Source organism: Mytilus edulis, chromosome 11 (genome assembly GCF_963676685.1).
Source record: "Mytilus edulis chromosome 11, xbMytEdul2.2, whole genome shotgun sequence".
Classification (NCBI taxonomy): domain Eukaryota; kingdom Metazoa; phylum Mollusca; class Bivalvia; order Mytilida; family Mytilidae; genus Mytilus; species Mytilus edulis.
The window spans coordinates 73,116,360-73,170,665 of record NC_092354.1 but is presented as its reverse complement, the minus strand read 5'-3'; the positions used below and the strand labels follow the sequence as shown (position 1 = coordinate 73,170,665).

General features: G+C 32.7%; 5 protein-coding genes across 6 annotated transcripts in view; 4 read left to right on the top strand and 1 right to left on the bottom strand.

Moving 5' to 3' along the window:
- The first annotated feature begins 9,918 nt into the window (after nucleotides 1-9,918).
- LOC139496242 (uncharacterized) lies at nucleotides 9,919-13,308 on the top strand. 2 transcript variants are annotated; one of them, XM_071284737.1, is made up of 2 exons: nucleotides 9,919-11,491; nucleotides 13,183-13,308. In XM_071284737.1, exon 1 carries the CDS (start codon nucleotides 10,200-10,202, stop codon nucleotides 11,475-11,477), a length of 1,278 nt encoding a protein of 425 aa, XP_071140838.1. In that variant the 5' UTR covers nucleotides 9,919-10,199; the 3' UTR covers nucleotides 11,478-11,491; nucleotides 13,183-13,308. The 2 variants fall into 2 exon arrangements, with proteins under 2 accessions (XP_071140838.1, XP_071140839.1); XM_071284738.1 differs by having other exon boundaries at nucleotides 13,186-13,305.
- On the top strand, nucleotides 12,110-13,549 carry LOC139494570 (uncharacterized). The gene has a single exon (XM_071282730.1). It carries the CDS (start codon nucleotides 12,110-12,112, stop codon nucleotides 13,547-13,549), a length of 1,440 nt encoding a protein of 479 aa, XP_071138831.1.
- Nucleotides 13,550-18,017: 4,468 nt separating this feature from the next.
- LOC139496241 (uncharacterized) lies at nucleotides 18,018-28,252 on the top strand. Its single transcript, XM_071284736.1, has 3 exons — nucleotides 18,018-18,057; nucleotides 27,255-27,336; nucleotides 27,738-28,252. Exons 2-3 carry the CDS (start codon nucleotides 27,308-27,310, stop codon nucleotides 28,117-28,119), a joined length of 411 nt encoding a protein of 136 aa, XP_071140837.1. The 5' UTR covers nucleotides 18,018-18,057; nucleotides 27,255-27,307; the 3' UTR covers nucleotides 28,120-28,252.
- A 4,175-nt stretch (nucleotides 28,253-32,427) lies between these two features.
- On the bottom strand, nucleotides 32,428-42,414 carry LOC139496239 (uncharacterized). Its single transcript, XM_071284733.1, has 11 exons — nucleotides 42,323-42,414; nucleotides 41,350-41,582; nucleotides 39,908-40,043; nucleotides 39,072-39,186; nucleotides 38,194-38,253; nucleotides 37,305-37,384; nucleotides 36,313-36,487; nucleotides 35,509-35,591; nucleotides 34,846-35,050; nucleotides 33,709-33,791; nucleotides 32,428-32,683 (listed from the first exon to the last, which is right to left on the bottom strand). Exons 1-11 carry the CDS (start codon nucleotides 42,399-42,401, stop codon nucleotides 32,457-32,459), a joined length of 1,476 nt encoding a protein of 491 aa, XP_071140834.1. The 5' UTR covers nucleotides 42,402-42,414; the 3' UTR covers nucleotides 32,428-32,456.
- An 8,749-nt stretch (nucleotides 42,415-51,163) lies between these two features.
- The window catches only part of LOC139494569 (serum factor response D-like), a 3,939-nt gene continuing 796 nt past the window's right edge, over nucleotides 51,164-54,306 (top strand). Inside the window, exon 1 of the mRNA XM_071282729.1 lies at nucleotides 51,164-51,251. Coding sequence (XP_071138830.1) covers nucleotides 51,164-51,251 — 88 coding nt within the window. The remainder of the gene's footprint in view (nucleotides 51,252-54,306) is intronic.

Sequence of the window (54,306 nt, the reverse complement as noted above, 5' to 3'; positions counted from 1 at the left end):
GTTCAGTGAAATCTGATTTAAGTATGTATTTCCTACCACTTGAATGAGCAAGTATCACACAAGGACCTTATCTTTCATGAAACATGTGAAAATAAATATGTAAACACACAAAAGAAGTAAATGACTTATTTAACTATTTTCGTTCAACCCTAGACAATTTGAAGTCTTCGTATATACAATTTCTTAAACTCGGGATATTAACTATCAAATTCTACATAATTTCACTTTTTGAGCTTGAATAGGAGATGAAATATTTTCATTTCGCATATAAAAGTCTCTATAGTATCTCATTCAAGAGGGTGTGTTAATATTTATACAAAACTTCCTTTTCTTTGTTATATTGTTATCATTTTATCACTTGTATTATTCTTCCAGTTTTATCCAGATAAAATTAGTAATGGGAACGCGCTACTAGTACAAAACAATATGGCTACGATATTCAATGTAACATCGACTGCACTCCTTGTTAACGTTTCGTCTCCAAATGTACCAACAGCCCAGTAGAAATCATATGTGTGTTGAAATAAAAATCATTGATGCCCTTATTTACATGATGTATGTAAAATTTAATTGATAAAAAGTGGTTTTCTCTACTTTCTTGTTCAGACGGCCGTTTTATTCCTACACCTTTATTTCTATTTTTTCTGATTTCAAGTTTTTTTATATAAAAATATTTGACCTTCCTACTTGATAAACCCGCGATCCACTTTACAGATCGAAAAAAAAAACATTTGGGAGCTTGACATATATGCTGTTGAAAAAGTACAGGCACTATCATTTGCATCTGTGTCGTTAACATTAAACTTCCGGTATATATTACAAGTAACATATCATACATCTTAGTCGATTCAAATTATGTCTAGTTTGTTTCACTTGCCTACGTATTTGTCAATGGTCAGAAAAATTATCAATGAATTTATTATAGTAGTTCATTATATTTCATTTATATTTGTTATGTGTTTTAATGCAATGTGTTTCTAAACTCGAATTATAGATACGTTTATAGATGTGTGATAGATACACACATTGATCTTAAACATTTTAAAAGAAAATGTCTGTCTGAAAAAGGTGAAAATATTTCATACGACTTGGAAAACAAATGATTAAACCCATTTGTTAAACTTATGACACAGCTGAAATTTGATTTCTTGTATTCTATGCGATATGGACTAGTTAGCATACTTCCATTCATTATGATTAATTTGGGGGTACTCTCAGAAGTATGCATTAGTATATGAATGTTTAAATATAAATTCTACCACTGCATCGAGTGTGATACGATATTTATTCACTCGAAACAGTAAAACTGTCGGATAAATATCGTATTACACAAAATTTGGTGTTGGATTCTGTTTCTCTAATTATTTTCAAACAATATGCAGGCACACTTATTCCTTTTTTACGAATGATCTGAATATTCACAATGGGAAATTCAGAGAAAAGCAAGAAAATTCGACGTCATAATCGAATTTAAACCAATGATGGACTGAGATCGAACAACACGTTATTATTTTTTTTTTATAAAATGGGTGCAGAAAGGGATAACTTCACGAAGAATGAGAGAAATGATAATAAGCATGTAATAAACGTGTACAGTAAAACATTGTATGGTCAGATATACTTCCTTGTATACATAAAGATTCGATATTTTCAATTGATGCGACATACATTGTTACTTCCGCTCCATATATAGATGTATTACTGTTCCATATAATTTTTTTTATACAATATACATGGTATAAAATGACTACTATATGTATTTTATGTCTCACGACTTTATGGATAATAAGCATATTTGACGGTCTGTATACATGTAGTTGTGTATAATATTTTGTTGTTTTTCACATATATAAATATAATGTGCTCGTTCTGTTGGATGTTTGCGTTGAACATAAACCAAAGATAACAATTGTTATGCTCATTTCTTTTATATATGACTTCATATTTCAGCAAACTAATTGTTGTTATAATATAAATATTAATACTTTACTTGAAATATACATTTTGTTTAGGTTGACGTTTTTCCCCCAAGGTATGCGACATGCATTGTTCATAATTCCGATTTTTCACGTGTCTCTTTTTTGGTATACATGTATAACGAATGAATATTGATAATTTTCTACATTCATGCATATTAGAAAGTCTGGGATTTTAATGCACATATTGGTTTCTGTTTTAGCAGTACACGGTCTTTCTATTCGATCTAAACACATGTCTGCGATTTCATACACTGTGAAGAATTTGATGGACAAAAAACACACATGTAAATACCACACACCTTCACAAAGTGGTTTACAGGGACCAGTGCCTAACACATCTTATGCCGATTCACAGTGCTTTGTAATTTACGAACATAATCACCACCACGGTAAAGGTATGGTTCTTAGTAATAATTGTCTGTACATGCATCAACATATGTTGTTCGTCGAAAACAAATATATAATCGTGATATCTGTTATTTGTTGGGTGTATTGGTTACTACCTCGTTGAAATTCACAATTAACTTTTAAATAAGAAAATCAAGGACAAACAACTTACAACTTAGGACGAGTTTTTTAACAGGCTGTCAGCTTTCCAATGGAAACCAATTGTGCCCTCTTCTTGCCGACTTGTTTCTTAAATATTATGAGGCTGACTTCGTACAGGACCTTTTAAGGAAGAACGATAAGAAGTAAGCAATATCTTTTAACTCTGCTTTCCACTTAATAGAGGATGTTCTTTCACTAAATAATTCAAAATTGTGTGACTATATTGAACACATCTATCAAATCAAACAAGAGATAAAGAATACAACAGATACTGTTAAGTTGACCTTATATCTTGACTTACATCTAGTAATTGACAATGAGGATCGGTTGAAAACAAAAGAGATTATTTCAGCTTTCCAATTGTGAACTTTCCGTTTCGAAATAGCAACATTCCAGCAGCACCTGCATACGGGGTATATATATCCTAATTGATACGATATTCCCGTGCTTGCATTTCCTATCAAGATTTTCTTGATAGAGGGTTGCTGCTCACCAGGAAGCTATTAAACCGAGAGTTTCAACTGGTGACGTTGAAATTATCCCTTGGTAAATTTTATGGATACCATCACGAGTTGGTTGACCGCTATGGAATAACCGTTTCACAAATGATATCGGATATGTTCCTTACGTCGTAACTACAATTCCCTTCCCTTTCATGAATGTAAGCTACCGAATTACAATATTTACCGGATTTGTTATAACATAAGCAACACGACGAGTGCCACATGTGGAGCAGGATCTGCTTACCCTTTCGGAGCACATGAGATCATCCCTAATTTTGGTAGGGGTTCATGTTGCTTATTCTTAAGTTTTCTATGTTGTGTCGTTTGCACCAATGATTGTCTGGTTTTTTTTTATTTTTGTCATTGCGTTGTCAGTTTATTGTCGATTTATGAATTTGACTGTCCCTCTGATCACAAGTAAGCTATCAAACCAAGAATTCCGAATTGTGAAGCTGAAATCACCCCTTAGAAAACTGTACGGACACATTCAATTGTTGGTTGGCCTTGATTAAATGTCTGCTTCACAGACGATAGATAGTATATACTGAATGTTATATATACAATCCCGTCACCTTTTCACAAATATGATCTACCAAATAAGACTTATTGCCGGGTTTCTACTAACATAAGCAACACGACGGTTAGCACATGAGCAGTAGGATCTTCTCACGCTTCCAGAGCACTTGAGATCACCTCCAGTTATTGGTTGGGTTCGTGTTGCTCAGTCTTTAGTTTTAGATGTTCTTTTTTGTCTGCTTATCATTGTTTATTTGTAATTTTCCTTTTTAGCCATGGCGTTGTCAGTTTATTTTCTAATTATGAGTTTGAATGTTCCTGTGGTATCTTTCGTCTCTCTTTGATTGCCAAAATCTGCATCTGGTGAAGAAAACCTGAATCGTTAATTGTATAATGAGATATGCAAAAGCACAATAAAATCTATCTTAATTTTTTCTGTGTATTTCATCACATTTTAGGAGTACAAACTATACTATTTGTCTTCCCAGTCAGGTTTTTGTATTATGTATTAAATAAATTTTTCCTTGTTCTTGATGTCTAATCACTCTACGTTACAAAATACAATACTAAATGATCGGCATCAAAAATAATGCTGTGTAGCTGTGAATGTCGATAATATGTTTGACAGTCGTTTTATAACAATTCAAAAGGTAAACGAAATAAAGACAACATATACTTGGTTCAAACATCTAAAACAAAATTCACACATAACGAATTTGTATATGTTTTTGTTCATTTTGCAGTAAGCTTACACAAAAAAGAGAAGTTGAATAGATGTACATGTTATAAACAAAATGAGGTTCTTATCTATGAGTAGAAGGAAGTAAACACTTCTCTATAATGTTATAAACAAAATGAAATTCTTATCTATGAGTAGAAGGAAGCAAACACTTCTTTATAATGTCACCAAACTTTAAAATACATTACAGGCTGTGTGTCAACAGATGCTGGAACGACTGTTGTCATCACTTGTCCAGCTGCCACTACAGTTAAGATTGACCAATTACAACGTAGTCAAAAAAGTTGTTCTCAATACAGTTATTCTAATAGAAATCGCAAAAAACTTTGCAACGATTCCTATAAATGCACAATTCCAACCACACCAGCTGATAAGACAAAAGCAAGCATTGTTTTCCATTGTGAAGGTTTGTACATATTATTGTCTTACGATAGACAAAAATTTTGTGGTGGCATTCGTGGAACTGTCGATACCGTCAATTTTGACCACTTGAAACGATTGGTGTATTACCCCCAAGTAAGCTGCTTACCTATATTTCGCCAATCGTAATAAGAAACTCAAGCTTTGAAATATCAATAGAAAAATCACAAATTGGAAACCAAAATCATCTCTTGTGTCATACAAGTTTTGTTCTCAACTTACCTCCATTATCAATTTCTAAGTGTTAAACAAGGCGACATACTCTAGAATAAACTAATCGATTAGGAAGATGGTACTCAAAAGGTTAAAAACAAAAACTGATAAAAAACGCATTACCCGTGATGTAAACTGCAGTCTATTGAGGACTAAATGTTGGTTTCTATGAATGTATTGGGATTGATCAGTTTGTTTATGAAAAAAACAACAAGGTTGACCGTGATTCCAAAACCCGAGCAACAGGTAGTGTTGGGTAAACGGATATGCATATGTTTAATCGATGTCTTTTTAATATTGTGTCGTACTTTAAGTTCATGACATAGATAGTAAATTGCGTATTACATTATTGATAGTATACATAGTAATAAGTTACTCGAACTTTTAAAACATTTTGTGACTGGGCACTTTAACAAATGAAGACGTGACCATTCATAGTTTAACCTTTGTTATCTTTGCTATACATTGTTCAGCATTACTCTGAGGACGTAAACGTTTAGATTTGAGTCATTGACAAATTTTGACACACTCTGTTGGATTTCCATTATGAATCTTTTATTATACATGTTTAAGTGAAGTTCCCGAGAAAAAATAATTGCAGAGTTGTACTTGAAAAGTTCATTTCTTGGTTAAGCTCAAGTGAGGTAGCAAATTTGTTTCAATAGTTACTGACCTCGAGAAAGTTACAAATGAATATTCTGGCTTAACTTCCTAAAACAAATGTTTTTACCGCCATGTATCTTTAATACCCTTACAATTATACTTGAAAAAGTTTGCAAATGTGCAATATTTAATCATTGAAAACTCCTCTATGAACCATGAATAAAACACATCTTTCTTATTTAGCCAGACTATAACTGAAAATCATCTGCATTTTATATGCAAATGTACACAAAGCAGTCCAAATGTATATCATTTGCAACAAGCTCAGTGATAAACTTTCTGACTACCTTTAAACATTGTTTATATGCTTTATACATGAGTTTTGCTTTGTTTCGTTTGTTTTTAAGAATTAGTCTAAAATGATATTTCTGATGAGACAAAATTATATATTAACACTCATATCAGAAAAATTTCAAATAAAAATTTATCAGTTTTCTTTTTTTTTAATACAAGTTACTGTCATCTATTACCAATTACGGTCATCTCTATTTTGAAATGCTGGTACTATTAGGATCATTTCGTATATGAAATACGCTCATCTTAGAACAATTTTCAAATATAATTTTTAGTGTCATCTACATTTTTCGGTAGTAATTTGTGATTTCTGTGTGAACCTTTCAAAAGTTTAAAACATACCAATTCACACTTTCCATATACTCTATTATAGAAACACTTAACACATGTAACAGACAATAAAAATCTGACATAATGCCAGGGTAAACAATAAATTTACCCAGGTAGATAATAAGTTGTGTTCGCTGTTTTTGTGCTTTTTGTTGATCGAATAAGCTGAGCCTTCACAACTCTTTTTCCTTATTTTGGTACCCCACTGTTTCATGTAACATGTGTAAAGGGGGCAAGAATTGTTTACCCAAACCAATCCACTTTATGTTTGGATCTGTCCCAAGTCAGTGTCTCTCTTCACTGCTTGTCTGCGTATAACGTTGTGTTTCCTAATTCCATATTACCTAGAGGTATAGGGAGACTGAGAATTAACAAAACATGTTAAACCCCGTCGCAATTTTGCGCCTATCCCAAATCAGGAGTCTCTGGTCTTTGTTTGTCGTGTATGTTTTATAATTTAGTTAATTTATATATTTTGGAGTTCAGTATGACCTCCAATTTCAATGAACTAGTACATATTTTTATTTAGGGTCCAGGGTCCCCGGGTTCGGGATTGTCTTGCTGTTTTGCAGACCCATGTGTGGCCTTCGTATATTTGGTCGGGTTGTTGTTTTGTTTGACAGATTTCCATATTCTCATTTTCAATTGTAATTCCCAATCGAACTTAATCTCCTTATTATATATCTCCTTATTATGTACACAGGACATAATAAAAGAGCTACTTAGTAAAACGGTTGTTTAAGGCAAAACAAAAACACCCATCCGATTAATTTTAATGAGTAACATTAAAATGATAAACGAAAAAGTGTAGCACTGAAACTAGAAAACGTTTTGTTTTTATGCAGCAGGATAATTTACATTGGCAAACATAATATAAACGTATTGTTATATTTTTAAATTCAATTTTTATTGCAAGTGATAATTGACAATGAGAAGATTTCAATTTAGCGAATATTTCGGTTTTATGCAGATTGATATATATGGTATAAAGTGTACAATTGCAAAGTTAACGGAACATCTTTTTTGTTTTTTAAACTTTTAACTATATTACAGGTAACACTCATTTACCAAATAATGGCATGAGTACAGAGTATCATGGTAGGTTAATATCATTAGATTAATATGATGTGTATCAGGCGATCGCCGAAGAGTTTTTCTCTTGCCACGCTGCACTTTGAATTAAAAACAACAACTATACAAATTATTAAGTTCAAATTTTCTTGTAATTTTCGTCACTTTTCGAAGGACAACATGACAGAAGTGATAGAAACGACATACCTGTATACATAAATCACAAGTCATCAAGTCCATGCGTTCGCAGCCATTTTCTGTATAAATTTTATCAGAAATGTTGATAAAAAAGAAAGCCGGCGATCTATAAAGAACAGAAAATCTATATGATAAAATGAGCACTAACAAAGTAATCCAAACCAATTGTTGTTTTGAATTATAATGCAAATCGTGAATTGCTTCACTTTAGTTACAAAGTATCAAAAGACATTGTAGATGTTATACATGATATTATTCTGTCGTCAATTTTATCTGTACATTATTGTACTGAATTACGGCCAGGCCAAACAATAAGTACAATATAAATATTGAACTTTCAAAGTTTAACGGGTCTTGTTGACAAATCATTTCAATTTTTGTGATGATAAGGCATATTATCAATGGAGTTTGCAAACTATCAATAAAAATCGACTAAATAAAATGGAAGTGTCCAGCAAACATTCACAGATGTGCATGAACTCTAAAGAGGAACATATATTATAATAAATGTTAATTCAATAGCAAACGGTATTTTTAAAAATATCTGACATTTTGCCTTTAAGCAGCAGGTCAGGGTACATTTAAAAACATAAAGTGAACAAGCTTTTAATGTTTTAAAAACTATTCATCATTACAGGTGGTGCCAATAAAGCAGGTGATGACATGAGTACAGAGTATTATGGTAGGTAAATCTATTCTTTGTTAGACGATCTTCATAGAGAGTTTTGGTCTGTTGTTATCGTTGATTGATACTATAATTGTTAATTAGAACATATTCACCCCTTCTCGGTCATTAAAAAGTCAGTTTTCCCCTCTAATTTGCATAGTACATGGGTTTCCAAGCACTATGAAATAATATACATGAACGACTTTTCATTGTATGTTAATTAAAAAAAAAGTGTGCGGGAAAGGAGGGGTGGGGGTTGGAGGTAACAATGTATTTTTTTTTTAATTTATATACTTGACATTCGAGTGAAATAAAAATACATCTTTCAAAAAAAAACAATGTCAGACTGTTTTTTTCGAAAAAAACCACAATGCATGTAAATTTATCAATATAAACTTAAAGTAAACATCGCATGGTCTCTGCTGATTGTTGAAGGCCGTACGGTTACCTATAATTGTTAATTTCTGTGTCATTTTTGGACTCTTGTAGAGAGTTGTCTCGTTGGCAATCAGGCGACATCTTCTTTTTTATATCTAATGTTGAATGGTCTGAATCTAAATAGTTAAACATCCAATTATATAAAACAAATTATAATTTCAAAAAGGGGATTTATATAACATTGTGTGCTTTTTGAAATAAAAAAATCTCAAGATATATAAGTATTAAATTTTACATGAAGCAGATAAAAAAAACAATTTATCCTTTTGATCATCACAGACTATGTCAGTGCTATTTCATTCCATCCATCGAAATGATCATTACCTATGTTTTACATTTATTTCATTATAAAAGTGAACTCTTATTTAGGTTTGAATATAACAATAGGAAAGACTAATTTTGTAAGGTCACTCGAAAGTGTGAATATGTTCTAAATTGGTCAGACAATTATTGGTCATGTTTTTTAAACATTTTAGCCCTCGGCTTCGCCTTGGGCTTAAATATTCATAAAACATGACCAAGTATTGTCTAACCTAGAATTAAATCCAAAGTACTTCCTTGAGCATTTAGATTCAGACATTCGAAATATGTATTCATCATTTTTAGTAAAATGAGTGATAAATGGCAAAATTTGCATATACATAATAGAAATTCCAAAAGAAACGAACTGCAAGAAAAATTACAGTCGAAAAATTCGATATCAAATTTTAAAATCAAAGTTTAAACATATCAAAGGAATGGGAAAACAAAACTGTTATATTCTTAACTCGGCACAATCATTACCTAATGTATAACATGTTCGGTTAAACCTGGTTGTCTACCTAGATGCACCTCTTGCTTGTATGACAGACGCATAACATTCCATTATATCGACAACAATATGTGAAAAAAACAGACATAAAAGGTAAAGTTGTCAAAAAAAAGACACAGAAGTCAACATTGTGTTAAAAGTTTAATCACTATCAAAGCAAACAAATATATCAGCCAGGAACAATCAAAAAGCATACAGACAAAGCACATAGGCATACTAAAAAATGACCACAGAACAACAGAAAATTAAAAAATAACACGTAAAAGAGTCATATACGTCCGATGCACATTTCTGGATCATTCTTCATCAGGAAAACTTGCATCTAGAAATTGACAATGAGGGTCGGTTAAAAACAAAACATTACGACAAAAGAGATTATTTCAACTTTCCAATTGTGAACGTTCCATTTCTAAGTAGCAACATTCCGGCAGCTCCTGCATACATCTTCCAATTGATACGATATTCCTGGGATTGTATCTCCTATCATGATTTTCTTGATAGAGGTTTCCTGCTCACAAGGAAATTTAACTACGTCATCCCGTTTCCGGGACCAGATGAGATGTTCGTGCGCATGTGTAGCTTCAGTTCGTAGCTTTATTTCATAGAAGGCAGACGTGGTCTGTAATTGTAGCTTCTATAATGAAATATTTTATCACAATAACTACGAGGTAGTTATTTTTTTGTTGTTTAATATGTAAATAAACTCGAGGGGTTTATTGTTTATATTAATTTTTTTTATATTTTTCTCTGTTGTAAATTTACGATAAATAGACCGTTTTACGGCAGTTGATATTTTTTGGTGTAAACAATGGCGGATGCCATGCTCTCGAAAACTGATTCAAAATCCTTGAAGAAAGGTTCAAGTGCTTCAAATGAGGCAAAAGGTAAAAATCCTAAAAGAAAATCATCCGGTGATGATTCTCGTTCAAAGAATGACGATACAAATAGTTGTAGTAGTGGTGCAAAAATTGTCAGCTCCGGCGAGGCCGGAACTGTTGCTTCAAGACTTAAAGGTCTGAGTCAAAATACTGGCGAAGCTAGTAAAGAGCCCACTTTAGCTGAGGTTTTTTCAGTTCTGAAGAACATGCAACAGGAACAGAGTTCCCAAAAAACTGATTTTGTGTCTCTCAAGTCGATGGTCGACGAATTGTATTACGTTGAGCCTGAGGGTTACGATGAAAGCCAGGGTGCAGACCCTGAGGTTTATGATGAAAATAATAATGACAATAATGATCATGTTGGTGATACTGAGGTTGCAGAACCTCCAGCTAAAAAACAAAAAACTGTTGACAAAGAGGGTGACAATGTTTTTAAAGCTGCTGCTCAAGCTTATAGGTCAAAAGATAATGTTGATACAAGTGTAGATGACACTTTAGCTGACACGGTTAATGAATTTTTCCGTGAGGGAATATCTGATGAAAAATACAATGAACTGATGAAATCAGTAGCTAGACCAGAGAATTGTGTTTCTCTTACAAGGACTAGAGTAAATCAGCTCATTTGGGATTTACTCTCTCCTCAAACTAGATCTTTTGATTCGGTCATACAACAACATCAAGAGACTGTTGTTAAAGCATCATGTAACATTACAAAATTATTAAATATGTTGTGCAAACTAAAATCTGAATTGGGTGACGACTGTCAACAAGAAATGCAGTCTTGCATAGATTTGGGGATTGATTCCATAGCTTTACTGTCACAATATAACAAGATGACTAATATAAAAAGAAAGGAATATCAAAGATTTGATTTAAGTCCTGAATATCATCATTTAAGTTCACCCTCAATTCCTTTCACTGACATGCTTTATGGTGACAATGTCCATCAAAAGTCGAAAGAAATTCAAGACATGAACAGACTTGGTCGAAATTTAAATAATAATAATAATGCAAGAGGTAGAGGAAATGGTTTTTCTCGAGGAGGTAGTTTTGGTAGAGGACGAGGTTTTGGTAGAGGCCGTGCAGGGTCTCGTCGTGGTGGATACAGAGGTGGTCGAGGCCGTGGTTACGGCGGTAGAGGCCAGTATTCAAATGATCAAGGTGGTTCAAAAAACTTGAGAGGTGTTCCAAGTTTCCTGAGGAAGTAAATTATGCTAAACAGGTAAGTTTAGCGGGTGTCTCTGATATCAAACCTTTTACAGCAGGTAGATTGAAAAATTATGTTGAAAACTGGCAAAAAATTACTTCTGATAAATTTATTTTGGATACAGTTCAACACTGTCACCTTGAATTTATTGATAATTCAATACCCACTCAAAGTCTCACACCATATCAAAGAATTTTTGATAAAGGCCAGGAAAAGATTATAAATGACGAAATAGAAAATTTGAAAAAATTAGGTGTAATAGTGGAAGTTAAATTTGATACAGATCAATATATATCTCCAATTTTTACAGTTCCAAAGATAAATACAAATGAGCATAGAGTGATTCTTAATTTAAAAGAATTGAATAAATGTATTATTCCCCATCATTTCAAGATGGACACTTTTGAAATGGCTTTAAAATTGGTGAAACCAAATTGTTTTTTCAGTTCAATTGATTTGCGTCATGCATATTATTCTGTTCCTATAGCAGAGGAACATCAGAAACTATTACGTTTTATATGGAAAAACACTTTTTTTCAATATACCTGTTTACCAAATGGTTTGCTATCAGCACCTAGAATCTTTACAAAGTTAATGAAGCCTGTTTTTGCAACTTTACGGCAATTTGGTTATATGAATGTAGCTTATATTGATGACTCTCTTTTGCTTGGAGATACTGAAGATGAGTGCATAGAAAATGTACAAAATACTAATGATTTAATGGAGTGGCTTGGTTTTATAATTCATGAAAGAAAATCTGTGTTCAAGCCTGCTAAACAAATTGTCTTTTTAGGCAATATTATTGATTCTGTATCTATGACAGTTGTGTTGCCAAAAGAAAAAGTAGAAAAAATTGTATTAGAATGTCAGAATCTGATCAAGAAAAACGTAGCTAGTATACGGTTAGTTGCCCATGTTATAGGCTTGCTAATATCCACTCTTTCAGCTGTGGATTTTGGTCATTTATATTACAGAAATTTAGAAATTGAAAAGATTCAGGCTTTAAAATTTTCATTTGGGAATTTTGATCAAAATATGACTATAACATTTGCCATGAAAGCAGATTTAAAATGGTGGGTTGAAAACTTACATTGTCAGAAAAGAGTCATTAATAGGAAAAATCCAGATTTTTCTATGACAACTGACGCCTCATTAAAAGGCTGGGGTGCTTTATTTAAAGACCAAAAAATTCAAGGAAGATGGAATGATGTTGAGCAAACTTATCACATAAATGTTCTGGAATTGTTAGCCATTTCTTATACTCTGAAGGCTTTTTGTAAAAATTATTCAGATATACATGTGAAGATTTTTTGTGACAATTCTAGTGCAATTGCTTATGTTAACAATATGGGTGGTATAAAATCCAAGCAAATGAATGAAATAACCAAACTTTTGTGGGTTTGGTGTATTGAAAGAAATATATGGATTTCAGTAGAACATATTCCTGGTAAATATAACGCTGCAGATGTTGAATCAAGAAAAATTGACGATCATTTAGAGTGGATGCTTGATAAGCAAGTTTTCCATAAATTAGTGGAGATTTGGGGTACTCCAGACCATGATTTATTTGCCTCTAGATTAAATTGTCAAGTTAAGAGTTTCTCGTCGTGGAAACCTGACCCTGAGGCAGTATTTGTAAATGCTTTTAGTATTTTATGGTCTGATGAGGTATTTTATTATCTTTTTCCCCCTTTTTCTGTAATTAGTAGATGTTTACAGAAAGTTCAGAAAGACAGTGCAGAGGTTCTGATGATTGTACCATTATGGCCGACTCAGGCATGGTATCCAGTTTTACTAGAAATGTTGATAGACTTTCCAAAAATGTTGCCTCGAAAGAAAAGACTTCTGTCCATTCCAGGAACGGAAAAGATTCATCCTCTTCACAATCAGTTAAAGTTTCTTGCTTGTCGGTTATCAGGAAAAATTTGGAAAACCAAGGCATTTCAGACAAGGCTTCCAAAATCATTTTGGCGTCTTGGCGAGACAGTACGAAAAAGCAATACTCAACTTATGTCAAGCAATGGTTCCGTTTCTGTAGTAAAAGGAAAATTGATCCACTTCAACCAGCTTTAAATGAAGTCTTAGATTTTTTAACAGTGCTTTTTGATAAAGGATTAAGTTATAGTACGATAAATTGTGCAAGATCTGCATTGTCAGCCTTAGGAATAATGTTTAATGGAGTGACAGTTGGCTCTAACGCTACAATCATCAGATTTTTAAAAGGTGTTTATAATTTGCGACCTTCAGAACCTAGATATAGTGAAACTTGGGACGTATCTAAAGTTTTTAATTTTTTACGGAAGTTATCTCCCGTAAAATATATTTCGTTGAAAGATTTAACATTGAAGTTAGTAATGTTAATTGTTTTATCCACGGCTTGTAGGACACAGTCGTTGTTTTTGCTATGTTTAGACAATTTAGTTAAAGGAAAGGATAGTTATACTTTGTTTTATTCAGGTTTATTAAAACAGAATAGACCTGGGTTTAATGTACATTTTGTTGAACTTTTTGCTTATCCTCCAGATAGGAGATTGTGTGTTTTTACTGTTTTAAAAGAATATTTGATGAGAACAGCTCAAGCTCGTGGTAATAGTCAGAAACTTTTTATAAGTTATGTGAAACCGTTTAAAGCCGTTTCAAGAGAAACAATTAGCAGATGGATCAAAACTGTGATGTCTAAATCAGGAATTAATTTAAAATCTTATTCTTCGCATAGCGCTAGATCAGCAGTTGTTTCTAAGGCTTTCCATAATCTGATTCCTGTGGAATGTATTTTACGAAGAGCTGGTTGGACCAGTGAAAAGACTTTTGCTAAATTCTACAAGAAGCCGATCGAGTCAGATGAACAACGTTTTCAGAGAGCTGTTCTGAGTACATAGAACTTTATTTGTAAATGAACTTTGTATATAGGAGGGATATATTTGTTGTTTTTTTTTTTTGGAGGTTTTTAATATAACTTTTTGACTTATCTCAGGGCTTGTGCTCTTTGAAGTCTCATCTGGTCCCGGAAACGGGATGACGTAGTTAAATTCCAAAACTAAACGAGACTTACCTTGGTAAAAGTTGAAGTTCAGTTGGAATTTAACGTAGTCATCTTTAGTTGTAGGGATCAGATGCCCTCCCGATATCCCTCCCTCTTTTTTGTGATGTTGTACTTAGTACTTTTGTATGCACAAACCCTTCGACTTTGAAGACTGAAGCTACACATGCGCACGAACATCTCATCTGATCCCTACAACTAAAGATGACTACGTTAAATTCCAACTGAACTTCAACTTTTACCAAGGTAAGTCTCGTTTAGTTTTGGAACTATTAAACCAAGAGTTCCAAATGGTGTAGTTGAAAACATCCCATCGTCAATTATGGAATAACAGTTTCACAGATGCTATCGGATATGTTCCTGACGTTGTAACTACAATCACCATCCCTTTCATAAATGTGACCTACCGAATAAGACAATTTACCGGATTTGTTATAACATGAGTGTCACATGTGGAACATTTGCTTACCCTTCCGGAGCATCTGAGATCATCCCTAGTTTTTGGTGGGGTTTGTGTTGCTTATTCTTTAGTTTTCTATGTTGTGTCAAGTGTACTATTGTTTTTCTGTTTGTCTTTTTCATTTTAAGCCATTCCGTTGTCAGGTTTTACGATTTATGAGTTTGACTGTCACTCTGGTATCTTTCGTTCCTCTTTTTCGAGCCAAATATTTGATACCAAGAATGTATAAGAACCAAAACAGTTGAGAAGCAACACATTGGCGGGATTCATAAGTACCGAGCTCTGCCAAACGGATATTACCAAAATTGACTTAAAGGAAGGGTTAATAATCTACAAAGACAAATAAATGAGTCACCATAATACGTTATTAAGATGATAAACAACGATAGTACCCAGAATCAGTACTTTAGTTTTATATAAATTTACCTGAGAATCAAAGCAGTAAAAAAAATGTGTTTTTAATTCTTTTATCCATATAGCCCTGTTATATGATCATGTGTCTTACGTAATCAAATCAGCAGGACCTTTAAACTCTGCATTATAAATAAACATACCATATCTCTTTGCTATTCCATAACCTATCACCTGCATGTTGTGGTAATTAATTTCTGCATATGTATCTCAAAATAATCATAAACGTCATTTCAATAAAACAAAAAAATCATCTTTTAATTTTAGAAATATGTCTGCTTTATACAGTTGGTCAATGTACATTTGAAAAGTGAATATTTTTTTAAAGCGTTTAACACTATTCATCCTATGACAGATGGCAATACTACACCAGGTGATGACATGAGAATTGATGACACTAGCACAGAATATTATGGTAGGTTGATTTAATAATTAATCAAATTTTCAGGACCTTTAAACTTTGCATTTTTTAAAATATCATCTTGTTGTGCTTTCCGTATTACCCATCATCTGTATGAGGCGGCCATTTCGATCTCCACATGTATCTCCAAACAATAATAGATGTCGTTTCAATAGAAATAATCTTTTAAGGTAGCACAATACAAAGATTTATTTTACCTCCAATCACTAACCTTTAAAATGCTGTAACTTTCTTATGAATGCATAGAAAATAATAAAAGAGGTATATATAGATAGATAAAAGATTAATCTTTTAAATGGTTGCAATATTTTTATTATGCAATTATTATGTAATTAGTGGCAAAATTTGGGTAGTTCACTTGAATGAATTTAGCTCTATCATCTCTTTAACTATACGGAAATTTTAACGAAATCTTAATCAACATATCATGGGCTTCAAAAGGGTGTCTCAGATTGTCTCTATGGTATTCCATTATCTCATAAATCTCTAATTAGTGTAAACATCATAACCACCTAAAAGCAGATAGTGTTTGCTTAGGTGTAAAATTTGTTCTATACATTCTATCTAAATCTGAGACACCCTTTTGTAGATAATGGCCATAGGAATAACATATAAAAAAATCAACCCTCTAGGGATACCTATGCAGAATCTAATTTCATTTGATGAAAAGTTTTAGAGACAGTTAACATTATAATTGGTTACATAATTGTTGAATAATACTAACATTGCATTAATTTGAAAGAGTAGTCTGTTAACTATCCAAACCTACCACTTTTATAAATTTTCAAGCATTATTAAGGAAGTAACAGCATTTTAAAACTTGGGTGTTAAAATTAGATAATCTTTGTATTGTGCTACCTTAAATTTGGAACATGTCAAAATAATCATAAACGTCATTTCAATAAAAAAAAATCATCTTTTTATATAAGAAATATGTCTGCTTTATGCAGTTGATCAGTGTACATTTGAAAAGTGATAATTTTTTTAAAGCATTACACACTATTCATCCTATGACAGGTGGCAATACTACGCCAGGTGACGGAATGAGAGTTAATGGTACTAGTACAGAGTATTATGGTAGGTTGACTTAATAATTAATCATTGTTAGACGACGAATTTTACTGTTGTACTCGTTGCGTGATACTGAACTTTCGTTGAAACCAAAGTACTTTCCTAGACCTTTTGGTCCAGACAGTCATGCAATATTCATAAATTTTAGTACAACGAATGCTAAATGGCAAAATTTGAATAGTGTTTACCTGACTGAATAAGCAGTATAAAAAATCAAACATAGCCCCGTCATATGTACATTAGTCTGTCTTTAGTAATCAAATTAGTAAGACATTTAAGCTCCGAAAATAAAAAATATACACATCATCATTATTTGCTATTCTTATAACCCATTATATGTGATGGCATGAGAACAGAGTATTATGGTAGGTTAATTTAATCATTAGTCTTAGTCTGACGATCTTCAAAGAGTTTTGCTGACGTTATTGTGATAGGGGATTTTTAATAAAATGTAAGAACCGAAACCATTAAAGACAAACACATTTGCGGGATGCATAAGTACCGAGCCATGCTAAAAGGATATTACCGAAATTAACTTACCGCAACGGTTAATTGTCTACAAAGACAATCCAAAGAACACCATACTACGTTATCAAGATGACAAACAGCTTCAGTACCTAGATTCTGTTCTTCAATACTAAACACTATAGTTTACTCGTGGTTCAAATCAATACAAAATTTAAAAAAAAATCGTGTTATATATATATAGCCCCGTCATCTGATCATGTGTCTTACGTAATCAAATCTGCAATTTAAATATACATACCATCTTTCTTTGCTATTCCTATAACCCATCTTCTGTAAGTAAGTAAGTAAGTAAGTAAGTAAGTAAATTATTTATTATAGTGACATGTGTAAATTATGTACAGATTATAAACATATAATATATGATAAATAGTAATACACCCGGCCCAATGGACCTATAAGTCACCTCAAATGAAGTAAAACAATTATAAAACAATTATAGCACGTATGTTGTGGTCATTATTATCTCCATATATATCTCCAAACAATAATAAAAGTTACTTCAGCAGAAAGCAAACTTTTCAATTAAGACATAGTTATGTTTTATGCAGTTGGTCAGTGTACATTTTAAAACTTAAAGTGAACACTTTCACTATCCATCCTAACAGGTGACAGTACTAGACAAGGCGATGACACTAGTACAGAGTATTATGGTAGGTTGATTTAATAATTATTTTCTGCCTTGGCACTGCCGATTTACAGTCAGTTAACCAGTGATGAAGTAACTACATGTGATTTAGATCATTTAATCTATGATGATGTGGTTACATACATGTTTGTGTTGTATCATACTGAAAAACAAATAAAGAATCTTAAAAACCTGATCTTAGTGAAATTACTACTTTAACTGATTGAATAAATGAAATAAAAAATAAGTAGTATAATAGTAGCAATTTCCTATGTAAAATTTGCTTAAAAACAATTAAACTTATTCATTGGAAAGACAAAATTGTACGCCTAAAAGTGGCACTTATTGTGTTCCATAGATTTTTCTTTAAATAAAGTATGATGTATCAACATGCTTTGAAGGTTATCTCGTGTATTTATACCAAAATAACAAAAGTTTAATACAGATACAAAATTAATATAAACAGAAATAAGTATGCAAACTTATTCAAAAACACCTTCTTGACATTCGTAAAATATTGAAAAGTCATTAAAATAACAATAATGCGTGTGTTTCGTTACATGTAGTAAAGATAACACGATGTGAATGTGTATGCGTGTGTTGTGTAACAAAGATGAACAATGAAAACTCTTAATCAAAGTAAATAAAATAAATAATGAACCTACGAAAATGAACAAAAATGTATTTGTGATAATTGCAAATTAAATTAATTATTTCTCACTCCATGATAGGCCGTAGATCAAGAAATTTAACAATGAGATGAGGAAAAAAAACAAACACGTGATATGATTTTGATGTGGCTGCTGTGGAATATACGGCCGACGTGATTAATACAAAGGTTTTGAAGTGATAGTAAAAAATTGACATTTATTCGATAGAACACCCCCGTCTGATGCTAAAGGAATCACTTTAAAAAGTAAAAAAAAACAAAAAAACTAAAATGTTCAATACTACATTTAACTGTAAATAACAACTAAAGTTCTAAATTGTTTAAGCTACAAGTTCTACATTGTCAAAATCAAAGTTTCTTTTTCTGGACTTCTCCCCATGACTCGACTAGAAAAAGACACACAATTTCGGTCACTGGACGAGTGTATATCACTGCACGTTCACTATTCCGCATGATTTGGATGATTATGACATCGCATGTACATACTTGTTGATTGGATCCAAGATAAGTTCTCTCTACAATCCCTGTAGGCCAATCGTTTCTAGCAGATTGCTTGTCTTTTATCAGAACAACATCGCCCGGAGAGATGTTTTTCTGTGGTTCGGTCCACTTACGTTGTATTCGGAGTGTTTGTAGGTATTCATTTTTCCACCAATTCCAAAATTTATCTGCAAGTATTTGCACACATTTCTACTGTTTATTGTACATATCTTTGCTGTCAATTATTCGCTGATCGTTAATGATCTGTTGCGGTTTTTGAGTAAGTAATAACGATGGAGAGAGCGGCATCCGATTTTCTGGATCGGTAGTGAGAGGGACAAGCGGTCTCGAATTCACAATTGCTGATGCTTCTGCTAAAAATGTTACAAGCATCTCATGAGTTAACTTATTCCTGGAAGCTTCCATTAATAGTAGTGTTGTCAACGGTTAATCGGTTAATCGGTTAACCGTTCGAACGACCGACTACCGAATACAAAAAACGTTAACCGGTTAACCGGACGTTTTTTTATTTTTAATAGATTTGATATAAATTTGAATTGAAATCATTAAATAGTTATGTTTGCTTTAAAAATTGTCGTCGTGGTAAATAATTTGACGGATCAATTGTCCAGTATGTTGATTGCTATTCAATTTGTTAATCCAAAAATATAAAATTAATTAGAACTTGTCTCTCAGCTCGGGGCAAGATCTTAAGGAAACATTATTAGTTACATGTTGTTTTAACATTAACTTTTAATAAGTAATACAATTACATTTTACGATTTACTTCATTTCATTTTTGGTGCAATACTGTGTAGACCTACATCTGAATGTGCAATCTACGTCGTGTAAGTCTCTGTCATACTTTAAATGAAATACTTACTCAAAAGCTGTAAAAAGCAAACCAACGTGAATGTAATCAATGTATACTTGATGGTACGAGTATCAGGATTAATAAATTCAAACTTAAACTCTCAACATTATTTTCGGAGGCAACAAGAGAAAATGAAAGAATAATCGGTTTCAGACATATTCAATTCTACGATATCAAGAAGTTTTTTTTATTCAATCTGAAGTTAGTACAAACGCCACAGTTGATACCGTGTATTTGATTATTAAAAGTCAAACGTCGACAGGAATCTTACAGACAAGCCTTATAATACCAAAGGACAAATTTAAATTCATCGTATAAACATTATCACTAATACTAAATCTTCTAATACCTATGTGTAGGGTACTATTGAAAGTTTATGGTCTTCAAACATCAACGTAAACTACCGGTTAACCGGTTAATCGGTCGAACGATTATCCGACTAACCGGTTAGGCAAAAATGTACGATTTGACAACACTAATTATTAGCGAATTTAGTATTCTTCTTGTTATGCCAAAAACTCTTTCCCAGACACCTCCCATATGAGAATCGTGAGGCAGGTTGAACTGCCAAGTTGTTCCTTGATTACGAAGAAACTCTTTCATTCGATTATCCTCGACTTTGATTGCTTGTATCTCTAATTCTTTGATAGTGTCTACGAAGTTTGTTCCTCTATCAGATCTAAAATGACTCACTGGACCTCGTATTGCTGTGAATCGTTTTAATGCCATAATGAAAGACGATGAGCTGGTCCGAGACCACAATTGTTGTCCTTTGATTTTCGTTGTCCATAAATATAGTCCCTAGTGTTGACAGTGGGTTACTTGCCAATATTTTTTATACCCCTTCCAAATTTATTTCTCCATGTTTTATGCCTCAAATGGCAAGTAGCTAGGGGGATGAAATTACACTGTAAAAAAAATTTTGGTCCAGAATTTTAAAGGAAAGTAGTGATTTGGACCCATTTGAAAAAGGTTTAAAATTAGCACTTCGGAAGCTGTCAAAAGATTTCAAGACGCCCTAAACATAAAATTGTCCATATTTTGAGTTAGAGTCTATGAAGTTTTCTATAATTTTGATATAATTTGTCCCAAAAGAGGTACAACACACTGTAAAAATTTCATTGAGAAATCGTAGGTGGGATTTTTTTAAATTTTCATTTATGTTCTAAAAGAAATGCACTACGAAATAATTGTCGTCTCGGACCAGCTTAACTCCTCTATTACTTCTACATGAACAGCTCTTGTTGTCAAACATGTAAACATAGTAGCTAATCTTTTGTTGTTTGCGTGTCAACCACGAGTTCGACGAGCTAACACTTCCAACGGACCAAAACAATCGACGCCAACGTTTGTAAATGGAGGACCAGGTTCTAACCTATCTGGAGGTAACATTAATATTGCATATCGACCCTCTAAGTATACGACATTTTACGCATTTGCTAATGACGGAAGATACAAGTGATTTTACTCTTGTTATCCAGAAGCCTGCAGAACGAATTGAACCTTCGGTTATGTGACGTCCTTGATGATGACTAAATTCATGATAATGTCTGACTATAAGTAGTGCAATGTGATGGCGACCAGAAAGGAGTATCGGGTGTTTTTCAATATCTGGAACATTCGAATTTTGTATTCTTCCACCAATACGTAAAATGTTTTTCTTATCAAGGAAAGGCGTAAGACTGACTACACAGCTGGATTTCGGAAGAGATTTTCTTGTGGTAAGACACTCAATTTCGTCGATAAAAGTATCTGTCTGATCTTTTCGTAAAACTAGTTTTCTTGCTTCATCAATGGCATTTACAGATGCTGATTCTGAGCAGATATGCCATCCTGTACATGATGATTTGCTAGCAAAAGGCTGTGCTACATGTTTTAAACGTGCAATTGCCTTTGTAAGAGTTTACCAAAGCGAGAATTTACTAAATCGATCAGTTCCTAACTGCTGTAAAAATTTAATATCCGTCTTAAACTTCAGTACATCCGGTTTGAGTTCCTTTTCAACATCTGGGTTTTGTAATGTAAAGTTCTCTGTTATACCTGTGGCGTCTTTTAAAAGAAACTGTGGTCCTGTGATCCATAGAGAATTTGACATTTCCAAAGCATATACGAATCGCGTACCTTTGTCAGCGGGATTGTTATTTGTAGAAACATATTGCCATTGCTTTGTAAGTGTGATTGATCAAATTTTCTGTAAACGATTAGCAACATAATTATAAGTCATTATTAATGTAGCTCAAAACTACTCTGCTGTCGGTATAGAATTTGAACTCCTTCAGTGGCAATTGTAGTTGATGCGCAATTGTATCGGCTATCTCGATTGCTAAAACGACTGAGCAGAGTTTTAATCTCGGGATTGTATGTCCATGAACTTGTGCTACTTTAAATTTTCCATGTAGGAATCCTGATTCAAATTGTCCTGCATTATTTCGTGCACGTACAAAACTTACAGCTGTGATAGCTTTTTCTGATGCATCGCAAAATATATGTACTGACTTCTCTTCTGATTTAAAAAATGAATCCGACAGATAAGTACGGCGAATATGTAACTGGTCCAATTCTTGCAATGAAGATGTCCAACGGTTCCCTTTGGTATCTTTCGTCCCTCTTTTCCAAGTATCAAAATACTCTGTTGGTAACGGTTGGTCCCAGTCGCTAGTTGACGTTGAATCAACCTTCCTTCTACGACAACTGGAGCTAAACATCCAAGTGGGTCAAAAATAGAGTTTATCGTTGATAGAACTCCTCTACTAGAATGCGGTCTGTCATCTGTCGATATATCAAATGAAAAGGTATCTGAATCAGACTCCATCGGATTACAAGACTGCATTGTACTGGTAGCGCTGGTTTGATTTCCCAATTCTTAGCTAAATCCTCGGGAAGGAAAGCTTCCATAACCTTTTTGTTTTTTTATGCTATCTTGTGTAGCCTTAATTTTCCTTCTGTTTTGAGTGCTTCCTGTATCTCTTTAAGAAGATTGACAGTGGCTGTTGGAAGCGAGGTCAATCCATCATCGACATAAAAGTCATTTAGAACAAATAAAAGTGGGTTACCTCTGAGCCAAGATTACCGCGCATAGCTAGCGATAGATGGAGATGCGGTATTTACAAAAATGTGGACGCACATTCGATATTCTGTAAGTGGTTTGTTGATGTCATTTTGTTCATGCCATAAGAACTTTAAATAATCTCTGTGATGTTCATCGACTTTGAAGCTATAAAACATCTGTTGAATGTCTGCAACAACAGCTACCGGTTCGAGTCTGAATCGACGCAATATTCCCAATAGACTATTGGTAGATCTGGTCCAGGTAGTAGCACGTTATTTAAGGATAATCCATTGCATTTTGCTGCCGAGTCAAAAACCACTTGGACTTTGTCGTTCTTATGATGGTGGTATACTCCAAATATTGGGAGATACCAACCTTCTGTGTCGTTTGGTAAAGGTGGTGCATTTTCGGCATGACCGTTTGAAAAAATGGTCTCCATGAACTCTAGAAAATGTTCTCTTTTCATTTGATCTTTTCGTAATGACTTTTCTAGTACAATTGCTCTTCACGTGTTCGTAATTGTTCAAAATGTTCGACCTATTGTGCCTAAAGGGCAACGGACAGCTCCAATTTCCATTTTCGTTTTTGCGAAAACTTGAGTCCATCATGTTCAAAAATGGTCTGTCTTCAATTGATAACCCAGGTTTATTATCGTCGTCTTTCTGTTCGAAGACATCATGTACTATTTCTTTCAATTTTCTTTGGTTATTACAAGGATCAGACAGTGTTGGTCTTCCATTTTCAGGGATATTGGTTTTGTTGACTCTTAATTCCTTTGGCATGTGGACGTTACCTAGACAGCTTTCCCCGATGATACACCATTCGAGACGTAGTTTCTGTGCATACGAAGGATTAGCTAAACCAATACGTTAGTTTAGTACGTGATGTGCTGAAATGACGTCTCGTTCTATAGGCATCATAATATGGGCCTCATTGTCTAGCTGTGGGATATGATGCGCAATATCTTGGAAGTGATAGAAACTCTCTGCAACTTCTGGCGTTGGAATTTCATTCCGATTGTCACGTAAATTTTCACATTCTATCACATAAGGCATATCAAGTTGAACTGATCGGTCGATAGATTCAACAACTAAACCATTATATCTCCTCCAAGTGGAACGGACTTTACCTGAGCATGATACCAGTGTATATTCTGTTTCATCTCCTTCAACTGCCAACATATCAAATAGAACTAGCAAGAGTCATGTTTCTCTGATCGTCGATCATAACGTAGAGACTTACAACATTCTCTGGTTTGTCTTTTAAAAATGCATTGACTAAAATGATCTTTGAGCATGATTTTCCTGAAAACCCTCCACAAATGCGAGTGCATAATGCCTTAGCTGTACCAGATAGAGTACTCCCCTCCGTGATCTGTTTGATTTTCAGACGGTCCTGAGTTTGTTGTGTAGAAGAATTCACATGAGTATGATCGACGTGTACATAAGGTGGATGTTATTACATTCCTTGCAACGAACAACGTTCTTACAGTTTAATGTATGACATTTAAAGCAGATTGTCTTCTCCTTAATAAATTTATTTCTCTCACCGATGGGCTTGGCTCTAAAAACTCTACATTTGTTCAACGAGTATTCAGTAAGATGAAGCGAACATTTCTGTTTGGTGGAGTTATTATCAGATAGAGATAAAGGTTTATGTGGGTCCGTTGTCTCAGTCTTCTTGACGTGTATGTGAGTGTTTCTTTCGGGTCGCTTCTGAAAATTGTTTTCTTTCTTGAATGGTGTTGTTTCGTTAAAGAAGCTTGGGTTAGTTTTGATACGACTCTGATCTCGGTAAAATTCTACAAAGTCACCAAATGGAGGATAGGCTACATCATTATAGTTCATGTATCTAACAGCTGTTGTGGTCCATTTTTCCTGAAGACTATGTGGTAATTTATTCACCATTGGTTTAACTCCGATTGATGAATCATATTGACCATGAAGGGGTTTCATGTTTTCCATACTCTTGATTGAATCGATTTCTGATGCAAGATCATACAATTCGAACAATTTCTTGTTGTCTTTTATAGTTAATTTCGGAAACTGTTCAACTCTCCGTTTTAATGACGCTTCTAACATTTCGGGATATCCATATCGTTCTTCGAGACGTTGCCCCTATCGGCTTAGATCTATAGAGGGATTTGATGCGTTGACGGATTTGATGCTTATGACGTGTCGTTTTGATTCTTGACCTGTCCATTTAACTAAGAAATCTTATTCCTTCATTGGTGTAACTTTTAATTCTTTCATGACAGCACGGAAAGACGTTTTCCGTGTGAGATATGTCTCTGGTCGGTCATCAAACTGTGAAAGTCTTTAGAGAAGCAGATCTTTTTGCAACAGATATCGAGTAAAGTCACCTGCTACTGACTGTGACGAAAGAAAGGGTTCGACCCTCGGGTCCAAATTTGTCTCAGTTACACGGTATGAAGATTCAATATGTTGGTTGTTATGTGTGTCTCCAGTTTGCACATCTTGTTTTGCCGAGTTTAATAGTTGAACGTATGTCTTAGTCCGAGCTTTTGCATCCAATGGCTCTGATTGTATGTTCAATTCATATTTAACTTACGTTCCTGACGATTCCGGAGATTTTGATAATGCATCAACTTCTGCTTCTGCTGCGCCAGCTTCGCGTTTGGCTTCCGGTAGGTCTTATTCTACAAACTTTAATCTTGTTGTTGCTACTTTTGCTTTTGCTCTTGTTCGTGATATGACTGAGCTCATTTGACTTTGGCGAAAACTTGTAGATGATCTTAATGATGATTTTGAACTGCTTGATAAAATTATTGATCTTTCTTCGAATGCTATATCATTGATTCGATTTTTAATTTGTCGCGTTGCTAAGTCTATAAGTATTTTACTTAAAATGATGAAGGTGGTCTGCTGTTTGATCATATGCCTTGCATTTGTGTTTGTTTCGTTTGGAATATTTATCCTCAAAATGTTGTTGTCCTTTCTTGTTGAACGTTCTGGAACGTGATGTTGACGAATCGTCTGATTCGGACATGCTGAATTGCCTTTAAGCGGGGATATTTTACTTTATGTGAATGTGTATGTTTGTGTTGTGTAACAAAAACGAACAATGAAAACTCTTAATCAAGGTAAATAAAATGAATAATGAACTGAAACGCAAATGAACAAAAATACATTTGTGATAATTGCAAATTAAATTAATTAATTACTCACTCCGTGATATGCCGCAGATCAAGAAATTTAACAATGAGATGAGAACAAAAACAAACACGTGATATTATTTTGATGTGGCTGCTGTGGAATGTAAGGCCGACGTGATTAATAAAAAGGTTTTGAAGTGATAGTAAATAATTGACAATTATTCGACAGAACAAATTAATCTTTGTTAGGCGACATTTTTTTTTAATTCTTTGCTGTTGTTCGTGTTGTGTGATACTAAACTGTCATCGAAAGCCAAAGTACTTTCTTAGACTTTTTGGTCCAGACAGTCATGCAATATTCATAATTTCTAGTACAACGAATGCTAAATGGCAAAATTTGCATACCGTTTACCTGACTTAATAAGCAGTACAAAATTTAAAACAAAGCCCCGTCGTCTGTTCATGTGTCTGTCTTAATTAATCAAATTAGTAAGTCCTTCAAACTCCGCAAACTAAAGAAATATGAGAACCGTGGTGTAGTGGCAAGTGCATCGGACTACTAACCAAAAGGTTTCTGGTTCGATCCCCGGGGAGAAAATTTCAGGGACCGAATTTTCGGCTCTCCCTGGAACCATTTGCGAGTATGGTCTTAAGATAACGATGATAGTCCGTTGGAAGGGGACGATACATTGCTGACCCGTGTAAGGAGAACGCCATAGCTCTTGCACATAAAAGACACCCTTGTAGATTTCGAAAAAGAGCAGGCTAATGCCGCTACAAGGCAGCACTTGGACCCGTAAAGTGGAAAGGGTATAATATAAGATGCAATAACTTGTTTCCCAATCCACTTTAAACAAATATGTTTAAACTTATGAAATAATCACATGTATCATGTTTCTTGTCTAAAAATTCATTTCTTCTCCAATTGCATAGTAAGGAATACTACGATTCTTCTAATTCATATCAGTATACCATTCAATAACCACTCCAAGTGCTACTTAAACATGTACATAAATAACTAAATTGCTTTACAGGAATTCCAGTATATGTTTTCATTGTTGGAGGAATTGTTGGAGTTTTGCTCATAATGAGCATTATTGTTGGAGTTTTATTAAGGTATGATTCTTATCAAAATTGTTTGTAATACAAACAATAGGTATCGCTAAATCAAAAAGTAGATAAATAGCTGATGTAATGATAAACCTTTCTTTAGAAATTTAGATTTTTTCAAATATAATTTCGTGAATACTTGAAAGTTTTACTCTGAGAAATGAAAAATGATGATAAGGTAAAAAATACACATGACACCTATCGACCAGATATGCCTACCTTATATGAAAATAAACTATGTCATAAAGTTAAAGTTGACAAATAAACAATGAGAAAAATGTCAAGGGCATTTGCATTGCTCTTTCAAATAGATACAATGTACCACGGGTCTTCAGACTGTCTATACAGTAAAACAGGTTATACATATAAATTAAATAAAACACGTATTTTTATTTTTATTTTTACAGAAGACGTAATCAATCAAGAAATGTTGAGAAATCAAGTAAGGACAACGTTACGACAAGCATGAATACAACAACTGAGAGACAACCAGAATCAGCCAATAACCCTCAAGCTAATATGATGATTTCCCCTGATGCAATACAAATGTCAGCAGCGCATGCAGTTAATTTGGCCATTTCAACAGACGAGTCAAACACGTATTCACATCTTCGGAGCACCGAAGACGACTCTGATGTCATGTATGATCATACAATACGCCATAATGTTCATAACAACTGTGATGGTGATTACGGAATTGCACACAGGAGAATTACAGAAGATGACTACGATGTATCTGGGAACTATCTTCAGTCTCTAAACAAAAAAGCAGACCCTGTTTACAATTAAATTGAAAAACGTTCAATAGTATTAATTTGTGTGATCAAATGACGTATTGTGATGCAATTAACATTATATTGCTGGTATACATTCATCGTATTTATTGATTGTATTATGAAGCGAAAACAAAATGATAAAACAAACTCAGTATGAAGATGATGAAAAACTATTGTATAACATGTACTGTATAAATAACATTTTTATTTTCATTCTGCAAGGTAATAGTCTATGTATTGTCGAAGTATTGTATACACGTATGTACGAGAGTGTGTTATTGTAATGTCCTGTTGGGTCAATCCATCAAAAAAAAAATGGTATGTTTAGCATTTGAAATAAGCTTGAACCATAAACAAATTGAGCCACAAGTATACTCGGCGTCATCATGATAATACTATTGGCGATGAAATTGTGTCGTCTGGCACATACACGTGGTACTACTCAGCTTTTGAGTCTAGTAAAAAAAATGCTATTTTCATATCTATTAAACATCACCATAACTAAGATGCGAAACATTTTTCGTCTTCTAATGTATATATTTATATATCGATCAAAACAATGTTTGTTTCGGTCATTATAATATTAGACGGTGCTTCTCAACCTTCCTGGTAAATTCGAATGCAAATGACCAAAAGTAAATCCAAATCGTATTAGATATTAACATTGATTATCTGTAAATATCAACCATGCCAGATATAGGCTGTGGCATGCATAGTCTCAGAAAAGCTTTAAACTTTGTCAGTTATCACACTATTTCGTATAAATGAAAACAATAATGTTGATATGGTTGCTTTGGACCATGGTTGCCATGGTAACAGGATATTCTAATTTAACCTTCAAAATTGTTCCTTTTCAACTACGAAATAGGTCTACTTTGGGCTTTATTAACCACTTAAAAAGAATATATAGAAAAAAAAATATCTATTTTTTCTATAAATATCATTACAAATTGATATTATGACGGAATTTAAAAATACAAAATATTTCGTGTTACCCTGACTTGAACCATGGATACATGGAAGAGTTCAACAGGTATTTGTAATACCCAATTTAGACAGTTTTTTTTCAGGATGTATAGCAAACTTACGCATCCAATTTGGAATAAGACATAATACTTTCCATTGAGTCAACATATCATAGTTTTTATTTATAGACAAAATTATTGAGTATCTTGTTTCCAAGGGTGGTAATTATGGAAACAAAAAAGTAAAATTTTCCAATTTTTATCAGTTTTTTCATTAAAAATGTAATTAAAAGTTAACCAATAACTTTTTTAATCTTACATTACCTTTGTATCTATTATTTAGCGGAGAAATTCAACGTAATGAAAAATAATAGGTCTGTTGCTATAGGAACGGGGCTTTTAAATTGCAATTTTTAGCCAAAAATTGAAAAAAAATTAAAATCTGCAAATTTAGAAAAAAATTAAACAAGAGTAAAACAATATGAGAATCAAAATGTCATCATACCGACTAAAATTTAAGTTCAACTTAAATCTGGCATTTAAAATGGTTACCATGGAAAAATACGGATTATATCTGGAGATCTGTAATAAGGTCTAACATGTCATTTTTTTGACGCAAACAACAACAACGGTATTTGCTTTATTTTTCTTTCTGACAAAGGCGGGAGAAAAAAGAAGCAAGTTGTCGGTCTGATAAAACATGCATCTTCAACAAGGACACTGTCCTGCTATGTTATGTCGAATAAACTTCGACAATTTTTAACCGTTTCTCATACCTCGATTAAATCAAAATCATTGTCAGGGCAATACTCATGATAATGTGGGGTGAAAAAAACAAATTTGGTAAACATTTTAACCATATTGAGCTTTTAAGTTTCTTGTCGACAATAACATCCCGATGGACTGTCTTTGTATTTGCTCCTTGGTCGGGTTGTTGTTTTCTTGACATATTCCCTATATATTTATACTCAATCTCATCTTCTCTTATCACAATGTCTAAATCTGGTGCTCTATAAGATCCACCAATACGCAATATAATTGATAAAAAAAATCAAGTGCTTACAACGAAATGCACCGAATAGCTATAATGTAACAGAAAGAGATTATAAAACAATAGTAAGTCTGGTATCAGAAACTCCAACTCCTACACTCTGGTATAATGTATAAACACTCAATATATGGTTGTAGTGCGTTTGGAAAGCATCGGAAAACATGGAAAGCATATACGAATACGAGTATGAAAATAGATATGGCAATGCAAGTCCAAGACAACTTGTTTTTAATTTAAATTTTAGATATTGAAAAATATTGAAAATTGCATGTGTTAATGTCAGAAGTACATATAGTAACGTATAGTTAGCAATCTTTCAATAAAAATGAATAGTTTGAAAGATTGACAACTCTACAAAAAGCAAAAACAAACATATTAGAAAAAGCTTCCAAAAAATTGTCATCTTTTGTGTTACATTTGCACATTGCATTTGTCCTTGAACTTAAATACATTATTTTTCGCCCAATAAAACTAGAAGCCATTTTAGAATAATATTAATTTGCGAATTGTAATATTCTAACACGTTTCTGAAGAAAAAAACTATCCTATTCAACGCAACAAAAATGAAAGCTTATGTTCGAATAATAAGTAATATCACACAAGCTGATGTTGAGGTATTCTGTATAATGGTCTACATTTTGTTTCCAATAAGTGATAGTATCATGCTTATATTACTTTGTGTAAAAATAAACTGTTCATGTAACTATATACTTTGTTACATGGAATATAATTTATATTAAACAAAAGTTTTGTTTATATTGAAGGTAATACAAAAATGTTCTGAAATTATATCTCAAATAATATATTTGACTCAATATAAGACAAATAAAACAATATCAAATAGAGAAAACAAAAAGAATGAGAGAGGAAAATAGGAAAACAATTTATAAAAAAAGACCGGGTGCGGGTGTTTTTTTCGCTACATTGACGAACCATTGGTGACCTACGGCTGTTTTCTGCTCTATGGTCGCTTTGACACATTCCCTATTCCTTTGTTATTTTTATGTATGCTCAAAAGTTGAATGCTAAATGTTTTATACAAAATGTACACTTATTTCCTGGTTTTTAATATGTATGCATATATGCATCTGTTATAGAAAAAAGTGTTTCAGGATGTACTGTTGTTGATATACTTCATGTGTATTCTGTTCTAATCCAGGAAACAGAAGTAAATGCATTAACATTCAAAATAAAATTTTGAAATAAAGAGAATAGTAGAGGAATGTGTGGGTTAAAGATTATATCTACTTCCGACAGATCCATAGACAGATTAATGAAAATGTATTATCTGTTTTGGGGAAAAAAAGACCAGAAAATCCTTGGAAAAACTTTATTTGCGGAATGAGGTGAATTATATCAATTGGGTAATAAACAAATAACATAAAGTGGGATATCAGCATCGGTGTAGATGCTATTTTAAGTGATAATGTATCATCGCCTGAAGCTTGTATGAACATGTACATAACTGTCAATGTCAAGAAATTCAATTAAATTAATTGATAACTCCACTGAACAATTCGTAAAACTATTTATTGCTGGATAAAATAGCTAGTCTGCAATCATGAGTATTACAAAAATGGGTGTATTTACGGTGTGCTATAGTTCAAATTTATTCGGTCAGTGTATGTTCATTTGTTTTTGTGAATATGTTTTTTGATTGAGTTGAACCATTTAATTTGATACTTCATAGTGTGTCTTTCTATTTTGTGATGTTACACTACTGTTTCAGGTAAGGGTGTAGTTCGGTATTTATCAAAATGTGTAAACCCATTTCATATGTTTGCATCTGTCTTATGTCAGGAAGGCGATGTTAAGTGGTTGTCGTTTAATGGTGTTGTTTATAAGTGTTTCTCATTTCTTATTTTTTTTTATATAGAATAGACAGCAGGTTCCTGTTTGAATTGTTTTCCACTAGTAATTTGGCCTACTATGGTTCATCTTTTACAAATTATGATCTAAGTGGAGATCTGTCTCATTGACACTCATATCACATCTTTTTATATAATTTTATAAACACGTTTAAAAAACCTTATTTCAAGAAGATAATAGATGATTTGAGGAAATGAGAAAATTCTCAGTTTTTTCTGTGTTATTTTTAAATCACAAAATCATTTTTACAACGTACACAACCATTCACAATATACTTTCGGATGCTAAACTGAACACACAGTAACACACAGTAACACACTCGAATATGAAAAAAACCCACACAATATGATAAGTTGTAGAAAAAAAACATGCATTTCTCTTATTATACACTAATGAATATGTCGTTTTTTTGGGCTAGATTTATAAAACCCAATGGAATATTCTGATTTAAAACATATGGTATTGTCAGAAGTACGTGTCATTCGTATAATTCCGTCTGTATGGCGTCTGTTGGAGTACATCCGGAATTTCTGTGTAATCGGACGTCATAGCTACACTGTACGCATCACCAGCTTCTACTGCTAGCAAAATATCCTTTCTATGATGTATGAGTTGCTGATTATCAAATATTGGAACATCATCATTCAAAAGAGATATTTCTATAGGTGGTTGCAGACACAAAGCCTTTGCAGCTAAAAAAAAATTCCAAGTAGCATCATAAAAAGAATAAAGTGTATGTTGGTTCGTATTTGTGTTTGCTTTAATATCTTCAAAGAAGCCATTTTTTAAAGTATCACTATAGCATGTAAAACATTAAAGTTCTAAAATGTATACAGTCATAGTCGAAAACTTATAAACTAACAGACAAATACATGCACATCAATTTTAATGTTTTTTACTCTTATTTCGTATTGCAATATAAAAAGTATATGGTATCCTCACTGTCAAGGCACTATCAATTTCAAACATTTATGGGAAATAGAAATTATATTCGTATGTAGGTTTGAGAGGAAGATTATAAATAAACCCGCGGCTTATCAAACATTGCCATAAATCGCGGATGTTTGGATAACCACAAAAGCAGGTTCAACCCATCACGTTTACTTAAAATGAATTGTTCAAAGCCAGGAATATAGCAGTTGTTATCTTATAGTTCGTTTCTATGAATTTTGCATTGTTGTTTGTTTGTTTTTGCACTTCTGTGTTCTGTTTTTTCGTTGTTTTCTTCTTATATTTGATGTGATTCTCTCACTTTTAGTATGTAACCTGGATTCGTTTTCTCTCAATCGATTTATGACTTTTGAACAGAGATATAGTGTTGTTGCCTTTACTTAAATGTAGGGATATGACAGTCCAAGTCAATTAAAATTCAATTACAATGCATCTGCCAGTGCTGGAATCAAACTCCGTGTTGAAAGGTAGAGATACAGACATTCGACTACCAATACCACCACGCTACTAAGGTCCCTGGTTTCGAAATTGAAAGGTATTCAACATAAACGTAGTGATATATATAGACTATGCAAATATATTGTTTAATTTCGAAATTTGTGCATCCTAACAATATTAGCTTACATTGCGTCTCGTTCCATTTGCCGGGAAACACATGTGTCTAAATTGTACATGCTGTGCACGTCGTGACTTTGATTGTATCATAGCATCTGTCATTACAATGTTATTATGTAATTGGTAGAATTTATACTTAAATAGTGTATACCTTTTATATGTAAATCAACTAAATCACTGGCAAATATTATTTTCTTATAACGAAGGTCTTTTGACCATACTTTGTAACAATCTCTGTAAAATAAAATAAAAATATGAAAATAAACTCATCATAGATACCCGGACTGAAATTGAAAGCGTCAATTAGAATTTGAAGATAGTATTTGTTTAAAAAAACTAATTCAAGTAATTATGCTTAGCTAAATAACTGACTGTAATTATTGAACTTCATAATTGCAAACGGAATAAGGTTTGTTTTTATTTAAACCCGTGAAGCCATACAGGTGCATCTCTATGAAACTCGTTAGAAAATTACAAAAGCCGACAGATGAATATATGTCTTAGCCACAGTCAATCTCTTTGATTTTTTTTTTTACTAATCGAGCGCCATCGTCTGCATGAAATATTCAGACAAACGTTGACGCAAGCAATGTTTTAATACAGATACATCTATTGATTATCGATGGGATCATGACGTTCAGTTTTCACCATTTCCTTAAATTATATGAATACAATATTTTTCGTATTTCTTTATACGATTAAATTAGTATATTTCAAATTTCATTATAATATATTATATGTCTCATATTTCCTTTTACGATATAATATGTCTCAAATTTCTTAATACGTTTTCATATGTCTCAGACAAACAATATTTAAAGGCAACAGTAGTATACCGCTGTTCGAAAGTCATAAATCGATTGAAAGAAAAAAAAAATCCGGGTTACAAACTAAAACCGTGGGAAACACATCAACTATTAAAGGAAAACAACGTCATAACAAAAAAAACTAAGTACAACAAAGAACAAAAGTCAATGCAACACACATAGAAACGAATTGTAAGATAACAACTGCCATTTTCCGGATTTCGTACAGGACATTTTAAGAAAAAATGATGGGTGAAACCTTGTTTTGTGGCTATTTAAACCTCGCGCTTTTATGGCAATGTTGAATATAACACTGAAATAAAATAATTACTTGACATGACTACAGTACAAATAAATGAAATTACCATCGTCTGCATGAAATATTCAGGCAAAAGTTGACACACGTATTTCAATGTAGCTACATCTATTAATTATCCGACTTTAACATGACCTTTAAAATGTATGACTTTAAATGTACTCACTTTTTGTCATTGGATTGCTCATCAGTTTTCAATTCAGACAAACTCTTCGTTATCTCTCCGGGGTTCACTGATCGCCACCCGGTGGTTTCATTCATTGACATCAATTGTTGCCCAGCAACAGCAGTCAGCGAAATATCATCATCAATTACCGTACCGTCCATCTCAAGACACAAATAATTATCTTCTTGTTCAAAGATATGTTGTACTACAAATGTATATAAATGCAGCTCAATATATATATTTTAAGAGAAACACAAATTCATCTTAAAATACGGAATAGTTTATTTTTACCTAGGAAAAGATTTACTGATATAAACGTGAAGATATTGATATCGTAGTTCCTGTTGTTTTTTCATGTCGATAAGCACTGTGATTTTATAACGTATAATTGTAGTTTGAATTATAATGACTTTGATATTAAAAAGTGGCAAACATTTTAACCTTGTTTCAATTAATGAAGTTAAGTTTGCACAATAAAACAAAATTACATGTATAATGCATTACATGTATTGGTTGACCAATATGTATTGCCATTGTCTTGATTTTGTCTCAACAGTTACTCTGCTCGGTTATCTAAATGCTTCGTAGTTGATGCATCGCAGAAAACACATTCTGTGTCGTAATGAAGATCTGTTGTAGTATCATTTAACATTTATTATTTACCTTGGTCTATCAGATCTTTTAAACTGTTTGCTAAAAATAACTTTCTTTGCTTTCGATCAAATGAACACACATCGTAGGTTAATCTGAAAGATTATTGTTTTGACAACGGGATCAGTGTATGTTTCATGATAAAAATTAAGTACGTCACAGTTACAACTGTTGAGTGAAAAAAATTCACGGTATTACATTAAATAATACCACAATTGTCTAATGTTTTCATTAATTGATATATCCTTATCATCCTGTGCCTTCTTTTCAACATAGCATAGCCATTGGAGCACACTATGATCCTTTCATGCCGACATGTTTCTTAATGCATACCATATTATAAAGGAGCTTCAAAAAGATATTGAAATGGTACTTGCATATCCTCTTACTATACATTTGGCGTCTTATCACTGATCAATCAAAAATTTAGTGTTTTTAGTAAAGGATTTAATTACAATCGATCTTTAAATAACGGAAAGGAGACATGTACAGTTTATTGTCGACCTCTAGTTTGAGTGTTGTTGTGTTAATTTTTCGTTTTGAATAAATACTGATTACACACACCTGCTTGTATCTAGTTTTGTAAATAGGAGTCTGTGCTGCTTTTGATTTAATTGTAAGTGATGGTATATTTGCTTTTTCATTTTTTTATGTTTGTATTGTTTATACTTGTGAGTGGTATTATTGTCATGAACAATTTTTACATTAGGTCAAAAACACATCATATAAAGACTGTACAAAACGAACCACACTGAATTATTGCGATCGTATGTGCATGGAAAGAAACAGATTATAATAGTAATGAAATATGTGTACCTTATTTTCTCACTCTCATCTGATGATACGGGTTTCCATTTGTCGTTCCTATCTATAACCATTAATACTTTCTTTTGACAAAGAACCATAGAGGGCGTTGTTTGAATCTCTGAGCCATCTTCTTCTAGTACTAGTTTCAAGTATTTATCTTGTGGAATATTAAACATTTTACTTGCTGAAACATTCATGCAAATTAGTCATCATCCCATATTTGACATTTAAAAAATACTTGAAACCTTTTCTTTGTGTGTGTAAATGTTTAAAGTATAATATAAGAATAAGGATATGTGGTATGTAGTATGATTTCGTGTGACTCAACTATCTAGTCAAGTTCGAAGTAAATGTAGGCTATGAAAGATCACGATACGTCCTTCAGAAACGAAACAAAATAATCGTAAAGTCAGCTATGAAAAGCCCGAACATTAAAAAAATGTATGTTATTAAAAGATATATTCAATTGTTTAAAATTATGTGGTATCTTCCATCCATTTTTCAATTACGTAGTCATGTGTGAATAGTGTGCCCGCTGCCAAACGGACACACACCTTTGAATGACGTTATTGGTATGTAGCATGTACAACCACCTCCATATTTTCTGCAGTGGTACTACTAACATTTATATAGTATTATTCGCAAAACTGTGGTTTCTCTCTGTGTAACGTACAATGCCTGAACGTGTTTGCATTCGATAGTATTTAATCGTGTAACAATAGGGACCAGGAACACACTTTCTATTTATCATTTTTCATTTGTGATTGGTATGCAAAGAATAAAAACAACACTTTATTGTATACGTCCCATAACGCTCAAAGCCGAGTTTATACGCAATCAAACAAAACCTGTATTGATTTTCGGAGCTCCAGTAGTGTAAGCAAGCTAAGGTGTGTTCCACGTGTGGCACTCGTCGTAATGTAGAATTAAGCTATGAAACACAGCAAAACTATCAATAAACTTAACCTAACTTGTGATCATATACATTCGTTTTTATATACCTTTATTTTTTAATGAAGAAAGATCTATAGCTTCAATCATTTTCTTTTGTGTCCTTCGTATTGTCCAAACTTTATAAAACCTGTAATGATAACCTTTTTTAATAAAGAATTAGAACTTATCAATTGTTTACTCTGTTCACATTAAACATGTTTGACTACGTCGTCACGGTATTTAGAAAATTTCTTCAGTATATATTCAACGGTTAAACCAAGTGATCAACCTTAAGTTCATGAAGGGTAAACAGTTCCTGTAATAAAGATTATAACAAATGGTGCTAAACATTTGAAATCAAACTCATATTAACCAAATATGTACTGTAAACTGATGATCAAATACCATAATGAACTTTACGTGTATCTATAGAAAACTTCGTTATGGGGGTCGCGAGAAAACAAGTTTCAAAAACTAAATATGAAATATTTGAGCGCATCAATTGAAATCTGAACCATATAAAACAGTTGTAGAAGAGAATCTCTATAAAAAACTAAATGCGTTTAAGATGATTAAGAAAAAAATACAAGACGGTAACCAACATTCTGTTTTTGTTCAAACAACATAATTGTTTGAGATAAATGTATTTTTCAACATATTTGTTGTAAGGCTGTAGGGTCTATATAATGTAATATATTATGTTATAAAACTTGAACCCAATCAAAAGGCTACAAGTGATTTCAGACACTCCAGATGGGGTAGTAGATCCTGCTCCAATAGTGGTAGCTGCATAAAGATAAAGTTGTAGTAATTCAAATCTTGAATGTTTTCCTGCAAGCTTTATTAATTTGAGGAACAAACTATCTTTCGTCAACTAATTCATTAATATCGACTTCATAACACTTGTATAATACAAGCATTTTTCGGTCAGTATAACAAAAAAAGTAAAATACAAACGGCGTTGTTTCATTTTTCTGTGATAGATGTATAGCGTCCTGTATTTCTGATTTTTTCAGTCTAAAATAAATAAAAATAAATCGTCATAAAAAAGAAGTGCCAATTAATCAACAATCCCACATAGGTCAAGTGTAGTCGATTAATTATACAAAAAAAGGTTGTAACCATTACACAAAATTTAATAATGTAATTCAAATTTTATAAAAAAAATATTAATAATGAACAAATTAATTACAAGAATAATATTCAAATGCCGTCAGTGAATTTTTCATATACGAATAACGATAAAAAAAACCCGAAGAAAATGAATGAGCTTCAAACGCAGATTACGATATGTGACAATAAATGAAAATAACAACCAGCAACCAACGGTAACCATTTAATTAGTCTCCTGACTTAGTATTGATAAATATCGAATTTAGTAGCTTTAGAATTTAGTGTAACCCATCCCCCTTTTTTTTTACAGTGGTTCAAAAATAAAGTTAATTCTAAAACTGTTATGGTGTGGGTCATATAATTATCATGTAGCACAAAAACAACTGACATACAAACAAAATACAAACAGTACGTATCTATTTTTTTAAGAATACTTGCTACTACTAAAAGCTAGTTCATAGCCACATCATAAATATCTTCTACATAATGTTCCCATCATATTAAAAAACAGTGGCATAAATATCAAAAGGATTCATCGATTTCGAAATAAAGCTGACTACGCTATGGCTATAAACAAAAAAGATCAACATCAAAGAACGGTAGATATCACACAACATTGAAAATAAAGGACTGAGCATCACAAACCCATCAAAATCCGGATTATCAATTAACCAATATTGCAAATTATTCATATAGATAATTAAAATTAATATAATGATTACCTTCGTTTGAGCAAAAATTTTCCTAAAACAATCACACAGACTACCAATACTAAAGCTGCTGGACCGGCTATAGCTAAGATCGTCATCCATCGTCTCTCTGGTGGAAACTTTTTAGCTGTAGAAAATTAAAGGGACAATCATTTAAAATTTGAAATTCATTCCTTATTGGAGTTTCAGAACTTCATTTTTGTGAAATTCCGAAATTGTGGAAGATTTTCCTCGATCTACATGTGTATTATTTTTAAATATGTTAGTATCTACTTTTATCATAAAATGTTGTCTTCGAAGAAAACCTGTCTGACTTACGGCCTTGAATAGCTTTGAAAAAAATACAAAAATAATAAAGATTTTCCTTTGTGGGTTTTTTACAGTAGCGTTCTCAAATATATCCAGCATCTATTTTTTTTTATCTATAGGTGATTGACACACTTCTATATAATTATAGAAATTCACAGTTTTAAGTGTTCTATTCGAGCGTACCAGAAGGGCAACAAAACGCAGCTATGCATACTGTTATGAGTTGAAAGGGTGTTGCGGTTACCCTATGTTGACCTCTAGTTATATTTATATGTGTATGATGATATAGTTTTGGTATTTACAAAAAAACATTTATCTATCATAATGTCATTCTTATAATTCCCTCTAAGAAATATTTAATTTGTTCGATTCAAGAAAGTTCCTTTATTTTATCGCTGATCAATTCTATCTTGAAATGATTTATATTTTCTTCTTGGTTACACATTTGGGGATGTGTAAATAAGACAACACTGATATCCCTGAATAAGATTAGAACGAATGGATAAACAACACAACAAATCATAATATCAAATACTAACGTCTGCATTTTGGAATGTTAGGTTTCCAAGATCTATCTGATTGACATGTAATTCTAGACGAGCCATTTACAATAAACCCGGATGTAATACATGAAAGAGAAATAGTTGTACCGGCTGATCGATTTCTGTCTTTTGTCTGAAATATCGAAACAGTTGCATCATTTTTGAAAATTTCATATCTCTTTAATTCCATTTTTATTTATCTTGATCTATCTGAATCATATATAAAAAAAAAATATTTTTGGTATGATTGCCAATGAGACATCCCTCCACAAGAGACCAAATTAATCAGACATTAAAAACTGTATGGCCTTCAACAATGAGCAAACCCCATACAACATAGTCAGTTATAAAAGGCCCCGAAATGATATACATTTCAGTATATTTTCGTGGTCAACATGATGGGTATCAGTTGTTTAGCAGAAACTGATGATTCATTCTGGAGCATATAAATTAATCCCCGATTAAGCATACGCAATGATTTCATATCTGCAATTTTTATTATAATTTTGAATTAATAATAATTTAAAAATATTATTGGAAAACACGTGTTTTACCGAAAATACTATGATGGATTTCGAAATGGACAAAATTGAACAAACATGTATTGAAATACATCGTATTTTTATGCTATAGTATAGTATACGTTGCGCTGTGAACATACCTTACATTTCATTTATGGTTAACAAGGGCCTTGACTTTACGTTATTTCACTGGAGCCTTTTTAAAACATATAGTTCGAAAATTTAAAATATATCAATCGCATTTTTTATTGCTATTATCGAATAAATTGCTATTGTACACTTTTAGACTATTCACAGCTAATATCATTTGTAGAAATATATATCCTTGTATACATATATTTGATTGGGGACTTTATTTCTACATAACGTTTTGTAGCAATTATAATATGAATCAATAAATTATATGACGAATCAATCAAATACGCTTCGGATAGATTATCCACAAGGTTGAAGGAAATATCTAATGTAGCTAGCCTTGAAAACAATGTTAAAAAGGAGAACATTAGACTTGCAGAAGGTGTGTATATTTTCTTACAATTCAACTTCTTAAGTATGATATTCACAATGGATGGTATGTATTCACCTTGACATTCCAAATAAACACCTTCATCAGCATCTTGCCGAAAAGACTGAGAAGGGTATATGTCTGAATGCATTGTTATTTGTACTGTATGCGTATGACTATAGTTGTAGTGTTTATGACGATCACACAAGCTTGACTGAGTGTACTTACAAAATGGTGCCTCACTGCTATAATAACGATCTAAGATAGTACGGCCAAAATTATTTCTATTATTATATTTACACTAAATTCCATAAAATTGCTAAATTTCAAACTTAATCCCCTTCGATCGGCAGACGTTATAAACTTTTCTAAATGATATTGTGTTCACTATATATTAGATGTGATGATCTTACCTTTACATAAGATTGCGTATTCGCTGAAATAATGATCGGTGAAGGTGGTATTGGTGGACAGTTCACTAAACAATGAGGAAAATCTGGTTGCCACTTCTGATTTTTACACGTGACATTACTACTTCCGACCAGTGTAGTGTCGTTTACACAGGTAACATGAACATGCGGACTTCTTATTGTAATGTTATAGTTGCCATATTTACTTTGTAGAGATCCGATCATCTGTATACAAGCTGTAGTGTATATGTAGAAAAACTAAGATTTAAACTTAATAAGCAAATAACTATCATCAGTTTGATAATTTTAGTAAAATGTCAATTTAAAAGTAAAATAGTATGAACAAGTTGACCTTTCAACTCATTGTCGATTACCACTTTTTTAAATTGTTTTATTATTAATGATAGTACTAACATATGCATTGCTACTTTTTCATCTCTTTGCAAGGGTTGGTTAACCTCAAACACGACAACTTTGAACGGTTTGTTTTTTTATTAGTCGTTATGCTATTATTACGTTTGATGTATTTGCTGCTCTTAATTTGTCATTTGCAAGCAATTGTATAGGGGGAGGTTGAGATCTTACAAAACATGTTTAACCCTGCCCCATTATGTTTTTGTGCCTGTCCAAAATGAGGAGCCTCTGTCATTATATTGTATGTTTCATATGTTTTTTTCTATTTTAGTTCATTAATTATTGTATGAATACATTAACAATAAGATATTTTGCAATAATAAAGTTATAGATAAACAATATAGAAATAATCAAACTAATATAAAACATTCCAATATCCCAAAATACCACTTTAACATACAAATAAGATTAAAGAGGTAGATGTGCAGTATCACCTTTCTCGTATCTATATTTGTCTGTGTAAATAAGTGAACAATGTTGCACTTTTTTATTTAAAATTTGGTCTGTATCTTAAAAAATAAATTAAAATAATTAAAATACAATTTTTTAATAAATCACTCACTTATGGTATGTGGATCTGTTTGTTCAGTGTCACAAACTCTCAGTGTAAAAAATAAAAGCAGATAATAGAGTAACGTCATTCTGTTTCGTGACTGTCCTGCAACATATATTTGATTATGCAATGAAATAAACTGTTTTCACAGGAACACATGTAACCAACGAACTAATGTGAAACCTTGTCCAATTTGTTGTAATTTGTCCTTTTCTTGTCATTTAATGACCATGTTTAGTTGTGACGTTATATTAATGAAATGATATATGCAGAAAGTTTTTTTTTAATTTATACCAGTCCAAACAGCATATAAAACAAACAAATCGTATCCCGCAACCTACAATTAGATGTAAGTAGATAATAACAACTATAATATTTTAGTATAATTATAAACCATGTAAGTGACACAAGCGCACTGTAAACTTAAATTCAGTTGATCTACACACTTGTCAAGGCTTATTTTAAAACCAAATGTGCAATTTGTTTGATGTGATTGGGAGTAATCATGTTTACGTTATAGCCTTTTATTTCAATAGCAAACAAAGACCATACACTTTATACGTGTCTCAAATAAAAATTTGATCCTATTAGACACTGTCATTATGTTTGATAATGCGATGGTTGTAAACATACAATGTCGTATTTGTAAGCTGAAACAATTTGCGACTAAGTTTTTCTAGTTTGAAATTCTAACAAGGTTCTCAAAATATTATGCGCAAATGATGAACAAGTCAGATGAAGATAGTTAAAGAAAATCCATAATATAATACAATACTGACCTAAATGATTTAATAATTCCGGAAGTGAAGACAATTTTGTATTGATATCTGTATAATAGATAAACGCATTACAATAAGATAACAACCAATCATACACAGATAAAGACTCAATCATTGACACGCCTCTGTTTAAAATGTCTGATAAACTGATTACGTCAAATAAATTCATTTCGTTGATAAAGAATAAAAACAACATTTTATACTGTGTATGTGTCCCAAGCAATTTTCTGTTTTAACCTTCATCAAGACCGATTCTTTGAAAGCTATGAATTTAAAAGAACTGAGCATTATGACCAATAAAAGAAGCTATGATGCAATTTCATATAATTAATGGTTGTGGCAAATAGTATATCTATTTCAGGAGGAGTATCTTGTATGTTCTTAACGAGTTAACTTAATTTACTTGCCAAATAACATGATAACATGGCTAACTCATAATGTTACAGTCTAATGGAAAACGGGTTTCCCTACATAGTCATATAGGTCATTAAAGGGTGGTCAAAATGTTCTTATACTTTTTTGCATATTTTGAGCGGAGACACGGCAAAAACTTAAAATATGTCGCTTAGCGTATGGTTTGCCTGCGATGGTAAAAGTAACAACTTTCGAACTAAAAAACCTTAAATTTCAAATAGGGCTTTTTTTTCAGTTAACATTATAGAAACATAAGTCATAAAATCTCTGTTGATTGTTTTACTGTACGACATAGAATGTGCAAACTTTGTTCACCTAACGAATATGCAGTTACCATATCTATATGTCTGACCTACAAGCGCATAATATAATGTCTGTACCAAAGACAAGTACGTTGACATGCTGTAATATAGCATTTTTATTAAATATTGTACACATTCAAAGACCTCAAATTTCAAGTACAGCTATTCACGATCTTCAATCTCTTTAACATTTAAAGTTAATAGATAAAGAAGATGCGGTATGAGTGTTAATGAGACATCCAAGTCACAAAAAAGGAAGACAATTATAAGTCGTTATCTCACCTTATTCCTATGACAGGAAGAACAAAATGTAAGAAATATTTGCTTGTTTGTTACAATGTATATATTGATTGATCCTTTATATTCAAATCATAGCATGGGGTTTGTTAGGTGTAATCAGTATTTGTTGATATATTTATAGAAATCGATAGAACAGTTTGATAAAATAACGATGTGTCCTTTATAAGTTTAGTAGTATATTTCCAAAATGAACAAATTTACGCACCAGGTTTCAATACTGTTTGGATTAGTGTTTTGTTTAAATCGATATTCATTTAACGGTTTGAACAGCGGTATACTACTGTTGCCTTATTTTGTACCTTATTAATTTCTCATTTATATCTTTATCATTAGTAAATGTGGACGACATTATTTTTTATTAAATGTGCTTCTTGTCATCCTTACACTTTGTGGCCTATATATTTGGTAATTAAAAAATATATATCATTAATTGAAAAGACGGCAAATTTTTACGGTCAAGGGAAGTAAGTGGGCTGTTTTACAAATTTTGAAACAATGCAGCATATAACTTTGTCTCGTTTGAACTATGACTGAAACGAAAAAAAAAAAGAAATGCACTAATCTCTTTTATTATCTAAAATACTACTGATTAAATCTTGAGGATTAAATTCCATCAAAATAATAACATTTATATAGAAAGCACATAAAAAAATGTCAAAAATCCCTCTTCAATTTGTCTTAAATCTCTAAATTGTATTTTGTTTTTGACTTCTGAATAACACCTTTGATTCCATTATTAAGCGTAACATATAGAATAGTTTATTAGGTGTTAAGGAAGTATAACACATTTAAAGTATATTGAGATAATAATGCTTACATTTAATCTACAAAATACCCGAAATAGATACTATAAAGATTTAAGACAATAATTCATTAGTGTTTATGGTATTTAATGTTAAAGAATATGTCACAATTTGGAAATTGTTATTGAAATGTTGGGACCTGTGCAAACCTGTTGCTTGTTAGCCTTTTGAAACTAGAAAAATTGCAACCTAATATAGCGAGAATAAGCATGCAATTTCCATCTGCCTAATCTCATAATTACCTCCTCTGACACCCCCTGCCTAGCTAGTTCCGTGGCTCCCCCAATTCGAAAACTATGTGACTTAAAATTACCTTTACTAATATGAAGAAAATGTAAAGCTTTTTCCAGTATACTACTGAATTGGTATCTAGTTAAAGGCATACAAGTATAATGGATAAACAAATCTGTATTGTTACAGGTAGGTCGTACCTTTAAATATATGTTAATGAGTCGTATCGGACAGTATTTTTTATCTGTTCTCGGGTATCAATAAAGTAACAGACTTTACTTTTTGGTCAGTTTTTGACCACCTTACTCTTAGCTTCAGGACTTTTTTCCTAACTAAAAATATCAGAAATTGTTAAGTTGGAGCCATTTATAATAGACTTGGATTTTGAAGTAGTGATTTCCCCTACTCTTAGCAAACCAAAGAAGGCAACAGAAAAAACTGCTGAAAATAAAGCAGCTTCATATTTATTCTTACATACTTTATCCAAACAACTTATCATATTTGATAACAATTGCACTGTAATTGGTGTTCTAATGTCATTACGTTTTCCTCCTTGAATTCTTTTTATTCCTTCTAATGCCTTTCCAATTATAAAGAATTTGGTTGTATCCTGTATCCCTTGAATTTTATGATGGTATGCAACTCCTGATATATAAGATGAGATGGTCCCCCCCCAAAAAAAAAGACCCTGTACCGTCAAAAAAGCTATAAAATTTAGTAAATCATTGACTGGCACAGGCCAATCCTGTTTCAATTTATAAGATGATCTAAAAGTGCAAAGTTTTGACAGAGCCAAATTGCATGATTTTTGTGTATTTTTGGAAACACCTTGATTGACAATATAATCAGCTACCTGACTTAAATGTTCCAGATCTGTGTTTGAATTTTGGTTGGCCACTGGTTTGTTTCTGGAGCTATGCTTCTGAACTTCCCCCACTAAGAACGAGAAAGACAATCAGCAATTTGGTTTTGTTTTGAAGGGATATAAATTGCCTTAACTAATGTATTATTTTTTAAGTTCATAAAACCATCTGTCTTACTAACGTCATAACTCTACTTGATTTGCTAGTTTTCATATTAATAATTTGAACAACCGCCTGATTATCAACATGAAAAATAACTTTTTTGTTAACAAAATAGGATTCCCAGGACATAAGAGCAGCTACAACTGGAAACAACTTTAACAACGTCATATCTCTTGTATTTCCAGTCTCAACCCAATATTTTGGACATATGCCTTGGGCTGACCTGCAAAATAGATCCCATACCCGCCTTTGGATCCCCCTGCACTATCAGTTATTTTTTTCATTACAAAACCCATACATTGTCTTTTATTACAGTGACACCATTATATTGTTTTAAAAAGTCTAACCAAACTTCTAAATCTGCTTTCATTTGCTTGTTTACTCGAATTTTGTAATACGATTTTCATACCCCGATTGTTGAATTTATGAGTCTGCGACAGAAGGTGCGGTCTGGAGCAACTACCTTACAAGCAAAAATCAGGAGTCTAAGAAGAGATTGCATATCTTTAAGAGTTATTTTAGAACTGTCAAAGGTATCTCTGATTTGTTGTGAGAGTTTTTGGAAGTCGCATGATAAAATTCTGTGTATCAAATTCTATACCCAAAAACATAAGTAATGTAGTCGGCGAAGTAGTCTTGCTGGCATGTCAGTTAACTGCTAGTAGTCTGTTGTTATTTATGTATTATTGTCATTTTGTTTATTTTCTTTGGTTACATCTTCTGACATCAGACTCGGACTTTTCCTGGACTGGATTTTAAATGTGCGTATTGTTATGCGTTTACCTTTCTACATTGGCTAGAGGTATAGGGGAGGGTTGAGATCTCACAAACATGTTTAACCCCGCCGTATTTTACGCCTGTCCCAAGTCAGGAGCCTCTGGCCTTTGTTAGTCTTGTATTATTTTAATTTTAATTTCTTGTGTACAATTTGGAAATTAGTATGGCGTTCATTATCACTGAACTAGTATATATTTGTTTAGGGGCCAGCTGAAGGACGCCTCCGGGTGCGGGAATTTCTCGCTACATTGAAGACCTGTTGGTGACCTTCTGCTGTTGTTTTTTTTTTCTATGTCGGGTTGTTGTCTCTTTGGCACATTCCCCATTTCCATTCTCAATTTTATTGTCACTAGCAAGAGGAGTACCTTATGTTGTTGCACACCTCTTAGAATAACTTCAAAGCATTGCAAACTTTTGATAATTAGCTCGACTCGACAAAATCAAATCAGCTAAATAATGGCCCCCAAGGGTGACTGGGGAATAGAAATATGGTCACTTGGTCTTCTCCCGACCGGCAGTAAAACGCTTGCTGAAGTGGGGCGTCCGTTTGGTTGTGCGGGATGTATGAAGTTCGCAGTCACGTCCGGTCAGAATGGGGACATTAAATCCAATGTCTCGTGTAAAGAGAGTGCCACGATCAAGAACACTTGCAACAACTCTTTGAGGGGTCCGTAGATGGCCTGTTGCAAGGCAAAATTTCTGTCCTTATCCAAAAAACCCTTATTTTCCAGTGGCAGTCCAAATTTCCCCGACCATCATCCCAGATTGCCTCTATTGTGACAAGACCTACCTATTGTATTTATTGTGAACTTGTTCTCGTCCTGAATATGCATGAAATATTTGCCACTGGAAGTTAAGCAACCAACAATCAATCAATCTAAATAATGTAGGATATCATCATTTCCGCTTTTTAGCTGTATTATCCAATGCAAAGCTTTTGCAAATTTCTCCCACATGGCACAGCTTATTGAGGCTCCCATAGGGAGCATTTTATTAAGATAATATTCACCCTGAAATTTTATCCCCAACAAATGAAAATCGTGCGGTGTAATTGGAAACAAACGAAAAGCCGCTTTTACGTCACACTGACTTACTAATAATCGGGCAAATGTTTTGTTTCTATTCATCAAACATGCTGCTTCGTCCACTGAACTGTACTACACTGAACATTGATCTTTATCAATACAATCGTTTATTGAATTATTCTCAGGATAGGATAAATGTTGAATAAGTCTGAAATCCCTATCCTTTTTTGGCACTAGCCCCATTGGTGATACCTGAAGTGTGGGAAAAGGTGGGTATTTGAAAGGACCAGCAATGCGACCAAGTTTAACTTCCTTCATTAATTTTTCTTTAAAAATTTTGGGTAGCTGTAATGCATTTTTATAGAGCCAAAATATTTTAATGAAAAACCTTATTTCAATCCAGATATAATTTCATGTGCTACATTGTTAAGTGGGTAAAATTCTAAATTATTTTCCAAGACTGATACTTTTATAGGTGGAGTATTTCCTAATGAATAAAAATTAATACTTTTTGTCACTTTTTCCTTGGGCCCAGTTATTCCATTGGGCCTTTCTGTGTTTGCCACTGCATATTTCACATATGTGTTTAAACCTACAACGAGGGAAGTAAGGTCATTACCATTATTATTGTATTTACATGACATATTTACACTTCCACTAGTTACCTGTGATTGTTGGTGTGTTCTATTGTTTGAAAGTGTATTTGAGTTATAATTACCACGATTTTGTGTCGTTGTTCTATAACCCTGTGATTGCCTTGACACACTGTTATGAACTGTGGGAGATGTGATGTGTAATAGCCAATATTTACCGTGTATATTTCCCCAAGATACATTTGGATTCTTTTCTATTTTTAGCATAAATTGCTCGTCATAGCTGACCGTGTTTTCTGACCTTATTGCCGCTAATCTGATATCGCGCATATATTTTAACATTTCCTGTGCTCGAGGGCTGTATGTCTCTATGTAGACAATCATAAAAATCATGAATGCTAAAGTCCATTCATTTATTGACAAACAAACCCCCGACGATCTTTTTTCAATGCACATTTTCCCCCTTTTTAATTTCAAACCAAACCGCCCTCGTCAACCTCTTCCATTTCTTTCTGCATTCTCAAAAGAGAATGAAGCTCTATAAACTTTCCCTTCGAAATATTTTCTTTAATTTAAAAAGGGACGTGTTCCCCCACTGTTTCATGAACTCTAGATTCTTTTGACGGAGTGAAATCAATGGAATTATTTGCAATTTCAAAGTCTTCGTGTAACGGGTCGTGCCTTAAAGAGGGTAATGCCCGTTCATCCTCCTCTGACTCATTACCTGATGAGATATCAGCAGTTTCCACAGGTACTTCTGCCACCACGTGTCCGACTTCTTTGTTTTCCTGGTAGTTCTTCTCCGGCCAGCCCCGTCTTTCTTTTTGGGCAATTTCTTCATGCTGCAATCTCTTTCCTCCTGTCCTGCTGGTCGTTCTTCTTTTCTTCCCCATGGTCCATGACATTCATGCTGCGAGCGCCGCTATGGCCATGCCAAATATGGCAATGATCTACAGGCTGCAACACCCACGCACCCACACGAATATTTGATTGAATTACACCAGATTATTGAAAATATAAAATTTTAATAATCTCAATTATAATGCAGTATACGTTAAGCATCATATATCACCATACCGAAATTTTTCAGATCAGGCCTAGGTGTAAGCCAGATTTATTTCAACAATTGCTTTCTTTAAATAAAACCCAAAAGTAACTTATCTGAATAACTTTAGTAACAATATAACACATTGTCATGCATTTATTAGATTTCAAAGTTTCCAATTTAAAGAATTGAAGATGACAAGAAACCTTCTTTAATAATATTGTTTTGGTATGTAACTACCCATTTGTATTTTCCTCATAGTTCCTTTTTATTTCCATTAGCTTTAAAGTTAAATCTATGTTTCATATCTGCAATTCTCTATATAAATGTCAAGCACAACTGATTTCTGCATAGATATAAACCACAAATTTCGCAATTAAACACAACACTTTTTTACTCATTGAGTACTGTGAATTCGTTATTATTCTTTGGATGACAATGCTTGTGCATTCCGTGGGAACAGAGGAACCTAAAATCAACTAATTATGAATTTTCTAAGGGAATGTATGCATTCGTTGCCAGACAACGAAATTATTTATCCACAAAACTACAACTTTTCCTCAAACCATGACAATCGGTATCCACGTAAATGAATGAATCCACAGTAGTTATTGTGAAAGGTTTTAAACGTACAAAGAACGTGGTCATGGAATTAAATGTCTCAATTCCAAAAACAAGTCATTGTTAAATATTTTCATTAACTGTAATTTCAAAAAGATGTCGTACATTTTGTAAGTTACCATGGCTTTGCTGCAGAAAATACCAGTTTGTTGACAATATTTTATACTCAAATAAGCCCATGTGTTTGAGATTGATTGCACAAAATTGTACAATGTAATCGGCATTCAAATCAATCGGGAATGTTGTTAAATGATTGTCGTTATGTATGCTAGTAATCTTAATGGTCTAACGTAAACTCTGTATTGTGTCGCCAAACAGTAAGTGAGGATCTCCTCATAATTAAATTGCAGTAGATAAAACTCATTCCTATTTAAATTTTAATTGACATCGCCAATCGTCGTACAAATTCCTTTTTTCAGATAAAATTTTACAGACGAATAATATTCGAGTGTCTCTCTCAATTCAGAAATCTGAACTTCAGTGGTTGTCTTTGGTTCTTGTCTGTCATATTTGTTTTTGGAAATTGTTTTGCTAACAGTTAGGCCTCAATTTTCCCAGATTAATTGTTTTATATTTTTTGTGTCAGAGCCTTGGCAACAAAAGATAAATAAACCAAAAGATGGACAACAGTACACAAACCACAACAGAAAAAACAAAAATCTAAACCCCTCGAAATTAAATTGGGTTGAACGGGAAGGGTTATGCAATCCTTTTCCACATATGATATCATGTGTGTTGTAAATGTGAGAACAAACCCGGTATTAAGTATAATAAGTTGTCTTCGGGTAAAAGTGAACAATATTGATTATGACATTTGGAAAGTATTCGTTGTCATATGTTAAACAATAAGACAATGTGAAGTAATACAATGAATCATGTCTGGTCATCTAAAATGAATTGTTTAATAATTGTTTTGGGTTTTTCTTTCAGAAGAAATGTGTTTTTCTGTTAAAAGTAACACCAATGGGACATTGCAGTGTCCAGATGATAAAAGTATTAACATCAAACAGATTGGCTTTGCAAGTAATAGTTGCTCATCTGACGCTTTTCGTGTCCCTCAGAAACTTAGCCGTCTTAAGTCTATAACATGTTACAACCGGTCTATATGTATTGTGCCCTTTAGGCACCCAAGCTACAACTTCCTTAACATAGGTTTTCAGTGTATAGGTCAATATTATGTATGTGCCAGCACTATATTGCGTAAACGTAACGTATTTTAAATATATAAAAACAAAACAAAGACCTGAAAAGGTATTTAAAGAACTGAATTTGCAAGTTGGCATTATTACACTTTGTACACTATATATTTGCTAATAAAAACACAGATCATACAATACAACCAATAGTACGTTGTTCATAATCACAACCAAGTGTTTAAGGTCAAAATGAAAATCATCGAAAGCGTTTCTAAAATTTGTCTTCAAGTCTCTACTTTTTAAACATTGTTTCGATTTTAATTTATAGTTCAACGAGTTTTTGTATGCAAAATTTAATTATTTCTTATGTTCTGTATGCATTTTACACTGTAATGCTGGGGCCTGTTTATCGAAACTGTCCTAAGTTCCGTCCTAAGAATTTCTTAGGACAGAATTTAGGATAAAGTTAGGACCGACTTACGACACGTCTCAGCATGCACATCGAAGCTATCTTAGGAATATCTTAGCTAGGACGTCCTAACCGATGTCCTAAGTATTGGCGGAAAAGAAAATACAAATTAAATATGAAAAAAAAATATGATATCAAATTTTATCAATATTTTTTGGTTTTTTTAAATATGATTAATTAGAAACTAGTTTTAGATTAAACGTAATAAATAATTGTACATTTAATCTGTGTAAAACAAAACAGAAGAAGAAAAAATAACTACAAATTATCAAACTAATTGTAAACAAGATATAATTATAATCATTACATGTTTTTGAGTGAGTTGAATTCGAGGTGTCACGGTTTTATTCTTCAACAGTTGAAAGGCAAATCTCGTGCATTTTTCAAATAAATACGGAGACTTTCAACTAATTTACTACTGCTAAAAAATAATACGTGTGAAAATGAGCAAAAGACGAAATTAGAATATATCCTAAAGTTAGGACCATCCTAAGACCCTCTTAAGACACCTAAATTGGTATCCTAAAGTTAGGACAATTCCTAGGATTTTCCTAAGTTGAGACATGTTTGATAAACCCATTTAGGACTAAGATGTGTCCTAAGTTGGTCTTAGGACACGTCCTAATCCTAAGAGAGCTTCGATAAACAGGCCCCTGGTTTATATAAAAATGTAAATGCATCTAGTAACCTCAGTTTTGATTTAATAAGTCTTGTCCGTACCATTGACATTTATATAAACCATAATTTCTGCGTGTCAAAAAGACCGGTTCGTACTCATTAAGTAGTTATAGCGAAGGATTCTTAACTTTTAAAGAGCGAGGCATTCTTGCTACATCTGTCATGAAATATATGATTCCGGTTCTAAAAAAGTCTTGGTTAAATATTGGTAATGAAATCCTGCTCGAAGTACGATACCCTGAGTGTTTTTAATGTAATTACAAACCCGGTGACAGATCTAATATGGTAGGTTATATTCTGATCATTTCTGGATTTCAGAAGAAATTTGCGTTGCTGTTAAAAATAACACCAATGGGACATTGCAGTGTCCAGACGATAAAAGCATTCACATCAAACAGTTTGGCTTTGCAAATAATAGTTGTTCATCTGACGCCTTTCTGTTCCCTCAGAATAGTAGCCGTCTTAAGTCTATTACATTTAACAAAAGGTCAATATATACTGTACCCTTTAGACACACAGACTACAAATTCCTTAACATAGGTTTTGGATGTAAATGTAAATATTATGTATATGCCAGTACTACATTGTGTATACTTAACTTTAATAGACAAATATCACTGAAAATATGTTCATAATTTACCAGCTAACTCGACATTAGGATGTTAAGCAGCATAAATATTCTTGAAATAAAACGAGGACCTGAGGAAACATTAATGAATTTACTACAGAGCACATTAATGCAAGTTCATTATCACAATTCCTTTAAAAGCGTCACGTTCCGGTATCCCGATAAGGTGTTGCTTCATCATAAAATATACAAGGTTTTTCGCTGTATTGAAGATCCATTGGTGAACTTGATCTGTTTTCTGGTTTTTGTCGGTGTTGTCTCTTTGACACGTTCCCTGTGTAAGTTTTATTCTATCAGATATCGACATGAATGTGTATCAATTAAGATTTGAATGAAATCGATATAGAAAAAAGCAAAAGTACAAAGATAACGTTAATAAAATATAATAAATAGGGTAATGAAATACATGTTTATATACCAATAAAAACAAATGATTTCTCTATCTGCATCGAAATAGTCATTCAAATATAAAAATGAGGAGATATGATACAATTGCCAGTGAGACAAATATCTACCAAAATTGCAATAGATGTAAGCGGCTATAGACAACTGTACAACTGTCAGCAATGAGAAAACCTTATACATATAATCTGCTAAAAGGGAAACCGACATGTAAAAGATTAAGCATTTCCATTGAAAAAATGGCTTATTTATAACAAAACAATTTACAAACAAATAATACAAATCTGACAGACATGCACCAATGACAATCAATGAACTACAGCATTCTGACATTTACTTCTATTTGTGTATATGTTGTAAACGAATCACACGACAAAGATCGAGACATCTACCTAATAACATGCTAACCAACTTTACACCAAAACGGAATGCTATTATTTTCCAAAGGTTTTAGGGATTTATTTTCATATCTCAATCTCTTATCAATCGCAGTGAATTGCTTGAAATTAAGTTGTGAAGAAAATACGTATAATTTATGTTGTATGATATCTTTGTCAGAGTGATTAAGTATAAGGTTGCATTTCTGTAAATATTGACAATGCAATTTCCCATAGATACTCCTTTTACGGCTAAAACTTTACCACTTTTACTATGAAGTTTTGAAAAAAAAATATCCTAGAATTGAAAGTTCAAATGCACTTCAATTTTTTTTAAAGGTCAAAATATAGGGCTGTGCGGCATATAAACAATATGCTCATGTATATT

Bases quoted from the DNA above. Each gene is read 5' to 3' on its own strand.
- LOC139496242 (XM_071284737.1), top strand. From the start codon at position 10,200: ATGGCGGATGCCATGCTCTCGAAAACTGATTCAAAATCCTTGAAGAAA.
- LOC139494570 (XM_071282730.1), top strand. From the start codon at position 12,110: ATGAATGTAGCTTATATTGATGACTCTCTTTTGCTTGGAGATACTGAA.
- LOC139496241 (XM_071284736.1), top strand. From the start codon at position 27,308: ATGAGCATTATTGTTGGAGTTTTATTAAG. The intron at 27,337-27,737 runs GTATGATTCTTA...TTATTTTTACAG, and splicing joins ATTGTTGGAGTTTTATTAAG to AAGACGTAATCAATCAAGAA.
- LOC139496239 (XM_071284733.1), bottom strand. From the start codon at position 42,401: ATGACGTTACTCTATTATCTGCTTTTATTTTTTACACTGAGAGTTTGT. The intron at 41,583-42,322 runs GTGAGTGATTTA...TATACACTACAG, and splicing joins AACAGATCCACATACCATAA to CTTGTATACAGATGATCGGA. The intron at 35,051-35,508 runs GTAAATAATAAA...ATACATTTGTAG, and splicing joins AAAAGATCTGATAGACCAAG to TACAACATATCTTTGAACAA.